This window comes from Coregonus lavaretus (genome assembly GCF_964263955.1).
Source record: "Coregonus lavaretus genome assembly, chromosome: 25".
Taxonomy (NCBI): domain Eukaryota; kingdom Metazoa; phylum Chordata; class Actinopteri; order Salmoniformes; family Salmonidae; genus Coregonus; species Coregonus lavaretus.
Window position 1 is genome coordinate 4,391,307 of NC_140012.1, and position 72,089 is coordinate 4,463,395.

A 72,089-nucleotide genomic window follows, 5' to 3' on the forward strand; every position below is an offset into this window, starting at 1 on the left:
CACAATTGGCCCAGCGTCGTCCAGGGTAGGGGAGGGAATGGCCGGCAGGGATGTAGCTCAGTTGATAGAGCATGGCGTTTGCAACGCCAGGGTTGTGGGTTCGATTCCCACGGGGGGCCAGTGTAAAAAAAAAAAATGTATTCACTAACTGTAAGTCGCTCTGGATAAGAGTGTCTGCTAAATGACTAAAATGTAAATGTAATGTACTGGATTACATCACAGGATCACAGTGGTTCAGTTCCCTCGACCTCCGCAGCCGTTATTGGCAAGTGGAGCTTGGCCAGGCCAAAGACCGCCTTCTCGATTGGACAAGGACTGTGGCAGTTCACCGTGATGCCCTTCGGCTCTGCAATGCTCCACCAACCTTTGTGCGTCTTATGGAGCAAGTGCTGGCCACAATCCCCCGCAACAAGTGTGTAGTCTACCTGGTTGACGTCCTTGTGCATGCAGTAGACTTCCATGGATCTCTAGTGAATCTGCGTGAGGTTCTACTTGCCATCCGGCAGGCAGGACTCAAGCTCTACTCCAAGAAGTGTCACCTACTGCAGTGGGAGGTCAAGTTCCTAGGCCATGTCGTCAAGGCAGACATACATGGGTGTACACAGACATCTGTGTACACCCATTCATTGTGTACACAGATGCCAGCAATGTGGGCATTAGGACTGTTCTTTGGCAGGAGGGGCCGGATGGGGAACGGTGATGGCCTTCTACAGTCAGAGCCTCAACCGTGCCGAGCGCAACTACTGTGTCACACGGCGAGAGTTGTCCCTCTACGGGACCCCTGGCTCCTCAACTTCCGAGAACCACAGAGTCAGATGGCTCGCTGGATAGAAGAGTTACAGGAGTACGACTACCAGATGCAGCACCGGGCTGGTCATCTCCACACAAATGCTGATGCGTTGTCTCGGCGGCCGTATGAAGAGGAAGACTGCAAGCACTGCCCATGCTTTGAACAAAAGGAGGGTCTCCTGCCCACAGTGGTGGCAGTTCAGGCGGCAGACAGGAGCTCAGCACCCCTGGAGAGCTGAAATGACCATGACTTGAAGAGGGAGCAGGAAGGTGACCCGGTGTTGGCAACTGTTAAGGGCTGGTTGGAGACCAGCCAGCAGCCTGCCTGGAACAGAGTTTCAACCCTGTGCCCAGAAGCCAAGGCCTACCACTCCCAGTGAGAAAACCTTGCCATTCACAATGGGGTGCTGTTTCAAAGATGGAGGGAACTAACACACAACTTGGTGGTGTGACAGCGGCTTGTGCCTCGTTCCATGCGTGCCCATGCCCTGAGAACTGTTCACTTCGGGTACACAAAGACCCTCCAACACCTCCGAAGGCTGGCTGCCGCCAAGACATAGAACAGTATGTGCATCCCTGTGAAACCTGTACTGCCCACAAAGGACCAACCATACGCTCCCATGGACACCCTGGGTCCTTTCCCCATGACAGAGGCAGGCAATCGATGCGCACTTGTGGCCATGGACTATTTTACCAAGCGGCCAGAGGCCTATGTGGTCCCCGACCAGGGCACCACAACCCCTGCCAACAAAATAACTTCACAGCTATCAGGGGAGACATTTTTAAGCTAAGGTGTTCATCAAAGTCTGTGAAAAGCTGGGGGTGCGCAAGACAAGGACTACCCCCCTGCATCCCCAAAGCAACGGGCTCGTCGAACGGTTTAATCAGACTTTGGCGATACAGCTGGCCACTCTCACCTCCAACCACAAGAAGGACTGGGACCGACATCTGCCATTGGTCTTGTTTGCCTATTGGTCAGCAGTGCAGGAGTCCATTGGCTGCACCCCAGCAGCACTGATGTTTGGGAGAGAACTACGTACTCCAGTGAATTTGTCCTTTGGAAAACCTCCGGAGCCTGAGGTTCCTGGAGCCGCAGGCTTGGAGTATCTCCACCACCTTCAGCAGCGCCTGGACACAGCCCATGACTTTGCACAGCATCACTTGATGGAAGCAGGTAAAGCAGAAGAGGGCATACGACACCCACTGTCGAGGTTAGCCTTTCCAGCCTGGCCAAGAAGTGTGGATGTACAGCCACCGGCGCAAGTGTGGTCTGAGCCCGAAACTAATGAGTCACTGGAAAGGCCCATGCATGGTTCTGGAACGACTTTCTGACGTGGTGTACCGCATCCATCAAGATCGGCTGTCGCCTTACCAACCTCATACACCTAGTGAAGTGGAAAGAGAGGACAAGGAGGTGGTTACTCCTCCTTACAGCCCTGGACCATCGGACAACGCAGCGTTTTCCTCACCTGAGGGGCAAGGTCAGAATTGGACTCTCCCATGGCCACAAGGGCACCGTCTCGAGGTCAGGATGGCACCCCCCCATGGCAATCCCACCGCCGCCGCCGAAGACCCCTGTCCATTTTTCAGGACTTTATGTTGGATTGACCCCTTAGGTGGGGGCAATGTAGTGGCGGCAGCTTATTAGAGGATCTGGAGGTGTGGCTTGTTGGAGGCGTGGGCTTAGGTTAGCTCTGTTTGGACAATCCGTGGTCAAAGTGTCATGTCAGTTCATTTATTATGTTGTACACTGTTAATATCATGTCAGTTCATTTATTATGTTGTACACTGTTAATAAAGCATAAACTTATACACTGCCAGCTATGCAGTCTTAATGAGACAGACACAAGCACACGTGAAAGCAAAAAGCCTACTAGAGTTCCAATGTTAAGACAGTCACTACTCTGTCACAATATATTTCAGACCAATCTATTGCAGTTAATTAAAAATGTTACTTAATGTCTTTGAGTAGTAGGCCTAAACAACGAGTCACAGAGTTCGCAATAGAACCAGAGGGGGCCATCTTTTACTAGCCTACCTATATTATTGGGACCATCTGGTTACCACCTGTGTTTGGAATACATTAGAAATACAAATAGAGGTATATTTAAATGGTGTTGTTTTCTTTGAAAAGATGAGCCTGGCTTCCTGCCTGAGTGTGTCACTGTTTACTGTAATTTTCTGGAAAAGTCCATAATTAACCTATACTCTGGCTCCATTGTCTTACCTACTACTGCAACAACTTGTCAATAATTTTCCCTTCAAAGGTGTGTGACTATTAACATTGGCTGCATCTACATTGTCCTTCTCTCAAAGTGTGGACGTGCACATTTCTTCTAATCTTAGGGATTTAGCTCAAGCCAATGCTTACACCTATCCAATACTTGGATATCCATGAGGAGAGGGATGGACAATATTTATGTTTTTTATTTTTAATAAATTTGCTAACATTTCTAAAAACCATTTTTTCTTTGTCATTGTGGGGTATTGTGTGTAGATTGATGAGGGAAAAAAACAATTGTATCAATTTTAGAATAAGGGGTCTGAATACTTTCCGAATGCACTGTAAAAGTGACGAGCCATTCAGACCAGCCTTCCTGATTGAACGTTTGTAAACTACATTTTTGTCTAGGCTAGTGTAAGTCATGATCTGGCAATGCAATACTTGCACTTGACTACTTAAAAGTAGTACATGAACTTGAACAGTTGCCTCAGGCTAGGGTCATGTGATAAAACGATCTGTGTCAATGAACACACAGTAATGAGACATTTCATGGATATAATTACTAAATGTCATAATATCTAAATGGAGAGATTAGCTGATTTCACAATAATAAGACTTTAACTTAACCTCTCTGTGTATTTGTTCATGCTTCATGTCCAAGCCAGAATGTTGAATAAAATTACATTTAAACTTACTCTACCGGTTGTCTATGCGGTTTGTGCTTAATTTGTTCGAAATTTGGGACAAAATATCCACAGCAAAGTATTGTTTACCAAACTTTTTAGAGAGCCGGTAGTAGAGTAAAGTTAGTTTTATATTGGATATTCGGTATTCAAAATCAGGGGAGGATGGAGAACAATCAACTTTCTTTTGTTTTGATGATTTTTTTGAAGATAGAAATCTGAATAAATAAAAAAATACAATACAAATTCACACACAAAAAAAGGTGTTGATTGTTCACCATCCTCCCCTGATTCAGAAAATACAATTTCCATTGTCATGGCATTCTTGCTTGTAAGGAACATTTACACGATTTTGCAGGCATTCGCTTCGGAAATAATTCAGACCCCTTGACCTTTTCCACATTTTGTTACGTTACAGCCTAATTCTAAAGTGGATTAAATTATTTTTTCCCCTCATCAATCTACACACAATACCCTAATAAAGCGAAAACAGGTTTTTAGAAATCTTTGAAAATGTATTTAAAAAACAAAACAGAAATAGCTTATTTACATAAGTATTCAAACCCTTTGCTATGAGACTCGAAATTGAGTTCAGGTGCATCCTGTTTCCATTGATCATCTTTGAGATATTTCTACAACTTGATTGGAGTCCACTTGTGGTAAATTCAATTGATTGGACATGATTTGAAAAGGCACACACCTGTCTATATAAGGTCCCACAGTTGACAGTGCATGTCAGAGCAAAAACCAAGCCATGAGGTTGAAGGAATTGTCCGTAGAGCTCAGAGACAGGATTGTGTCGAGGCACATATCTGGGGAAGGGTACCAAAACATTTCTGCAGCATTGAAGGTCCCCAAGAACACAGTGGCCTCCATCATTCTTAAATGGAAGAAGTTTGGAACCACCAAGACTCTTCCTAGAGCTGAGCAATCGGGGGAAAAGGGTCTTGGTCAGGGAGGTGACCAAGAACCCGATGGTCACTCTGACAGAGCTCCAGAGTTCCTCTGTGGAGAGAGGAGAACCTTCCAGAAGGACAACCATTTCTGCAGCACTCCACCAATCAGGCCTTTATGGTAGAGTGGCCAGACGGAAGCCACTCCTCAGTAAAAGGCACATGACAGCCCGCTTGGAGTTTGCCAAAAGGCACCTAAAGGACTCTCAGACCATGAGAAACAAGATTCTCTGGTCTGATGAAACCAAGATTGAACTATTTGGCCTGAATGACAAGCGTCATGTCTGGAGGAAACCTGGCACCATCCCTACGGTGAAGCATGGTGGTGGCAGCATCATGCTGTGGGGATGTTTTTCAGCAGCAGGGGCTGGGAGACTAGTCGTGATCTAGGGAAAGATGAATGGAGCAAAGTACAGAGAGATCCTTGATGAAAACCTGCTCCAGAGCGCTCAGGACTTCAGACTGGGGTGAAGGTTCACCTTCCAACAGGACAATGACCCTAAGCACACAGTCAAGACAACGCAGGAGTGGCTTCGGGACAAGTCTCTGAATGTCCTTGAGTGGCCCAACCAGAGCCCGGACTTGAACCCGATCATACATCTCTGGAGAGACCTGAAAATAGCTGTGCAGCGACCTGCAGAGAAGAATGGGAGAAACTCCACAAATACAGGTGTGCCAAGCTTGTAGCGTCATACCCAAGAAGACTCGAGGCTATAATCACTGCCAAAGGTGCTTCAACAAAGTACTGAGTAAAGGTTCTCAATACTTATGTAAATGTGATATTTCCGTTTTTTATTTTTAATACATTTTCAAAAATGTCTAAAAGCCTGTTTTTACTTCGTCATTATGGGGTATTGTGTATTGATTTATGAGAAAAAATTACAATTTAATCAATTTCAGAATAAGGCTGTAACGTTACTAAATGTGGAAAAAGTCAAGGGGTCTGAATATTTTCCGAATGCACTGTATGGGTGATTCTTTAACTATGGTACTTTTCTTGTCCCTGGATGAAATAATAAAAACTAAAAAACATTTCTTCTTTTTTGTTTTTGTCATACTTACTCCACCCTAAGGGGAACTTATAAAAAATGTATCATGGCTCAATCATTCTTTTTATTATATAATATGAGGCCTTTTATGCATGGTTTTTACTGTTTTCCCTCTGTCCCTAAGCCAGACTTTGTATCTTCAACCTCGCTTAATTCTAAATTAAATATTTAAATAATGTAGATTTCAAGTACAAATGATAAAATACCATTTATTTCAATTCTACATATTATATATTGTGATACATATTCACATTTTCCTATATTTTTCATAAATAGAACCCTTGTCCCTTGGGGTCACTGTCATTTCCACCACACTGTACAAAATAGAATCCTGGGATCAGTGTTTTAGGTTTGTATATTTAGTAACCATAGCAACAGAAACTCCACAGTGGAACACATGGCTGGATGAAATGGTGTCCTCTACAGGGGGTAATGAAAAGAAGAAAAATCAAGGTAAATATGAGTAAAACTGAGAGTATGTTTATTGGTCGTCATTTCCAAACAGCTCATATTTCACATGGACGTAAAAATAACTGGATACATTTAATTTAATAATGTGTAATTTGTGTATATTTAATGCTAACTCTAAAACTAATATTAGCAGGCTAACATAGCATGAGATTTTAGAGGGAAAGTGGGGAAATGTCATTTCCACCACAGTCATTTCCACCACGGTGTTCATTGTGGTGGTAAAGACAGGTTGTGGTGGAAATGACATTGTTCGTGCTAAACAGCAAATTATTTGGGCTATAATACTGATACTAAATTCAAAAACAGTTTTAACAATATTACAATATTGTTGGTAAATAAGAGAACAATAGATAAGTAGGTTTGACATGATGTCTTGGCTCTTTCTTTAAGATGGCAAGCAATACCACAGCACAGAGGTCAAGATCATACAGAGAAAGAATAAAATCAGATCCACTTAAATATGCAGAGTCCCTCAAGAAGGACAGAGAAAGATACCTGAAGAAAAAGCAACAAGGTGTTGTTAAATCTGTGACAGAAATGCCGAAAAGAGAACAACGAAAAATGAGAAGACAGTGGCGAATTTCTCAACGAAACAGACGTAGGAAATGGAAAATGGTCTCAGCAGTGAATAGTTTCATGGCACATACAACACCACCACCATCACCAGACAACATGAGTGTTAATGCAGAAGACATCCCTGAAACACCTCAGCTGTGTGAGCCTACACCAGAGAGAACTCCACAGAGGAAAAGAGGGAGAAAAAAGGTTGCGAAGGCAAAAGCAAAGGTGTACAGAGATCTTAATGACATTAAACAAAAGCTTGAGGATGCCCTCAGAAAAGTTGAAAAATACAAAAAAAGAAGTAATCGACTGAAGAAGAACCTGGGGATCCTAGAGTCACCTAAAATGAAAACAAAGCAACAGATGCAGCAAGAAAGCAAGCAATTAAAGAAGACACTCCTATTCCATAACACCATTATGTCAGAAATAAGAAAAAAGTATCAGAATGTTGACAATCGTAAAGCTCGGCAACTGATCTCCAAACTTGTGGCTGGCAAGATCTTAAAAAAATACCGCCTGGTCACCATGGCCAAGAAGGAGTTTGGATTCTCTACAAAACTAATCAGGACAAACATGACAAGGGCCGACAAACTCAAATACACCCGCAAAACACAACGAAACAGAGTCAGCCAAGAAGTGAAGGAAAAGATAACAAAGTTTTTAGAACGCGACGATAACAGTAGGGCCACTACTGGAAAGAAAGAGACAATTACAAAGATGAAAAATAAAATGCAAAAGCGCTTCCTGGTGGATTCTATGCAGACACTGCACCTGAAGTTTAGACACGAGAATCCCGAAGTCAGACTCTCCTATGCAGAGTTTTGCAAAAAGCGACCCTTTTGGATTGTTAAACCAACGATCAAAGACAGAGACACATGTCTGTGTAAGCTACACTCAAACATACAGTTCATGGCAAACAAACTGTTCTTTCACAAAGTCATTAAAACGTCCAAAGTCACCGATCTCATGTATTCAGTTACATGCAAAAATGTGACAAAAGAATGCATGTACAGGGAGTGTCTGGATTGTAAAGACCATGAACTCCAAACCTCTGCCTTCGATGCTGGGGAGCAAACCTGGTGGTTTGAATGGAGAAGCTCTGTGGAGGACAGAGAAAAAAAGAAAAAAGACGGCTCCAAAGAAATGATTAAAGTTCACCACACAACGAAGGAAAAAGTATATGGGACTTTGAAGACACTTTTGGATGACTTTTCTGACCAACTGAAAAAAAAGATGGGAAAGCACATTCACAACATAAAACACCAATATCTGTCTTTGAGAGCACTAAAAGAAAAGATTGACGAAGACAGTATTGTTCTACAAATTGACTTCGCAGAAAATTACATGTGCAAATTTTCCAATGAAATCCAAGCGGTCCATTTTGGCGATTCCCACCAGCAGGTAAGCCTCCATACTGGTGTGGCTCACACGAAGAATGGTGTTGTGTCTGTTTGCACCATTAGTTCCTCAATGCGCCATGACCCATCTGCAATCTGGGCTCACCTCAAAAAAGTGCTTCCCTACCTCAAACAACAAAACACAGCTGCAACCACCCTGCATGTCATAAGTGATGGCCCAACCACTCAGTATAGGTCAAAAAAGAACTTTTTTTTCCTGAGCAAAGTACCATATGAGCTAGGATTCAAAAAGGTGACCTGGAATTTTCTGGAGGCCGGACATGGGAAGGGCCCAGCTGATGGAATTGGTGCGGCTGTTAAGCGCCAAGCAGACTCGCTTGTGGCCAAGGGCATTGACCTTCCAACTGGAAAAGTATTGTATGAACAACTGCTTAACCAGCCATCAACTGTCAAGTTAATGTACATCACTGAGGGGGAAATTGAAGAGATGGATAGTCTCCTTCCTGATGACCTGCTGACCATCAAAGGAACCATGCAGATACATCAGGTATCACACATGTCACTTTTGTTATGAGAGTTTAACATTTTTCAATTTATATCTCCACAGTATTCAAATGCACTTTGTTCTTTTAGATTGTCTCTACAAGACCGGAGGAGATTTCTTGGCGAGTTCTCAGCTGCTTTTGTGCAGATCCCCATCCTTGCCAGTGTTTTGGTCTCAAAAAAGTCAACATACTGGGAGCACAGAACATGGAGACTGCATTGGGATCACCAAGTTCAAGCACACTTACCAGCACATCTCAACCCATCATAGACCTGCATGAGGGACTGATTGGAAGTTAGTGTGTGGTACGGTATGATGGGGATCCTTACCCTGGCATTATACAGGATGTGGACCCTGAGGGTTGTGCTCTGGTGAGAACCATGAGTCATATTGGCAAAAACAAGTTATTCTGGCCTATGAGAGACGATGTTATTTGGTACCGGCCAGAAGATGTGATCAGGCTGGTCCCAGAGCCTCAACCAGTAACAAAGAGGCATGTGATGGTGGAGCCAACAGTTTGGAAAGAAATATGCTCTGTTCTTGACCATGAAACATAACTGAACCTCTGGCCCATATGCAAGTTTGACAGATACAGTATTTAGCAAATACAATGTCTATTTAGTCAGATTCAACTTGTTATTCCACATGATTACGTTTGACAGTACATGGATTTACGATATAACACACATGACAGTAATGTTTAAGTACAGAGTGTTTGCTCTGGTTCAGCATAGGCATATAAGTTTTCAATTTCAAAATATATTGCCTATTTTATCTGTTATTCAACTGGTTATATTAAGGTTATGTTAAGGTAATGATGACATAAAGGGTTTGCTCTAGTTTGTACTAGTTTGCTCTAGTTCAGCATGTAGAAAACAGTGAAGAAATGATTTGCTGATTTTTAACACAAATTCATGTTTTTAAATTTTTTGGATTGTTTTTAATTTAAAAATATTGGTGATATGTTTTTGTTCACAAATGCTGTTGCTTATTGATTTGCTCTGGTTCACCACATAGAGCAGTAGAAAAATTGTTTTTAATTGGAAGTTGCCTATCTGTCATTTCCGCCACACACTGTCTCTTCCGCCACGCCATGTCATTTCCACCACAACACATATTTTAAAGTAAAACATATAAAAAACATACAATCAAACCAACTATATTCAGTGGTGTTGATAATTGTGCAGTTAGGGCTAAGATTTGTGTATACACTTTGAGAAATATATGATTTTGAGCTATGATAAGAAAATGAAATGTTCCATTGACCTAGTTTTAGGTGTTTTTTAGTGTAAACATTGTAAAATCTTTACAGTTACATTTCTGAAAAAAATAATAAATTACAAATTTGAACAGATATGTGTGTGCTATTTAATCAAATATATTTATAACAGAAGATATTTCATTATTTTCTCTTAAAAATACATGTTTTGTTATGTGATGGATATGACCGTTTTCTTGGACTGTCAGATAAAAATGGCAAAAAATATATATTAGTAAATACAAATCATCACAGCCAACTTCAGGGAAGGTTTCCAGACAGATTGAGAAACCAACTGATACTAAAAAATTGTTTGTAGAAATGTTTTTATTTTCTGAAACTGTCTAGCTCAAAGAGTACCATAGTTGAAGAATTACCCGTATACAAAATGGTGTATTACAGCCTGATTAATCAGACTAGATGTATAGTAGACCTGTAATTGCATAATCAAAGAAAGAGGGTTGGAAAAGCTTTCCCTGGAAATTGACAGTGAAGCTGACCTTTTAGCAGTGATGCCATTTCATCAAGAAGATGCAGCCAGCACTTGCCCAAGGATGCTGTGAAGTTGGGTGTGCAGAGTTAGAGAGGGAACTGATCAATCTGCAGCATAAACTGAGGAAGCAGATGCTGGCTAAAAGTAATGACAGTAATCCAATGGATTACGTTACTAATTACTTTTGTCATGTCACATTTTCACATTTTAGTCATTTAGCAGACGCTCTTATCCAGAGCGACTTACAGTTAGTGAGTGCATACATTATTTTTCATACTGGCCCCCCGTGGGAATCAAACCCACAACCCTGGCGTTGCAAACGCCATGCTCTACCAACTGAGCTACATCCCTGCCGGCCATTCTCTCCCCTACCCTGGACCAATTGTGCGCCGCCCCATGGGTCTCCCGGTCGCCACCGGCAACGACAGAGCCTGGTTTTGAACCAGGATCTCTAGTGGCACAGCTAGCACTGCAATGCAGTGCCTTAGACCACTGCGCCACTCGGAAGAGTAACTGATTACATTTTTCAAGTAATCTGCCCAACCGTGTGTGTGTGAGACCAGTTACTTCTGTTCAGTATTTATTTTTCAGGTTGGTATTTTGGACATGGACCTGTGTGGAATATTGAGTCCACAAAACTATGTGTATGATCATGTTCACACATACCTGCATGTGTGACCTGTCCATCATCTGTCTGGGTATCAGGTTGGGATCCTGGATGTGGACCTGTGTGGGCCCAGTACCGCCGCATGCTGAGTGTAGGCAAGCCAGAGGTGCACCAGTGTGACTCGGGCTGGGTGCCTGTCTACACAGACGCCCAGAAGAGCCTGGCGCTCATGTCCATAGGCTTCCTGCTGGAGGACCCAGAAGAAGCAGTGGTCTGGATTGGCCCAAAGAAAACAGGTATGCTCAGTCTACATCAGGCTATTAGAGGCCAAGGTGGACCTTCTACAGTTACTCCTACTTTGAAACACTTGATGCATACGGCCCCTGATCAACATGAAGAGCCTTAAGGGTAGGGGCTAGGGGTTACTGGGTGGGACTGTGGTCACTTATCAATATCCTCTCACGTTCTCTGGCTCGCTCTCCCCCCATTTCTCCCCCGTCACTCTCCGTATGGTCACGTCACAGCTCTGATTGGTCAGTTTGTGTCTTATGTGGCGTGGGGGGAGCTGGGCGTGCTCCTGGTGTACACGCCCCTGGGGATGTCAGATGAGCAACAGGCTGTCCTGGAAAACCTGAAGAAGCAGCACAAACAAACTCACTACACAACAGGTACAGCACAAGTAAGAATGGTGTTGTGTCAACTCCTGCTCCCCACCATTTATAGAAGAGAAACAAAACAATTTCATTGGGGGTGGGTCTTAAATGCTGGCAACAGGAACCTTTTGTTCTGACAAAATGATTTACCCTTGACAATGATCTGCCCTTCTCCCGAAGTGCGCACTTGTGCACTCCCCATCATGCGTCCAAAAGCACTGAACTAGCGCAAACATGGGCTAGAGAGAGTTCAAGTTTCAAGTTTTATTAGTCGTACGGGATACGCATGGTATACATCATCCAACGAAATGCCTACTTGCAGGTTCCTTCTCCACAATGCAACAACAATAAGAAATAATAAAAGATAAGAATACGAACATAAAGTAAATGGCTCAGTAGAATAGAATAACTATTTTAGCATAAGTATAATACAGGAAGGCATAATTTATAGTCCAATATTTACATGTGTATGGGGGAAGAGGGGGATGGTGGGCAGTGTATAAACTGAGCAGTATAATAAGAGTCTGGTAGCGGCAGTTGTGATGTTTTTAGAGATTAAACGTTAACATGCACAGTGCACACCACCATGCTGTCTCTCATATCTGTGCTACAGGGAATTACAGCCCCAAAGGTCACTTCATTATAAAAGAAAACTTCTGCGCACATGGTGCACACAGGTAAAGGGAGTTTCCACCTTATTACGTATACCAGGATCATGTTCATTAGGGCACAATGAGGCAAAACCTTTTGCAACGAAAAAAAAGTGTGTTTCTTATTGGACAAGGTTGATGGTAATTCCAGTTTGAGAGCATTTTAATCCGTTTCGTGCCTTCTTCTGAACATGACCAGGTCCTTTCAAATCCATTAAAGGCCCAGTGCAGTCAAAAACGTGATTTTAATGTGTTTTTATATATATTTCCACACTGAGGTTGGAATAATACTGTGAAAATGATGATAATTCCCTTTTAGTGTAAGAGCTGTTTGAAAAGACTACCTGAAATTTCAGCCTGTTTTGTTAGGGTGGAACTTTGGCCTACCTGGTGACATCACCAGGCAATACATTAGTTAATAGACCAATAAGAGAGTTCCAAACCTCTCTGCCAATAACAAATAGTTTTCAGTTTTTCCCCTCCCCACTCAGACCACTCCCAGACAGTCCTAGCAACATTCTTGCTTGAGAAATTGCTCTTTTCTAAGAAGCTATTTTTGTTTATTTTTGACCATTTAAATAGAAAACTATTACAGTAAGGCACTTAATTATTACCCAGAAATTATTTGATATTGAGATAAAAACGGCTGCATTGGACCTTTAGAGGAAGTGAACAAGTGCACACTAGCGAAAGAAGGGCAGGGGGACAGAGAATTGGGACGTAGAACCAGACAATCAATAATGACTCTGGTTGATCCATTGTATTGTATTATATGTTATATTATATGGTACTTAGATGTACTGTTATTCTGTGCAGGCGCTATCAACAGGTGACATCAGGAGAGAGATCACATTCTGTATAATGACTTTGTCACTATTTTGTCATATTAGAATCTCAGCATATGCCAGTTCTGACCATTCTAATATAGTGTGTTTGCTTACAGGAATGCAGTATATTCTCCAAGGGAGGAGGAGAGGAGCTGGCCAAGTTGACAGGATCAGCATATTTGGGTAAGCGATATGACGTGTATTTCATTGAACAGCCACAAGATGTCAGTCTAACCAAGGGATCATCAATTACAATAGATTCAGCCGTGGGACGATTTCTACTTGAGCGGATGGTCAGGGGGCTGGAACCTAATTACAAATAAACCCAAACAGATTTCATATTTGACTAAAACAGAATCATTTCAAACCTTGCTTGCATTTGTATATGTTCACATACACAGAGTGCACAAAGCATTAGGAACACCTGCTCTTTCCATGACCGACTGACCAGGTGAATCCAGGTGAAAGCTATGATCCCTTATTGATGTCACTTGTTAAATCCACTTCAATCAGTGTAGATGAAGGGGAGGAGACAGGTTAAAGAAGGATTTTTAAGCCTTGAGACATGGATTGTGTGTGTGCCATTCAGAGGGTGAATGGGTGAGACAAAATAATGAAGTGCCTTTGAACAGGGTATGGTAGTAGGTGCCAGGCGCACCGGTTTGTATCAAGAGCTGCAACGCTGCTGGGTTTTTCACGCTCAACAGTTTCCCGTGTGTATCAAGAATGGTCCACCACCCAAAGGACATCCAGCCAACTTGACACAACTGTGGGAAGCATTGGAGTCAACATGGGCCAGCATCCCTGTGGAACGCTAAATACTTTCGACACCTTGTCCACGCCCTGACGAATTGAGGCTGTTCTGAGGGAAAAGGGGGTGCAACTCAATATTAGGGAGGTGTTCCTAATGTTTTATACACTCAGTGTATATCTCTCAATTATGCTTGGGAATTTCCAAAAATGTCTAAAAGTAAAATCCCTTGGAGTTGATTTGATGTTTTTTGCTGTATTTTATGTAAAAAATAAATAAAATAAAATTAACAAAAAGCACCCGTGGGCCAAATTCATCCCGCAGAGACCAGTTGGGGAACCCTGTTCTAATCCAACCGACTCCAGCCCTTGTCATCGTTTAGCAGGCATTTTACAGTAGAGCTGCACTGATAAAATGGTTGGTCTTCATTGCAGTGGAGTGCTTGTAAGATTTGGGGGAAGAGATGATACAATTCAGTCAAAGCGATAGAGGTCCAAGTAAGTGGTAGATTATTGACCATTTCACCATTAACACTCAACCATCCTCTGCTTTATATGAGTTGAAACCAATCACTGAGTAATGAAGCTGCTAATTTAACTAATTCCCCGAGCGGTAAGCCATATTTTCTGCAGCAGCACTATTCCCAGCCAACTACAGCATTGCTATGACTGTTGATGGAGAGGCGTTTAGAGAACTGTGTACTATTGACTGGCTAATGTAGACTGTGTGAAGACTAGTGGGTATACGTACACTACCGTTCAAAGGTTTGGGGTCGCTTAGAAATGTCCTTGTTTTCGAAAGAAAAGCACAAAAAAATCCATTAAAATAACATCAAGTTGATCAGAAATACAGTATAGACATTGTACATGTTGTACAGTGGGGAAAAAAAGTATTTAGTCAGCCACCAATTGTGCAAATTCTCCCACTTAAAAAGATGAGAGAGGCCTGTAATTTTCATCATAGGTACACGTCAACTATGACAGACAAAATGAGAAAAGAAATCCAGGAAATCACATTGTAGGATTTTTTATGAATTTATTTGCAAATTATGGTGGAAAATAAGTATTTGGTCAATAACAAAAGTTTCTCAATACTTTGTTATATACCCTTTGTTGGCAATGACACAGGTCAAACGTTTTCTGTAAGTCTTCACAAGGTTTTCACACAATGTTGCTGGTATTTTGGCCCATTCCTCCATGCAGATCTCCTCTAGAGCAGTGATGTTTTGGGGCTGTCGCTGGGCAACACGGACTTTCAACTCCCTCCAAAGATTTTCTATGGGGTTGAGATCTGGAGACTGGCTAGGCCACTCCAGGACCTTGAAATGCTTCTTACGAAGCCACTTCTTCGTTGCCCGGGCGGTGTGTTTGGGATCATTGTCATGCTGAAAGACCCAGCCACGTTTCATCTTCAATGCCCTTGCTGATGGAAGGAGGTTTTCACTCAAAATCTCACGATACATGGCCCCATTCATTCTTTCCTTTACACGGATCAGTCGTCCTAGTCCCTTTGCAGAAAAACAGCCCCAAAGCATGATGTTTCCACCCCCATGCTTCATAGTAGGTATGGTGTTCTTTGGATGCAACTCAGCATTCTTTGTCCTCCAAACACGACGAGTTGAGTTTTTACCAAAAAGTTATATTTTGGTTTCATCTGACCATATGACATTCTCCCAATCCTCTTCTGGATCATCCAAATGCACTCTAGCAAACTTCAGACGGGCCTGGACATGTACTGGCTTAAGCAGGGGGACACGTCTGGCACTGCAGGATTTGAGTCCCTGGCGGCGTAGTGTGTTACTGATGGTAGGCTTTGTTACTTTGGTCCCAGCTCTCTGCAGGTCATTCACTAGGTCCCCCTGTGTGGTTCTGGGATTTTTGCTCACCGTTCTTGTGATCATTTTGACCCCACGGGGTGAGATCTTGCGTGGAGCCCCAGATTGAGGGAGATTATCAGTGGTCTTGTATGTCTTCCATTTCCTAATAATTGCTCCCACAGTTGATTTCTTCAAACCAAGCTACTTACCTATTGCAGATTCAGTCTTCCCAGCCTGGTGCAGGTCTACAATTTTGTTTCTGGTGTCCTTTGACAGCTCTTTGGTCTTGGCCATAGTGGAGTTTGGAGTGTGACTGTTTGAGGTTGTGGACAGGTGTCTTTTATACTGATAACAAGTTCAAACAGGTGCCATTAATACAGGTAATGAGTGGAGGACAGAGGAGCCTCTTAAAGAAGAAGTTACAGGTCTGTGAGAGCCAGAAATCTTGCTTGTTTGTAGGTGACCAAATACTTATTTTCCACCATAATTAGCAAATAAATTCATAAAAAATCCTACAATGTGATTTTCTGGAGAAAAATATTCTCAATTTGTCTGTCATAGTTGACGTGTACCTATGATGAAAATTACAGGGCTCTCTCATATTTTTAAGTGGGAGAACTTGCACAATTGGTGGCTGACTAAATACTTTTTTTCCCCACTGTAAATGGCTATTTTAGCTGGCAACGGCTGATTTTTAATGGAAAAACTACATTAGAGTATCTAGTTTGAGAAACAGACGCCTCACAGGTCCTCAACTGGCAGCTTCATTAAATAGTACCCGCAAAACACCAGTCTCAACGTCAACAGTGAAGAGGCGACTCCGGGATGCTGACTTTCTAGGCAGAGTTGCAAAGAAAAAGCCATATCATAGACTGCCCATCTTAATCTTTTATTTTTATTGGCCAGTCTGAGGCTTTTTCATTGCTACTCTGCCTAGAAGGTCAGCATCCCGGAGTCGCCTCTTCACTGTTGACGTTGAGACTGGTGTTTTGCGGGTACTATTTAATGAAGCTGCCAGTTGAGGACCTGTGAGACGTCTGTTTCTCAAACTAGACACTAATGTATTTGTCCTCTTGCTCAGTTGTGCACCGGGGCCTTCCACTCCTCTTTCTATTCTGGTTAGAGCCAGTTTGCTCTGTTCTGTGAAGGGAGTAGTACACAGCGTTGTAGGAGATCTTCAGTTTCTTGGCAATTTCTCGCATGGAATAGCCTTCATTTCTCAGAACAAGAATAGACTGATGAGTTTCAGAATAAAGTTATTTGTTTCTGGCCATTTTGAGCCTGTAATCGAACCCACAATTGCTGATGCTCCAGATACTCAACTACTCTCAAGAAGGCCAGTTTTATTGCTTCTTTAAATCAGCACAACAGTTTTCAGCTGTGCTAACATAATTGCAAAAGGGTTTTCTGATGATCAATTAGCCTTTTAAAATGATAAACTTGGATTAGCAAACACAACGTGCCATTGGAACACAGGACTGATGGTTGCTGATAATGGGCCTCTGTACGCCTATGTAGATATTCCATAAAAAATCTGCCGTTTCCAGCTACAATAGCCATTTACATGTCTACACTGTATTTCTGATCAATTTGATGTTACTTTAATGGACAAAAAAATTGCTTTTCTTTCAAAAATAAGGACTTTTCTAAGTGACCTCAAGCTTTTGAATGATAGTGTATGTAGTATATTATACATGCAATATTAAAATAACTTGATATTTTCAGGTGCTGACCTCTAAGACATAGCTTAGTGCAGGATTCTTCAATTCCGGTCCTGGAGGGCCGAGACACCTCTGTTTTTCATCCTCTCCTTCTAATCAGGGGCTAATTCAGACCTGGGACACCAGGTGAGTGCAATTAACTACCAGGTAGAAATAAAAAACAGAAGTGTTTCGGCCCTCCAGGACCGGAATTGAAGAACCCTGGTTAGTGTGTTGTTTTATAAAGTAGGCCAGTGTGTTAGCTGCTAGTGTGTTGTTTGCTATGTGGTTGGGAGGCCTCGGGTTAAGAGTGTGTGCGTTCCCCTGGACCCTCTGCTCAGTATCAGCATAAAGGAGAGCAAAGACTTAATCCAGACATTCCCAGATAGTGCTACCTTCAGTGCAATCAACAGCATTGCACAGACCCTCCTGACAAGCCTACAGAATCCCTGAGCATGCAATGGACATTGCATTTTCAATAGCAATACATTGTAGCATTGAGCCTTTGTAAAATCATGTTGATACATACAACTTCACAACACATTTCTACATTGGATCTATCTAGTCATACTACAGGTATGTACTTCAGAAATCTACCCACGTAACACTTCACAAGTCTGATCAAGTGTGCTGATATTGAATCGAGAGCAAACCTGTCAATGCAATCCACTTCACCACTACCCAGCTGCCAGCACATTTAGGTTATTGTTACTGTGTAAACCACGTGTCAAACTCATTCCACGGAGGGCCGAGTGTTTGCGGGTTTTCGCTCCTGCCTTGTACTTGATAGATTAATTGAGGTCACTGATTAGTAAGGAACTCCCCGCACCTGGTTGTTTAGGTCTTAATTAAAAGGAAAAAACAAACACCAGCAGACACTAGACTCTACATTTAAATTTTTTTAAATTTTATTTAACCTTTATTTAATCAGGAAAGCAGTTGAGAACAAGTTCTCATTTACAACTGCGACCTGGCCAAGATAAAGCAAAGCAGTGCGATAAAAACAACAACACAGAATTCCATATGGAATAAACAAAACGTACAGTCAATAACACAATAGAAAATCTATATACAGTGTGTGCAAATGTAGTAAGTTATGGAGTTAAGGCAATAAATAGGCCATAGTGCAAAATAATTACAATTTAGTATTAACACTGGAGTGATAGATGTGCAGAAGATGATGTGCAAATAGAGATACTGGGGTGCAAATGAGCAAAATAAATAACAATGTAAATAACAATATGGGGATGAGGTAGTTGGGTGGGCTAATTACAGATGGGCTGGGTACAGGTGCAGTGATCGGTAAGCTGCTCTGACAACTGACGCTTAAAGTTAGTGAGGGAGATAAGTGTCTCCAGCTTCAGAGATTTTTGCAGTTCGTTCCAGTCATTTGCAGCAGAGAACTGGAAGGAATGTCAGCCAAAGGAGGTGTTGGCTTTGGGGATGACCAGTGAGATATACCTGCTGGAATGCATACTGCGGGTGGGTGTTGCTATGGTGACCAATGATCTAAGATAAGGCGGGGATTTGCCTAGAAGTGATTTATAGATGACCTGGAGCCAGTGGGTTTGGCGACGAATATGTAGTGAGGGCCAGCCAACGAGAGCGTACAGGTCACAATGGTGGGTAGTATATGGGGATTTGGTGACAAAACGGATGGCACTGTGATAGACTACATCCAATTTGCTGAGTAGAGTGTTGGAAGCTATTTTGTAAATGACATCGCCGAAGTCAAGGATCGGTAGGATAGTCAGTTTTACGAGGGCATGTTTAGCAGCATGAGTGAAGGAGGCTTTGTTTGCAAAATAGGAAGCCAATTCTAGATTTAACTTTGGATTGGAGATGCTTAATGTGAGTCTGGAAGGAGAGTTTACGGTCTAACTAGACACCTAGGTATTTGTAGTTGTCCACATATTCTAAGTCAGACCCGTCGAGAGTAGTGATTCTAGTCGGGCGGGCGGGTGCAAGCAGCGTTTGATTTAAGAGCATGCATTTAGTTTTACTAGCATTTAAGAGCAGTTGTAGGCCACGGAAGGAGTGTTGTATGGCATTGAAGCTCGTTTGGCGGTTTGTTAACACAGTGTCCAATGAAGAGCCAGATGTATACAAAATGGTGTCGTCTGCGTAGAGGTGGATCTGAGAGTCACCAGCAGCAAGAGCGACATCATTGATATACACAGAGAATAGAGTCGGCCCGAGAATTTAACCCTGGGGCACCCCCATAGAGACTGCCAGAGGTCCAGACAACAGGCCCTCCAATTTGACACATTGAACTCTATCTGAGAAGTAGTTGGTGAACCAGTCGAGGCAGTCATTTGAGAAACCAAGGCTATTTAGTCTGCCAATAAGAATGCGGTGATTGACAGAGTAAAAAGCCTTGGCCAGGTCGATGAAGACGGGTGCACAGTACTGTCTTTTATCGATCGCGGTTATTATATCGTTTAGGACCTTGAGCGTGGCTGAGGTGCACCAGCTCAGAAACCAGATTGCATAGCGGAGAAGGTACAGTGGTTTCAAAATGGTCGGTGATCTGTTTGTTAACTTGGCTTTCAAATACTTTCGAAAGGCAGGGCAGGATGGATATACAGTATCTCACAAAAGTGAGTACACCCCTCACATTTTTGTAAATATTTGAGTATATGAGAGGGGGGAGTGTGGCGGGGGTACCTGTACCAGACAGGGGGAGACAGGCCAGGGCAGACGGTGAACAGATCGCCAGGTGGAATCCAAGCAGCAGTGCAGCAGGCAACTGGAGTAGGTGTCACACCCACTTGGGAGAAGCTTTTTTTGGGAGGCAGATTCCTTGTAGAAAATCCCAGCTAGCTAGCTAATGTAGTTAGCAAGTCTCTGTCCACCGTTTTTTTACACGTGGAAAAGGAGGTTGTTAGCTAGCTATATCTCTTCAGTTTCGGCGAATGGTCCTTTGCGACGTCCGAACAAAGTTGTCCTGTGGCTGTTGTATTTTGGAGATTGCGAGGAGGATATCTTCTGATGTGATCAAATCAACAATATTGTTTCTTATTGAGGTAATTTACAATTGAAGTGTCCTGGCTGCATATCAGTTCAAAATAGAGATGAATCCAGGGGTACTGTATTGTAATGACCTCTGCACAGATGGATGGGGGCTTCAAAAGCCTCTGCATTTGGGTGGGGGAGGCTTTGAAACTCTCCTGCCATTGTTGGGCTCAAGGGCTTTGACACCTCTCCCTTCACACCTCAGTGCTAATTGATCTGATCTGTTCTGTCCTAGCAAGCTTGGTAGCCTTAACCTAACATTCAGTCCTTATAAAGTAAATATATCGGTGATTTAGTGCATTTTCATTGGGTAAGTATTATTTATAATAAGCCTCCTAGATATTTGCAGCCATAGGTGAGAATATCTCTCTAGGAGCTGATCTGTTGTCAGTATTGTGAAGACCATGGTGCTTGCCTACGGAGCTGTGAGGGGAACGGCACCGCCGTACCTTCAGGCTCTGATCAGTCCCTACACCCAAACAAGGGCATTGCGTTCATCCACCTCTGGCCTGCTGTTCCCGCTCAGCCCAGTCAAAACTGTTCGCTGCTCTGGCACCCCAATGGTGGAACAAGCTCCCTCACGACGCCAGGACAGCGGAGTCACTCACCACCTTCCGGAGACACTTGAAACCCCACCTCTTTAAGGAATACCTGGGATAGGATAAAGTAATCCTTCTAACCCCCCCCCCTACCCCACCCCCCCCAATAATAATAATAATAATAATAATAATAATATTGTAAAGTGGTTGTCCCACTGGCTATCATAAGGTGAATGCACCAATTTGTAAGTCGCTCTGGATAAGAGCGTCTGCTAAATGACGAAAATGTAAAATGTATATATTTTCATGTGACAACACTGAAGAAATGACACTTTGCTACAATGTACAGTAGTGAGTGTACAGCTTGTATCACAGTGTAAATTTGCTGTCCCCTCAAAATAACTCAACACACAGCCATTCATGTTTAAACCGCTGGCAACAAAAGTGAGTACACCCCTAAGTGAAAATGTCCAAATTGGGCCCAAAGTGTCAATATTTTGTGTGGCCACCATCATTTTCGAGCACCGCCTTAACTCTCTTGGGCATGGAGTTCACCAGAGCTTCACAGGTTGCCACTGGAGTCCTCTTCCACTCCACCATGACGACATCACGGAGCTGGTGGATGTTAGAGACCTTGCACTCCTCCACCTTCCGTTTGAGGATGCCCCACAGATGCTCAATAGGGTTTAGGTCTGGAGACATGCTTGGCCAGTCCGTCACTTTTACCCTCAGCTTCTTTAGCAAGGCAGTGGTCGTCTTGAAGGTGTGTTTGGGGTCGTTATCATGTTGGAATACTGCCCTGAGGCCCAGTCTCCGAAGGGAGGGGATCATGCTCTGCTTCAGTATGTCACAGTACATGTTGGCATTCATGGTTCCCTCAATGAACTGTAGTTCCCAAGTGCCGGCAACACTCATGCAGCCCCAGACCATGACACTCCCACCACCATGCTTGACTGTAGGCAAGACACACTTGTCTTTGTACTCCTCACCTGGTTGCCGCCACACTCGCTTGACACAATCTGAACCAAATAAGTTTATTTTGGTCTCATCAGACCACAGGACATGGTTCCAGTAATCCATGCCCTTAGTCTGCTTGTCTTCAGCAAACTGTTTGCGGGCTTTCTTGTGCATCATCTTTAGAAGAGGCTTCCTTCTGGGACGACAGCCATGCAGACCAATTTGATGCAGTGTGCGGTGTATGGTCTGAGCACTGACAGGCTGACCCCCCACCCCTTCAACCTCTGCAGCAATGCTGGCAGCACTCATACGTCTATTTCCCAAAGACAACCTCTGGATATGACGCTAAGCACGTGCACCCAACTTCTTTGGTCGACCATGGCGAGGCCTGTTCTGAGTGGAACCTGTCCTGTTAAACCGCTGTATGGTCTTGGCCACCGTGCTGAAGCTCAGTTTCAGGGTCTTGGCAATCTTCCTATAGCCCAGGCCATCTTTAGGTAGAGCAACAATTCTTTTTTTCAGATCCTCAGAGAGTTCTTTACCATGAGGTGCCATGTTGAACTTCCAGTGACCAGTATGAGGGAGTGTGAGAGTGATGACACCAAATTTAACACACCTGCTCCCCATTCACACCTGAGACCTTGTAACACTAACGAGTCACATGACACCGGGGAGGGAAAATGGCTAATTGGGCCCAATTTGGACATTTTCACTTAGGGGTGTACTCACTTTTGTTGCCAGCGGTTTAGACATTAATGGCTGTGTGTTGAGTTATTTTGAGGGGACAGCAAATTTACACTGTTATACAAGCTGTACACTCACTACTTTACATTGTAGCAAAGTGTCATTTCTTCAGTGTTGTCATATGAAAATATATACTCAAATATTTACAAAAATGTGAGGGGTGTACTCACTTTTGTGAGATACTGTAGGTCTGTAACAGTTTGGATCTAAAGTGTCACCCCTTTGAAGAGGGGGATGACCGCGGCAGCTTTCCAATCTCTGGGGATCTCAGACGATACGAGAGAGGTTGAACACGCTAGTAATAGGGGTTGCGACAATTTCTGCTGCAAATTTTAGCCCAGTTGATTTGTAGGGGTCCAGATGTAGCAGCTCTTTCAGGACATCAGCTATCTGGGGGGGTGCAGAGCTGGTGGCCGGGGTAGGGGTAGCCAGGTGGAAAGCATGGCCAGCCGTAGCAAAATGCTTATTGAAATTCTATATTATCGTAGATTTATCGGTGGTGACAGTTTTTCCTAGCCTCAGTGCAGTGGGTAGCTGGGAGGATGTGCTCTTATTCTCCATGGACTTTAGTGTCCCAAAACCTTTTGGAGTTAGTGCTACAGGATGCAAACTTCTGTTCGAAAAAGCTAGCCTTTGCTTTCCTAACTGATTGTGTTTATTGGTTCCTGACTTCCCTGAAAAGTTGCATATAGCGGGGGCTGTTCTATGCTAATGCAGTACGCCACAGGATGTTTTTGTGCTGGTCAAGGGCAGTCAAGTCTGAGGTAAACCAGGGGCTATATCTGTTCTTAGTTCTGCATTTTTTGAATGGGGCATGCTTATTTAAGATGGAGAGGAAAGCACTTTTGAAGAACATCCAGGCATCCTCTACAGACAGAATGAGGTCAATATCCATCCAGGATACCCGGGCCAGGTCAATTAGAAAGGCCTGCTCGCTGAAGTCTTTTAGGGAGCGTTTGACAGTGATGAGGGGTAGTCGAGTTTGACACCCATTGTAAACGAATGGACAGCTGAACATTCTATCTAGACAGCCACAAATCCTATCACAAAATTCCACATGTTCCACTATACAGACTTCCGATTTGATTTCTCCCAGTTCTGAGCAGCTGAGTTACCAAATAATTAATCAAATCCAATCTTTGTAATGAGTGCGCATGTCGATGAACGGTGGTGATTCAACATGTAGAATCGTTGGGAAATTAATTGAAAGTGACCGCCGATCTTCTGGTCAGAGGCAATAGGATGGCCACCCGCTGCTTTCACGTACACTCGACTGTCAGGTGCTCTGGTGTGTTTGCTATCTAAAGAGGTGAATCTTTGATGACAACAGAGGTGTTAACCATTGTATGAAGAATGACAACGTTCAGCATCCTGAGAGAAATTAAGTATGATTTATAACAAAAATACAATTTATCAACAAAAGAGCCAAAACAATTCATTAAATGATTTCTGTAATTGATCACAATGTGAGATGTAATTAATTTAAATTACAATAAAGGTTATTTTTAATCAAATTGAAGATAACATGAAAAATGGGTACCATTTAGCTCAATTCAACATCACCTTGAAAATAACCCATATCTCAAGGAAATTACCTGTTATAACTTAAGTGAAAATAAATTCCTACACCAAAACATCACCTGGCTACCCATTTGAATTACACTATGGTACAGACAGTATGGCGAAGTACAAGGAATTTTCAACTAAAAACTATAACTCCATGCACGTTTAATGGAAGCGATGTGTGATGAAAAATCTACAGATGAGCGGGATGAAGCTGCTAAAGTTTTGAAAATTACACTTGTGAGACCCAACACTGGGCACACACCTTTAATGCAATCAAACAGCGGTACTACAGGAAAACATTGAAGTGTTTCGAGAATGTTTTCATTATGATTAAAATACAGTTACACACAAAACTCCCACTCCACCAGCCACACACTAAAGGCAATCTTAATTTTAAACCAAGTAATACATCCAGAGGAATTCCAACCCACATCACAATTAACCCACAGTGCATTAAATCTATCTATAGATATATTTATATGTACGCATGTCTGTATATATCATGGGGAATTAAAGATTTTTGCTCCATTTAAACATTTATAAATAAGATAGAAAAAAGAAAAAAAAAACACAAAACAAAGCCAAGTCCATACATATTTCTTTCTTTACAAATGGAGCCTCAGACATTAAATGCAGAAGTCATGTAAACTCCCAAATCAATGCAGGAGAAAAAGCAGTGGGGCCCTTTGGTCAGCTCTCTAAGACCAGAGGCAGAAACCAGCAAGAAACCTGGCAAGCCTGGAGGCTGTAAAACCAGTGGGGGGAAAGGGAATCTTCATACATTTTGCAACACACAGGACAGACAAATCACTACATTGCATTTGACTATCAAAATCGGGACGACTGTACACATTGTAGAGATAAGACCATATTTATGGAGCCATTTCTAATTATATCATTATTTTCCACATTCGGCACACACACATATACTTATTTTGTCATAAGTTTAAATTTTTTAAATTCAGTTTTACTCTTCTTTTTTTTCTCCAGCAGCAACATAAAAGAGATTTTGGTGGAGAGGTTGATGGTTTATTTAGTGGACAGGATGAGGGCCACGATGAGACCGTAGAGCCCGAGGACCTCTGCGAAGATCAAGATGAGGATCATGCCCACGAAGAGCCGGGGCTGCTGGGCCGTGCCCCTAACGCCCGCGTCACCTACGATACCAATTGCAAAGCCAGCTGCCAGCCCGCTCAAGCCCACACTCAGCCCAGCACCCAGGTGGAGGAAACTCCTACAACACAGAGAGGATTACCATAGGATCAATACAGTGGACAGGGTTTCTATGTGATACAGAATGAACAATGACAAAAGTAAGATGAGATGTTTTCAATGAAAGACAATTACAAAATATTGGGCAATAAAACTACCATTTCCATGGTATATAGATTTGATCTAATATTAAATGTCAGGTGTAATGGATTAATGGACCAATTGCCTCAGAGCCTGTTATAAGTTCCTCACCTTGTAGTATTAGGAATCGAGGGGAAATGCAAATACAGCCAATTTCAAGAAATTAATGGAAGTGGGAGATGTCAGACTCACTTGTAGAGGGTGACCTTCTCGGAGATGTTGTTAGCGATGAGCACCGCTACTACCAGGCCGTAGATGGCTATGATACCCGCCATGACCACGGGGATGATAGACTTCATGATGAGCTCCGGCCTCATCACCGACATGGCAGCAATCCCTGTTCCACTCTTAGCTGTGCCATAGGCTGCTCCCAAGGCTGGTGGAGGAGAGGGAGAGAGAGTATTAGATCCATATAATACTATAGTAATACAATATAACACTATAGTAAATAATTGAACACGTAAGGGATAAATCAACAAGGGGCTATGGGTTCTATGGAAAATAATGAACGACGTGGAAAGTGTGTTCCACGACGTGCTAACCGAGTTACATTATTTTCCAAAGAACCCATAGATCCTCTTTATACCATGGCTATAATTTAACACTAGAAATTAATTAAATTTGCCAGTGGAAATGTGTTCAACATCCACTGAAGTACACTATATATACACAAAAGTATGTGGACAACCCTTCAAATTAGTGAATTTGGCCATTTCAGCCACTGACAGGTGAATAAAATCGAGCACACATCCATGCAATCTCCATAGACAAACATTTGCAGTAGAATGTTCTTACTGAAGAGCTCAGTGACTTTCAACATGGCACCGCCGTAGGATGCCACCTTTCCAACAAGTCAGTCCTTCAAATTTATGCCCTGCTAGAGCTGCCCCGGTCAACTGTAAGTGCTGTTATTGTGAAGTGGAAACTTCTAGGAGCAACAACATCTCAGCCGCAAAGTGGTAGGCCACACAAGCTCACAGAACAGGACCGCCGAGTGCTGAAGTGCGTAAAAATCCTCGGTTGCAACACTCACTACAGAGTTCCAAACTGCCTCTGGAAGCAATGTCAGCATAAGAACTGTTCGTCGGGAGCGTCATGAAATGGGTTTCCATGGCCGAGCAGCCGCACACAAGCCTAAGATCACCATGCATTAATATGGGGGAAACTCCATATTAATGCCCATGATTTTGGAATGAGATGTTTGACGAGCAGGTGTCCACATACTAGCTACACTACATTACCAAAAGTAAGTTTACTAGATAGCTACAGTAGTTGCTGTGGTAATCTAACAAACAGACTTGCTAGTTTAGCTAACCAAACCATCAGTCCTAGCTTGCTATTATGAAAATCGAATTCAACAATAGTAATACTGTTTTCAATTCAACCTTTGCTTTAAAAAGCAGCTCAAAACAAAACATGTAAAAATAAACAATGAGCCATTGAATTCTACCGTGCAATAATATAGGGAAATAATGCACACTCTAGAATGCCCTTCAAGACAATCAGAAAGGAGTATTCAACAATACCATGGAATAATTATGTACTATTTAATTATGTGATTAGATCAATGTACAAATAGAGTAGAATACAGAGTTGAGCAACATGGAGGAACTGAAATCGAGGATTAGGTAACAAATTCACAACTCACAGTTTATGTTCCCTGTACAAGGGCAATGTAGCTACAGCTGGAAAATTCTTGTGTATGAGGAAATTACCAGCATCATGTTGTTTTCTCCCACATTGGCATTGCCTAACCACTGATAATGTGCTTGACTGCGGATCTCAAACCACTATTCCATTTAACAGCTACGGTTCAGGGCCAATTCTCTTCACCTCAACCCATAGTACCCACAGGGAATGGAGAGCTGAGGTTAACCCTGTTCATTCCATTTCATGGCTTTCAAATCAGGCTGAGTGTTTTCATCCTGTGCCAGAGCAGCACGAATCTAAATCACTCCTCCTACCAGTCCCTGCCTGAAGAACAGACTCATTAGGTTCTCCATACAGGGAGCTGCTGACTTCAGAGAACAGCAGAATATCACATCCCTCCAGAGGCAACCAGCAGCAGAAGTAGCTGTTAAAGGGATACAAACCAGCACCAGCCGCCACAGAAACAATCCGATGTCACATCGTCAGCGTCCGACAGCACTCAATAAATAAATAGATTACATTTTTAAGACAGCGCTAACCGGTGTCATGTAAAAATGTTCCCAGCGTGAAAATGTTCACGTTCGGATAGCTCTGTGTTCTGATCAATTGTGACGTTATGTTTGAAAACGTATGTAACGTCTGAACCGTTTGAGCTAGAAACTATTGGACCCAGTTCTAAAAAGCTGAGAGTCTCAAACACGAACGTGTTGCCCTTTTTGCTCTACGACACCCACAAAATTCACGGGACTAGTCCGAAGTCAAACCCCTCGGCGTACCAATTATAACTATGTGGACCCAGGTCTAAAAAACTGACTCACAAACGCGTTGTCCATTTTGCTCTTCGCCCACAAGCTTCACGGGACATGTCTGAAGTCAGAACCGAGAACAATTAGAACATGAAAATGAATAGACAATTGAATTGGGAACACTTTTAGTTGGGAACATTTTGACATGACAAGAGGCAGCAGGGCACTCTAATGTAATAGAGGCCCAGCAGAATCAGCACGTCGACAGGCGGCTCGAGACGACACAGACCAGCATGCAGACAGCCAGAGACGTCACAGAGTGCCGACGTCTGCAGGAGAGGCAGAGAAACCGAGGAAGAACAGTGTTGTGATAAAATGGTGGTCCTCTGTAGCGCAGCTGGTAGAGCACGGCGCTTGTAACGCCAAGGTAGTGGGTTCGATCCCCGGGACCACCCATACACAAAAAAAATGTATGCACGCATGACTGCAAGTCGCTTTGGATAAAAGCGTCTGCTAAATGGCATATTATTATTATTATTATAAAATCAATACTCTCTTAGGCCTCTAAAAATGGATGTGCTCGGTCGGTAACTGGTCAGCCGACTGGAGGATCAAATTAAATGTATCTCTAGATAACGGTGAGAGAATGTCAGAGCAGCATGGGGGCGACAGGCCGCCGTGGTCGTGAATCAGAGGCAGGCTGGGCTGACGAGATTTCCCCCACGTCAGTCCGCGCTCTCACCCGCAGCGAGCGCACACTAAACTGACAGCCCAGAGCTGGCTACGACTGACCAGAGCATCTAATATGCAGCCTAACTAGCAGCCACTGCCTGACTGTGTCTGCAATCTGCGCCACTCTTCCCTTAGCATTGTGCAAGGAGGATGACACTGGACAAGGTCATTTGTGTTGGTGGAGAAAGGGCAATATTAAGTTTGCCTCTCAACCCAGCAAGGAGTGCTAAGAAGCTCCAGGATATAGCTACAGTATGTGAATATGACTTCATCAAATAGCCTAGGAGAAATTGTGCTCGAAGGAGTGAATTAGCCAGTTAGACATGTTACATGTAGAGATTTGCATTCACTGTGTAAATATTACAAAACACTATAGATTGACTACCTAGACCTTGAAGCCTGAACCTCTTTAAACAGGTCTCTTGCACTGCAGACAGACCACAGAACCACAAAACCCAAGCAATATGTTATGGGCAGTGGATCAACGATGCTCCTTCGTGAATGGCCATGGTCAGCCTCCATGAGTCCTAAAGGGAACATTGGATTCATCTTCCACTGTTTTCTCTATCTCTATGAGTGAGTCCTTGTGTGTGCAGAATGAATAGGACAGGGTCTGAGACTTTTTTGCCTGATTCCATTTTCTCTTTTGTTTTTCCAGGTTTCACACTTTTTTATTTTTTTTTAAATAGAAAAAACAAAAAATGGATGTTAAGTCCACAACAATGCTTAAACCACATCAGAAGACCACTTTTGAGGTCTGGGAAAATCTACAAAATGTAGAATTTTGGGTGTAGTATCCTTCAATTAAATTGTACACCAGCCAGAGACCGCTGCTTGGTTAGCCATGTTTCTGTAGCGCTCATGTGGTTGCAGAGTTAGCAAAACAAATGGAAACTGGATTGATGCCAATAATCATGATATCATTCTGGCAGTTAGGCATAGGCTAGAGGTCCTGGGGCTTTCCCACCCGGACCCGTTCTGAACAGACCCGAGGACAAATAGACCCGTTCCGTATAGACCTGGTCGGATCCAGACCCCGTCTGTACAGTGTGAGGGAAGCAGCAGAAAAGTAATTTAAGCTACTTTATTCATCTGAGCTGAAAAGGCACGAAAGGAGGGAGAGAAAGGTGCCACTCTAGCAGGCGGGGTAGGGGCCGTACTTGTGAGCAAGTGACACGGGGCGCAGGGACGAGGGAGGGAGAGACAGCAACCAACCAAGCTGACTCGCGCGCTAGTAGACTAATAAGCTGCCATTTCTAGGTTATTTATCAAATATGATTACATAGTAACAGTCTTGACTGCATCAAACCAGGAGACACTAGTAAAGCTAGCAAACGTTAGTTGAGGCTGCAGTGCATACGCTCTCATCCTACAGTTGCAAACAACTCCATTCAGAATATTAAGTAGCAGCCTACCTGTTTGCTATTGGTCGTTGTAGCCTATCCTTCTCCTTGAACTTTCAATTCCGTCATAATTCCATCTTCCATTGATTAGATATCCCAACTTGCCACACACGGAGGCTCTATGACTGTAGCCTATTGCTGCTTTGATGACTTGATGATTGGCCAACAACAAGCTATACGCATCACTCTCGTGAAACACAAGTCTCTCTCTCTGGATCTGTACAGGCCCTTCCGGACAAGTCAGTTAAAATTACACGTACCCGAGACCCGCGACAATCATTTCTGATCTGACCCAGACCCGTGACATTTAGAATTCTGGATCCAGATCCTGCTCCGGTCTCAGATCGCTGGTACAGGTGGATCCGTGAAGACCTCTTGCAAAGGCTATTTTGTAGTTAGGCTAACATTTAATTGAGAAGGTTTTTGGGAAAGGCTTTCTATTTACCAGAAGACGGTTGTCATTACATTAGCATCATCGCTAACGGCTACACAAAGAGGTAGACAATCACGCACAGACAGGGACATTCCTGTGCCATTGCCTCTTCAGAAAGTTTAAGGAAAATATGAATCACTGATGCTTTTTGTTCAAGTTTTATGATAATCTTTGGCAAATTAATGAATTTTCTAAGTTCAATACATTTAGTGGATTTCCTACTTAGTTCAATACATTTATGAATATTGTTGAATTGCGTTTTAATGTCTGGATTCTGTGTGCAACGCATATTTTATAGGGCCCTAGCATTGGCACAGCAGCTACAGAGCGAAAAATAGGGTTTCTGAACTGTCTACATATTTCAACATGGTTTTTCAAGAGTTTGCAGATACTTCACATGGAATAATGCAAATATGCCCTTTCAGCGGGTGGCAAATAAAATTTGAATGAATGAATCCATCCATCTCTTAAAGTAGGGAGGAATCCCACCAATCTAGCTGTTGCGTCTAACCCAACACAAAGCAGTCCAACTGACTACTTGGTTTACAGTAAAGTCAACAAGAACATTTGTTTTGTCAGCCCTTGAACTTGCTTCGGGACACATCCCTTGGCATGTAGCCTCAAGACATTTCATGCAGGTGTCCAGAGAGCTCCATGTATTGTCGAGGCAGCCTGAAGGAAGGCGGTGTCTCTGGAGCTTTGTGTGATGGATGGCTCTAGGGGAAGTGGATGGCAAATCCTTAAAATGTGCACATAGCAGCCAGCCACCCGCCAGACCCCTACTTCCCTCTATTCCTTCCTACATGGACTTATTTGTCACAAGACTGATGCCATGTATGCAAGGTTAAATTACTCCGCTCTAAACTTGTCAGACCATTGAACCAATTCACACATTTTAAGTGAGGCACAGTGCCACACAGTAGTGTATTTCTAAGAAAAAGTAGTATCAACTTAAACTTTCAACTTCATATTCAACATATGTGAAAATTGTGTTTCCAATGACATCGGTGTGCATCGTGTGATTTTAACCAATTATGGCATTGCCTACCAATTGTCTACTAATTGGCTGATGTCATTGCAAACACTTATTTTCCTCTGTATTTTTTACTATAAAACATAGAAACGTGCCATGTTCACATGTTGATGTTGGGTTGGTGCTGAGATGAATAGGAAGTTGAAAAATGGTGAAATATTCCTATTTAGACCTTTACTCTACTGAAGACTGGTGTAATAGCCTAGCACTTTTCTCAATATCTCATGGTAGGGAAGTCTATCCACAGGGTTGATGTTACAGCTAAGGCTGTTACAGTGACCGTATTACCACCACACCGGCAGTCATGGTAATTAGGGTTCTCCAAGCGCTGATGGTCATTAGTAGCCTACAAAACTTGATAACTGCCTGGTACTCAGCACTCTATTGTCCCTCTAATCACTCTGACACTGCGAATGTAATCGAAAATCTAATCAAACACTTCATGAGAGCCCATGAGCTCATGTTGAGCAACATTTCTATAGGCTATGCAATTGCGTGAGAAAACAGAGTGATGGCCTCTATTAAAAAGAGGAGGATCCCATCAGCTTTCTATAGGCTAGGCGTACTATATTTATTTCCCAACTTTCCTAATATTAAGCACATTTCTAATCTTTACAACAGGAGTATTAGCCTACCTGGCTGGCATAAAAATGATTCACGGGAAAAGCGTCCTCCATTCGCTATTTAAGTGCATAGATGACATAAAATGTTTGCCCCTACCCCTATTCCGACTAGTGCATAATAATGGTCCATTCTAAATCAAAACTAATTTCACACATATATTATTTAGTATATGTAATCTTTAGATTAAATCAAGAGTAGTGCGATGGGTGACAATATTAGCCTATCACTTGTGAACGATATATTATCACTTGTGAATGATGCCCAGCTTGTGTGCAGTAAGGCAAGAAACGAATGCCTTTTTTTGCGACTTTTTCAAATCATAGTCACACACCTCACGTAGCCTAGCCCATGAGCTTATATGTTTTGATTAGGTTTGTATCACAACTAAAGTGGCAAAATAACTAATAAAATTAAGCACATTAAATCAGCTTTACAACGGGTTTAGAGCCTAACTGGCATACATACGCAGCACATGAGTTTCAACTTTAATAGGAAGCACAATATAGGCAATGGTTTACAAACGCAAATCAGTAGATCAAAAAGTCACTTCACAAAATAAAGAAATAAGCTGGTAATTTACACATTGTTTCTCAATCTGGTAGTGGTGGTGATGCAGTGACATCGCAAGATGGCAGTCTCACGTTTCCTGTAAAGAAACCCTGTAAGATGCTTAATGCTGCTGGGCCTGAATCATCACCGGTGTCCCTGGTCGGCCCCCTCCACTGGGCGCCTGCTACCACCCACCAGATAAAAAGGCACTTAAAAGTTTTGAATATTAAATAAAGAAAACAGTACTCAGTACAGAAATTGTAAATTAAACATCGATTCCTAATTCCGGCCTAGTGATAGTCCAAACCATGTCTCTTGCAATCATAGGCACAGTTGATTGGTAATTCGACGCTGTGAGAAAGCATATTGTTGGAAATGCTTTGAGTGAATGCATCAGACCTAACAAGATAAAAAAATCTAAGACAATACTTATACATCCCTGTCCTTATTTGTCACACGGAAGACTCAAGATCACTAGACAGTTGTTTCTACGCCGTCACTTGCCCGAGGCCATTAAGGATATGAGCGAGCGATCAAATGAATCCACTGTTGCCAATGTCTCGCCTCTGACATTATTTCAACTGAACATGCACATTGGTCATAAATGTGGTAAAATCGTATCTATTAATTGTGGTTTAGTGGTAGGTTGTGTGTATAGGTCTCCACCATGAATGCACTTTCTAAATCATTGGCTACTTGGACATTCCAAATCATAATCAAAGTCCAATCATGTGATCTTATCTCAAATCTCATTCTCCTTAGATTCAAGAATGTCTCCAGCAGTTTATTTCAAATTAGCTTAGGGCTATATAAATTAATTGGTCCACAAGTGGTCAATTTCTATGCAGCAGCATTCGTATCACCCGAATTTACATGGAATTGTTCATACGAAGGGGCTCAAACGATGGCATTGCCTAAATGTTTTGTCTCATCACTTTAGCGTGTTCTCCTACAGGTAGTGCTGAGCGATTAGTGCTTTTTAGGTCGGTGTTAAAAAAAGATAGCACAGTCTTCAATTTCTGTTTTTCCATGTAATATGTGGTTTGAATGCTGTAACACAGAATAAAATAATTAATAAAAGTCCCATGAATGTTAGCGACTGCCCATTACTGCTTATTAATTTACTCACATTACTTTAATAAAACATTTCAGTTGTGTAGATTACATTTGTTTTAGGCTTATTTGATGACTACTATTTCATTCCAAGCTCATCTCTATAGAGCTGCTGCCTATGCTGTCTGACAAAAACACTATTTTAGTAGTTCTTCAAAGTAAGGCATACTTTTATGACTGCTGAATACCAACTATCAATCTTTGATCATGTATTTTCAGGTAGAGATACCTCACGAAGAATCTGCTCGCTCTCTCCCTCCCGATCACGTTCTACTGTCTCTTCTTTCCGTCTCAGACTGGAGAAGAAGGCGCGCAATGGGTTGCTGGTCATTGTAGTTAATTACCACATTTTCTGCGCTAAACTACGTAGAATATTGGCCTGTTGGAAACTACAACTACCTACTACATGGCACAGTTCGGGCTTGATCAGGGGGTCAGGGCTCTGTGTAGGCCAGTAAATTTCTTCCACACCGATCTCGACAAACCATTTCTGTATGGACCTCGCTTTGTGCAAGGGGGCATTGTCATGTTAAAACAGGAAAGGGCCTTCCCCAAACTGTTGCCACAAAGTTGGAAGCACAGAATCGTCTAGAATGTCATTGTATGCTGTAGCATAAAAATTTCCCTTCACCAAACTTTACAGTTGACACTATGCATTCGGGCAGGTAGCGTGCTCCTGGCATCCGCCAAACCTAGATTAATCAGTTGGACTGCCAGATGATGAAGCGTGATTCATCACACCAGAGAACACGTTCCCACTGCTCCAGAGTCCAATGGCGGCGAGCTTTACACCACTCCAGCCGATGCTCGTCTATGGAAACCCATTTAATGAAGCTCCCGACTAACAGTTATTACGCTGACGTTGCTCCCAGAGGCAGTTTGGAACTCAGTAGTGAGTGTTGCAAACGAGGACAGACTATTTTTACGCGCTACAGCACTCGGCAGTCCCGGTTTGTGAGCTTGTATGGCCTATCACTTCGCGGTGAGCCGTTGTTGCTCCTTGACGTTTCCACTTCACAATAATAGCAATTATAGTTGACCGGGGCAGCTCTAGCAGGGAAGAAACTTAAACTGACTTGTTGGAAAGGTGCCATCCTATGACGGTGCCACGTTGAAAGTCACTCAGCTCTTAATTAAGGCCATTCTACTGCCCATGTTTGTCTATGGAGATTGCATGGCCATGTGCTCGATTTTATACACCTGTCAGCAATGGGTGTGGCTGAAATAGCCGAATACACTAATTTGAAGATGTGTCCACATACTCTTGTATATATATACTGTATCTCTAGAGAAACTGTGCATTGCGTTGACACAAAAAAAAAAGATTTCTAATAATTTAACCAAGGTCAATTAGTTGTTTAAAAACAGAAAAATTACCAAAATATTGGTTAATCGCTCAGCACTACCTGCTGGTTATTAGCCTGTCTGGGAGCTTTGAGGACTTTGAGAGTTGGCTAGGTGTTAGCCAGACTAGCTGGTTACCCTTACTGTGCACAGTTGTACTACTATTCTTCAGAGTATCAGTTATATAAACAAAAAATCTGACACTAATGGTAAAGATTCACTATTAATAGGCCATCCCACGTGCCTTCGTTATGAACCGCTAGCCTAAGCTAGTAGCACTATGCACAAAGCAGATCCAACCCGCTTCCTAACAGCTGCACTGATGTCGGACAGCATTCCTGTATATATTAAGACACCGTGGATATGGCTCAGAAAACGTACCCCAATTCAGGGATGTACCCCGAACTGTTACACCAAGATTGAAAGACTGCTTTTTTAAGTAAACTGCATTTTTCGTCTTCATGCTAGCTAGCAGTAGCAACAGCCGAGGTTGTGTTGAACAACAAAGGAGCTGATTGGCTGACACTGCTAATCCAAAATGGCTGCTGTGGCTTGAGTGCCTAGTATGAGGTTGAAAGGGACAGTTTTCAGGTAAAAAGTTGGGATAATGGGACAATTCGGAGTACATCCCTGGATTGAGGTACATTTTTAGAGCCATATCTCTTGACAGCTCCTTGGGTGTCACGGGAATGTTGTCTGACCCTAGTGCAGCTGTAAACAAGCTAGTCGAATTGTGGTATACTATTGCGCATGTCGCAAAGCAGCTTAAACCCGACAAAAATAATTGAGACGCACACATTTCATATCAAACGCATTCATTTGAAGGTGTGGATACTGGTAATGACAGTTTAACAACATACTGGGCAACTTGAATAGCAAGTTATTGTTGTCAAGCTAATGTGACATATCCCAATGACAATTCATGGAATCTCTTCCTACTCCATCCCTTGGTTAACTGTCCGACTAACGTTAGGTTTATCTGGCTAGTATTTTTACTGAACTGGGTAGTTATTAGAAAACGACAGTTTCGATAAAAGTTAGCTAACATTCACTACGCAGATACGACTCAAGTGCGTATACGCTAAGTTAGCTATGTAGCTAGTAAACTAGGCTAGCTTGCTATGTAGCTAGTTGGCTAGCTCGTGTGCTGTCACGCTAACCGTTTCTGGGCTGGTTTCAGGCATTAAAGAAATATGCGGTTTACATTTGGACAAATAATAATTTTGATGCAGTTATATGGTAAATATAGTAATTGAATTGTGTGATAATTACCGCTGAAAACCATAGCTGCAGAGGCACCCATCACTGCGAAGAACGGAGCGTATTCGGGGCTTTCGGACGACATTCTCTCACAGTAAAAAAAAAAAAAAACGATTTACAAAACGGATATTGCTGTTTCCCTTAATGGCTTACCGACTAAACCTATCGAATGCCACGGTCTTTAGCTCTGAACGGAGAAACGTATGTAGCTAACTAGCAATGTAAATGGACTAGTCACGAATCTTCTGATAAATACCCGGCGTAGGAGGAGGACAAAATGGTGAAGCAGAAAATATGACGTGACTGGCCAAACCCCATCATCTACTGTATGTAGGGGAAGCGCCCTCATTGGGAGGCGCTAGCAAGTAACTCTAATAATGATTTACTGCAGCACATCAAACTGAATTTAAATTACAAATAAACAATTGGATATATTTCTGACTTAACCCATGCAAAGTAAATGGTTTATCTCTGGATTCTGTCCATTCTTTTTTTAAGGTCATCCCCTATTTTAGTCTCTTGGTGTGCTCCGCTGCAGGGTTTCCCTTTGATATCTAGCTAGGCATTCTACCTTCAGAATCAAGGATGAAATGATGGGAGAAGTGGGAGAAGGGTGTGGATGCTCTGGGTTTTAAAATGGGTTATTGCCTTTCTCCTTGGAAATTAGGGAAAATATGTAACATCACTTTTTCTTAACAACTATATCATATGCTTCTTATTTGCATTGTTGAAAGTGACATTGAGTGACTAAATTCCCCAACAAACATGTTGCATTTGAAATGCCTTTCTTATGTGTTTTGCACATGATACAATAACACAAATTCAAGATGTACAATTACATTATGAAATCATTCAAATTCATTTCTGCATTTTGCACCGGGATACCATACATGAGAGGGTAATTTACAGTAAGATGTGATATGCAGCAGTGAAGCATGATTGATTGTGTGGTCGGGGAGCCGAGAAGCCCCACAAGTGCAGGCTCAGAGAGCCATGGACAGCATGGGAGTGACGATGAGTGCGTGAGTCAGAGAGAGATTGTGCAGAGTACATCTCCTTATAGGCAGGCAGGCCGTCTGAGCGACCCCTCCCCCACCATGCCACTGCAAAGTCCCTTCACCCTTGATGTAATTTTTCACCAGCATCACAGGACTCTCTCTAGTCTACCTTTTTCTTGGCTAGCGTTCTATAGGCCCGCCTATCTGCCAAATTTGAGGCTCACAATCATCATTATCTTGCAGAGAAATACATGATTTTGTAATAAGGATGCACACAAGGAGAATGGCATCAAGAACATAAAGGTCATAGTTGAATGGAGATCATTTGTGCTCTGGTTTTCTTTCACTCTGGTGGCTGAATGGCTATTGATCCAGGAATCTCATTACTGTGATGTTTGAGGAGGCAGCTTGAGGTAGCCTCTTCTCCATTGTGGCAGGTTTATCTTTATCACGATATCCTATCTGCGATGCCTACTCAGCAGGCTCCCTGCCTGAACATTTTGTCATATCAAATCAAATCAAATTTTATGTCACATGCGCGGAATACAACACCTTACCGTGAAATGCTTACTTACAAGCCCTTAACCAACAATGCAGTTCAAAAAATAGAGTTAAGAAAATATTTACTAAATAAACTGAGGTAAAAAAATAAAAAGGAACACAATAAAATTACATAACAATAACGAGGCTATATACAGGGGGTACCGGTACCGAGTCAATGTGCGGGGGTACAGGTTAGTCGAGGTAGTTTGTACATGTAGGTTGGGGTAAAGTATCTATGCATAGATAATAAACAGCGAGTAGCAGCAGTGTAAAAACAAAGGGAAGGGGGACCAATGTAAATAGTCCGGGTGGCCATTTGATTAATTGTTCAGCAGTCTTATAGCTTGGGGGTAGAAGCTGTTAAGGAGCCTTTTGGACCTAGACTTGGCACTCCGGTACCGCTTGCCGTGCGGTAGCAGAGAGAACAGTCTATGACTTGGGTGACTGGAGTCTTTGACAATTTTTGGGCCTTCCTCTGACACTGCCTAATATATAGGTCCTGGATGGCAGGAAGCTTGGCCCCAGTGATGTATTGGGCCGTACGCACTACCCTCTGTAGCGACTTACGGTCGGATGCCGAGCAATTGCCATACCAGGCGGTGATGCAACCGGTCAGGATGCTCTCGATGGTGCAGCTGTATAACTTTTTGAGGATCTAGGGACCCATGCCAAATCTTTTCAGTCTCCTGAGGGGGAAAAGGTGTTGTCGTGCCCTCTTCACGACTGTCTTGGTGTGTTGGGACCATGATAGTTTGTTGGTGATGTGGACACCAAGGAACTTGAAACTCTCGATACACTCCACTACAGCCCCGTCAATGTTAATGGGGGCCTGTTCGGCCCTCCTTTTCCTGTAGTCAATGATCATCTAATTTGTCTTGCTCACATTGAGGGAGAGGTTGTTGTCCTGGCACCACACGGCCAGGTCTCTGACCTCCTCCCTATAGGCTGTCTCATCGTTGTCGGTGATCAGGCCTACCACTGTTGTGTCGTCAGCAAACTTAATGATGGTGTTGGAGTCGTGCTTGGCCACGCAGTCGTGGGTGAACAGGGAGTACAGGAGGGGACTAAGCACGCACCCCTGAGGGGCCCCGGTGTTGAGGATCAGCGTGGCAGATGTGTTGTTGCCTACCCTTACCACCTGGGGGCGGCCCAGGTGGTAAGTCCAGGATCCAGTTGCAGAGGGAGGTGTTTAGTCCCAGGGTCCTTAGCTTAGTGATGAGCTTTGTGGGCACTATGGTGTTGAACGCTGAGCTGTAGTCAATTAACAGCATTCTCACATAGGTGCTCCTTTTGTCCATGTGGGAAAGGGTAGTGTGGAGTGTGATTGAGATTGGGTCATCTGTGGATCTGTTGGGGCGGTATGCAAATTGGAGTGGGTCAAGGGTTTCCGGGATGATGGTGTTGATTGATGTAAGCCATGACCAGCCTTTCAAAGCACTTCATGCCTACCGACGTGAGTGCTACAGGGTGGTAGTCATTTAGGCAGGTTACCTTCACATTCTTGGGCACAGGGACTATGGTGGTCTGCTTGAAACATATGGGTATTACAGACTCGGTCAGGGACAGGTTGAAAAAGTAAGTGAAAACACTTGCCAGTTGGTCCGCGCATGCTCTGAGTACACGTCCTGGTAATCCGTCTGGCCCCGCGGCCTTGTGAATGTTGACCTGTTTAAAGGTCTTGCTCACATCGGCTATGGAGAGCGTGATCACACAGTCGTCCGGAACAGCTGGTGCTCTCATGCATGCTTTAGTGTTGCTTGCCTCGAAGCGAGCATAAAATACATTTAGCTTTCTGGTAGGCTCGCGTCACTGGGCAGCTCGCGGCTGGGTTTCCCTTTGTAGTCCGTAATAGTTTGCAAGCCCTGCCACATCCGACGAGCGTCAGAGCCGGTGTAGTAGGATTCAATCTTAGTCCTGAATTGACGCTTTGCCTGTTTGATGGTTCGTCTGAGGGCATAGCGGGATTTCTTATACAGTGAGGGAAAAAAGTATTTGATCCCCTGCTGATTTTGTACGTTTTCCCACTGACAAAGAAATTATCAGTCTATAATTTTAATGGTAGGTTTATTTGAACCGTGAGAGACAGAATAACAACAAAAAAATCCAGAAAAACGCATGTCAAAAATGTTATAAATTGATTTGCATTTTAATGAGGGAGATAAGTATTTGACCCCCTCTCAATCAGAAAGATTTCTGGCTCCCAGGTGTCTTTTATACAGGTAACGAGATGATTAGGAGCACACTCTTAAAGGGAGTGCTCGGTTTGTTACCTGTATAAAAGACACCTGTCCACAGAAGCAATCAATCAATCAGATTCCTAACTCTCCACCATGGCCAAGACCAAAGAGCTCTCCAAGGATGTCAGGGACAAGATTGTAGACCTACACAAGGCTGGAATGGGCTACAAGACCATCGCCAAGCAGCTTGGTGAGAAGGTGACAACAGTTGGTGCGATTATTCGCAAATGGAAGAAACACAAAATAACTGTCAATCTCCCTCGGCCTGGGGCTCCATGCAAGATCTCACCTCGTGGAGTTGCAATGATCATGAGAACGGTGAGGAATCAGCCCAGAACTACACGGGAGGATCTTGTCAATGATCTCAAGGCAGCTGGGACCATAGTCACCAAGAAAACAATTGGTTACACACTACGCCGTGAAGGACTGAAATCCTGCAGCGCCTGCAAGGTCCCCCTGCTCAAGAAAGCACATATACAGGCCCGTCTGAAGTTTACCAATGAACATCTGAATGATTCAGAGGAGAACTGGGTGAAAGTGTTGTAGTCAGATGAGACCAAAATGGAGCTCTTTGGCATCAACTCAACTCGCCGTGTTTGGAGGAGGAGGAATGCTGCCTATGACCCCAAGAACACCACCCCCACCGTCAAACATGGAGGTGGAAACATTATGCTTTGGGGGTGTTTTTCTGCTAAGGGGACAGGACAACTTCATCGCATCAAAGGGACGATGGACGGGGCCATGTACCGTCAAATCTTGGGTGAGAACCTCCTTCCCTCAGCCAGGGCATTGAAAATGGGCCGTGGATGGGTATTCCAGCATGACAATGACCCAAAACGCACGGCCAAGGCAACAAAGGAGTGGCTCAAGAAGAAGCACATTAAGGTCCTGGAGTGGCCTAGCCAGTCTCCAGACCTTAATCCCATAGAAAATCTGTGGAGGGAGCTGAAGGTTCGAGTTGCCAAACGTCAGCCTCGAAACCTTAATGACTTGGAGAAGATCTGCAGATCTGCAAAGAGGAGTGGGACAAAATCCCTCCCGAGATGTGTGAAAACCTGGTGGCCAACAACAAGAAACGTCTTACCTCTGTGATTGCCAACAAGGGTTTTGCCACCAAGTACTAAGTCATGTTTTGCAGAGGGGTCAAATACTTATTTCCCTCATTAAAATGCAAATCAATTTATAACATTTCTTACATGCGTTTTTCTGGATTTTGTTGTTGTTATTCTGTCTCTCACTGTTCAAATAAACCTACCATTAAAATTATAGACTGATCATTTCTTTGTCAGTGGGCAAACGTACAAAATCAGCAGGGGATCAAATACTTTTTTCCCTCACTGTAAGCGTCCGGATTAGTGTCCCGCTCCTTGAAAGCAGCAGCTCTAGCCTTTAGCTCGGTGCAGATGTTGCCTGTTATCCATGGCTTCTGTTTGGGATATGTACGTACGGTCACTGTAGGGACGACGTCGTCAATGCACTTATTGTTGAAGCCGGTGACTGAGGTGGTATACTCCTCAATGCCATTGGATGAATCACGGAACATATTCCAGTCTGTGCAAAACAGTCCTGTAGTATAGCATCCGCGTCATCTGACAACGTCCGTATTGAGCGAGTCAATGGTACCTCCTGCTTTAGTTTTTGCTTGTAAGCAGGAATCAGGAGGATAGAATTATGGTCAGATTTGCCAAATGGAGGGTGAGGGAGAGCTTTGTATGCGTCTCTGTGTGTGGAGTAAAGGTGGTCTAGAGTTTTTTTCCCTCTGGTTGTACAGGTGACATGCTGGTAGAAATGAGGTAAAACAGATTTAAATGTGCCTGCATTAATGTCCCCGGCCACTAGGAGCACCACTTCTGGATTAGCATTTTCTTGTTTGCTTATGGCCTTATACAGCTCGTTGAGTGTGGTCTTAGTGCCAGCATCGGTTTGTGGTGGTAAATAGACGGCTACGAATAATATAGATGAGAACTCTCTAGGTAGATAGTGTGGTCTACAGCTTATCATGAGGTACTCTACCTCAGGCGAGCAATACCTTGAGACTTCTTTAATATTAAACATCGCACACCAGCTGTTATTGACAAATAGACACACAACCCCGCCCCTCGTCTTACCAGACGTAGCTGCTCTGTCCTGCAATGCACAGAAAACCCAGCCAGCTCTATGTTATCCGTGTCGTCGTTCAGCCACGCCTCGGTGAAACCTAAGACATTACCGTTTTTAATGTCCTGTTGGTACGATAGTCTCGACCGTAGATCATCGAGTTGGTTTTCCAGTGATTGCACATTGGCCAATAGAACTGATGGTAATGGCGATTGACTCACTCCCCTACGAATCCTAACAAGGCACCCCGACCTTCTCCCTCTGTATCTCTGCCTATGATGTCATATATACGTGTGTGTGTCTTGGTTAATGTCAGGATAGGTGGATCCACGTTCACCGATCGAGACATGGTCTCTGACAGTAGAGGTTAATCAGAGAAAAGCCATGGACTTCCACTGTGCATCCGTTTTATGGATAATGGAATCTCACAATAGGCACCATGTGAAACATTGTCACAAGGGCATGATTCAAAGTGCCCTGCGGGAATGTGTAGATCTGAAAGGATTGGATAGTTTCAAGCAGTATGGCAAGCCTATCAGAGGGCAAGGAGGAGCTACAGCCAGAATTGTTTATTTATCTGATCCCTTCAGCTCTATACAATTGTGTGGTTATGGGCTAGGGATTGTTTCTGAGCAGGGCGGATCTGACATGATGCACTCATAGGGTTTATTGCAAATGCCTTTTGATTGGGTAGATAAACTTGCACAGAGGATGTCCATATTTAGATATTTGATACTAAAGGCAAGAGGCAATTTCATGACTGTAACCCTACAGAGCTCTACCCCCGAACAAGATTTGCCTAGTATCTATTAAAGGAGAAGTTTACACAAAATCCATAAACTCCCAAGTGATTCCATACAAAAAAAACGAGTTCAGTGGAGTTTGCCCTCTCTCCCTCTCTCTCCCTGTAGTGCTGTGTTGAAACAGCTACAAAAACGGGTCACGTGACGTTGCTAGATGCAGGCCTCGCTCTGCTCCTTTGATGATTCATGACTCAGAATTCCGCGAAGTGTGGACAAATTCGTTGTTTTATTGAAAGTGTACGGCCGAATGGGCTATTTTTGTCAAAAGTACTATAGGCTCTGAGTCAGGAAATGTGTACTTTTCCACCTAAAACATTAGCGTTTATTTTATATCATTATTTTATGTAGCCGACTGCGACAGCAGCTGGAGGCGAACAGTGTTGGGAGCGGGCGGGGAATGGCGTCCCTTGAGAGGGCAAGAATGAGATGTATGTCAGGAGAAGTGCAGTATTATCATAAGGAGACATATACTTGGAATACAGAGGAGGAATGGAGGGAAAAAGAGAGGCACAGGAGGTCGAAGAGAGAGAGGTTGGAAGAGGGTGAGCTTGAATTGGTAAAAAATTGTAAGCAGAGCGAGCTCTACACCGGATCAAAAACAGGAGGAGAAATGGTAGTGAATGAGGGCAAAGTATCGGAGGTGGTAGGTGTGGTGAAGTTCTCGGAGCCCGAGGCTTGCACCGAGGGTTAGGATAAAGATGAGTTTGTAACAGTAGGAGTGAGATTTGTGGAAAAAGTGGACCCTTGCCTGTTGACTGATCCATTTGTGATTTCTGGGTGGGTGAAAACGGAGTTAGGTGCTGTGGAATCGGTGAAGGTAACCCAAAGTGGTCTTGTGATAATTGTGTTTCTGTAGGTCAGAGGGAGCAGGGGCTCCGCGTCAAATGAGGGGACAAGAGATGTGAATGGTTTTACTCTCAAGAAAAGGGTGCCATTGAAAGGAGTGATTACTGGGGTAGCGGTAAATGTGAAAGTGGACCAACTGAAGGGGAAGATTCCCGGTGTTTGTGATGCTCGTCGTTTGGTGCGACACAGACAGGGTGGTGTGAGTGGAGAAACAGAAGAGTCGTTGTCTGTTCTTTTGAGTTTTGATGTTGAGTCTATGCCCAACAAAGTGATGTTAGGATATATCAGTTATCCAGTACAAGCTTTTGTACCAAATACATTACATTGTTACAGGTGTCAAGATTATGGGCATGTGGCAGCAGTGTGTAGGAGGGAGATTCCTAGGTGTGAGAAGTGTACAGAAGGGCATGAGACAAATTTATGTTTAGCATTGGGGAAAGAAGCGGTATGTGTTAACTGTAGGGGTGCCCATGGTGCTGGTGAGAGAGAGGCAGGTTGAGGTTAACATTTACATTTTAGTCATTTAGCAGACGCTCTTCTCCAGAGCGACTTACAGTTAGTGAGTGCATACATCATTTATTTTGTATTTATTTTTATTTCATACTGGCCCCCCGTGGGAATCGAACCCACAACCCTGGCGTTGCAAACGCCATGCTCTACCAACTGAGCTACATCCCTGCCGGCCATTCCCTCCCCTACCCTGGACGACGCTGTGCCAATTGTGCGCCGAAGAACACCATCCCAACCGTGAAGCACGGGGGTGGCAGCATCATGCTGTGGGGGTGCTTTGCTGCAGGAGGGACTGGTGCACTTCACAAAATAGATGGTATCATGAGGAAGGAAAATTATGTGAATATATTGAAGCAACATCTCAAGACATCAGTCAGGAAGTTAAAGCTTGGTCGCAAATGGGTCTTCCAAATGGACAATGACCCGAAGCATACTTCCAAAGTTGTGGCAAAATGGCTTAAGGACAATAAAGTCAAGGTATTGGAGTGGCCATCACAAAGCCCTGACCTCAATCCTAGAGAAAGTTTGTGGGCAGAACTGAAAAAGCGTGTGCGAGCAAGGAGGCCTACAAACCTGACTCAGTTACACCAGCTCTGTCAGGAGGAATGGGCCAAAATTCACCCAATTTATTGTGGGAAGCTTGTGGAAGGCTACCCGAAACGTTTGACCCAAGTTAAACAATTTAAAGGCAATGCTACCAAATACTAATTGAGTGTATGTAAACTTCTGACCCACTTGGAATGTGATGAAAGAAATAAAAGCTGAAATAAATCATTCTCTCTACTATTATTCTGACATGTCACATTCTTAAAATAAAGTGGTGATCCTAACTGAGTTTTACCAGGATTAAATGTCAGGAATTGTGAAAAACTGAGTTTAAATGTATTTGGCTAAGGTGTATGTAAACTTCCGACTTCAACTGTACATATGAAATGAGTAAAGGAGTATGTAAATATTATTAAAGTGACTAGTGTTCCATTATTAAAGTGACCAGAGATTCCACGTCTATGTACATAGGGCAGCAGCCTCTAAGGTGCAGGGTTGAGTAACCGGGTGGTAGCCGGCTAGTGATGATCTATTTAACAGTCTGATGGCTGTCACGGTTTCGGCCGAGGCTGCTCCTCCTCCTTGTTCGGGCAGGCTTCGGCGGTCGTCGTCCCCGGAGTACTAGCTGCCACCGTTCGATGTTTCATGTTTGTTTGGTTTTGTCTGTTTGTACACCTGTCCCTTGTTAGTGTTTGATTTTGTTTCCTATTTAGTTATCGTGTGTTGGGTCAGGTGTTATGTGTGATTGTTTTTTGTCAAGCTGTTGCTCTCTGGATTTACTCTCGTGTTTTGTTGTGTTTCGAGAGTCCGCACTGTGTGCGCTATCGTTGTTTTACGCACTGTGTTTATTTGTGCGTAATTTGTATTTTGCCTCCCGGTTGGGTTGGCTGTTCGCCTGTTTGGTGCTGCTTTCGTTGACTAAAGTCTGTTCACGAACGCCCGTGTTTCCTGCGCTTGATTTCCACACCGCATCTACACTCAGCTACTGACAGAATCACACATCAACCCATGGAATCAGCAGGAGCAACCGCGCCAACGGACATCATGGAGGACCGTCTTCGTGGGCAGGAGGACAGGATCAACCAGATCGGTCACGCCCTGGATCGGGTGATGAACACTCTCCACCGATGGGAAAGCAGCGGGGTACCCACGCCCCCACCTACCGGACCATCCCCATCGGTCAGTCCTCCTGTCCCCCTTCCGGAACCCAGCAGGATTCGGCTCTCGCTCCCGAGGGCGTACGACGGCTCCGCTGCCGGGTGTCAAGGGTTCCTGCTGCAAGTGGAGCTCTACCTCGCCACCGTACACCCGGCGCCCTCGGGACACGAGAGCGTCTCCGCCCTCATCTCCTGTCTCACCGGCAAGGCGTTGGAGTGGGCCAACGCCGAATGGAGGAGAATAGACGCCGCTACTATTACCTATGCGGAGTACTCCCGCCGCTTCCGTGCCGTGTTTGACCATCCACCAGAAGGGAAGGCGGCGGGGGAGCGTCTGTTCTACCTCCGACAGGGGATGAGGAGCGCACAGGATTTTGCTTTGGAGTTCCGGACTCTAGCGGCAGATGCAGGGTGGAATGAGCGGGCCCTCATAGACCACTTCCGCTGCAGCCTCCGGGAGGACGTCCAGAGAGAGTTGGCGTGCAGGGATACCACGTTGTCGTTTGACCAACTGGTCGACATGGCCATTCGGCTGGACACCCTGCTCGCCACCAGTGGACGTCCCGGGTGGGGGTTGCCCATTCCACCTTCCGGCACCTCCGAGCCGAGCCCTATGGAGCTCGGAGGTGCTGGCGCTAGAGAACGGAGGAGTAGGAACCCGAGGGGGGCCGTTCCCTGCACCAACTGTGGCCGTGGAGGGCACACCGCGGCTAGGTGTTGGGGAAGGTCCCCCGGTGGAGGTGAAGGCAGGCCACGCATTGGGGAGTCCTCCCAGGTGAGTAGGCGCTCTACTTACCCAGAGCTTTCTGTCGTTCACATAACCTTGCCTGTTTGTTTCCCACAGGTTGCACCTCGTTCCCAGCATAAGGCGCTAGTAGATTCAGGCGCAGCTGGGAATTTTGTAGATCGCCAGTTCTGTGTAGAGTTAGGGATTCCTCTCCTTCCCGTTGATAAGCCTTTCCCTGTACATGCCCTAGATAGCCGTCCGTTAGGATCTGGGTTAATTAGGGAGGTCACAGCGCCCCTTAGGATGAAGACGCAGGGGGGTCATGAGGAGACGATTCAGCTCTATCTGATTGACTCTCCTGCGTATCCGGTGGTGCTGGGACTTCCCTGGTTGATTACCCATGATCCTACTATTTCGTGGCGAGAGAAAGCTCTTAAAGGGTGGTCTGTTCAGTGTGAGGGGCTATGTCTGGGTGTTTCCATAGGGGCGACCTCGGTGGAGAGTCCAAATCAAATGCCCGCACTGCATATTCCCCCTGAGTATGAGGATTTGACACTGGTGTTTAGTAAGACAAGGGCGGCGCAGCTGCCGCCTCATAGACAGGGGGATTGTGCGATAGATCTCCAGTTAGGAGCAGCACTCCCGCGGAGCCATGTGTATCCCTTGTCTCAAGAGGAGAGGAAGGCGATGGAAACTTACATCGCCGAGTCTCTGAGACAGGGATACATACGGGCCTCCACTTCACCCGCTTCCTCAAGCTTCTTTTTTGTGAAGAAAAAAGATGGAGGTTTGCGCCCGTGTATTGATTACCGCGGTCTCAATCAGATTACGGTGAAGTACAGTTATCCACTTCCTCTGATTGCGACTATGACGGAGTCATTACACGGTGCTCAGTTCTTCACAAAATTGGATCTCAGGAGCGCATATAACTTGGTGCGCATTAGAGAGGGCGATGAATGGAAGACAGCATTTAGCACGACCTCCGGTCATTACGAGTATCTCGTCATGCCATATGGGTTAATGAATGCTCCCTCAGTCTTCCAATCCTTTGTAGATGAGATTTTCCGGGACATGCAGGGGCAGGGAGTAGTCGTGTACATAGACGATATTCTGGTGTACAGTTCTACCCGAGCTGAGCATGTAGCCCTGGTGCGCCGAGTGTTGAGGAGACTGTTGGAGCATGACCTATATGTCAAGGCAGAGAAATGTCTGTTCTTTCAGAAGTCGGTCTCCTTTTTGGGTTATCAGTTGTCTGCGTCAGGGGTGAAGATGGAGGTTGACCGGGTGTCAGCTGTGCGTAATTGGCAAACCCCAACCACTGTGAAAGAGGTGCAACAGTTCTTGGGTTTTGCGAATTATTACCGGAGGTTTATCCGGGGTTTTGGACAGGTGGCAGCTCCCATAACGTCTCTGTTGAAGGGGGGTCCGGTGCGCTTGCGGTGGTCAGCTGAGGCGGACAGGGCTTTTGGGAGACTGAAGGACCTGTTTACCTCGGCGCCGGTGTTGGCGCATCCGGATCCCGCGTTACCATTCCAGGTAGAGGTAGACGCGTCCGAGGCCGGTATTGGAGCCGTCCTCTCACAACGGTCTGGCACACCACCTAAGCTCCGCCCCTGTGCTTTTTATTCTAAGAAGCTCAGTCCGGCGGAGCGGAATTATGACGTAGGGGACAGGGAGCTGTTAGCCGTGGTACAGGCCCTAAAGGTGTGGAGGCATTGGCTTGAGGGGGCTCAACACCCTTTCCTCATTTTGACGGACCACCGTAACCTGGAGTACATCCGGGCAGCTAGGAGACTGAATCCTCGCCAGGCCCGCTGGACTATGTTTCTAGCCCGGTTTGTGTTTAAAATCACTTACATCCCTGGGTCCCAGAACAGGAAGGCAGATGCCCTGTCTCGGCGGTATGACACGGAGGAGAGGTCCGTTGAGCCCACTCCCATACTACCAAAGTCTTGTTTGGTGGCACCGGTGGTATGGGAGGTCGATGCAGAGATCGAGCGGGCGTTACGCACCGACCCAAGTCCTCCACAGTGTCCAGTGGGTCGGACGTATGTTCCGCTCAAGGTACGCGATCGCCTCATTTATTGGGCTCATACGTCCCCCTCCTCTGGACATCCAGGTATCGGCCGGACAGTTCACTGCCTTAGCACTAAGTACTGGTGGCCAACGTTAGCCAGGGATGTGAGGGTTTATGTCTCCTCCTGTTCGGTGTGTGCACAGTGTAAGGCGCCCAGACATTTGCCCAGGGGTAAGCTACAACCCCTGCCCGTTCCACAACGACCCTGGTCCCACCTCTAGGTGGACTTTGTTACAGACCTTCCCCCCTCACAGGGGAATACTACCATCCTGGTCGTTGTGGATCGGTTCTCGAAGGCCTGTCGTCTCCTTCCCATGCCGGGTCTCCCTACTGCCCTACAGACCGCTGAGGCTCTGTTTACCCATGTCTTCCGGCATTACGGGGTACCCGAGGATATAGTGTCTGATCGAGGCCCCCAGTTCACCTCCAGAGTGTGGAGAGCCTTTATGGAACGGTTGGGGGTTTCGGTGAGCCTTACCTCGGGTTACCACCCGGAGAGTAATGGGCAGGTTGAACGTGTCAACCAGGATGTGGGTAGGTTTCTGAGGTCTTATTGCCGGGGCCGGCCGGAGGAGTGGGCGAGATACGTTCCGTGGGCCGAGATGGCGCAGAACTCTCTCCGCCACTCCTCCACCCAACTAACCCCTTTCCAGTGTGTGTTAGGGTACCAGCCGGTTCTGGCACCTTGGCACGAGAGCCAGATCGAGGCCCCTGCGGTGGATGAGTGGGTGCGGCGCTCGGAGGAGACATGGAACGCTGCCCACGTCCATCTGCAGCGGGCCATCCGTCGGCATAAGACGAGCGCCGATCTCCACCGCAGTGAGGGGCCTGTATACGCACCTGGAGATCGAGTCTGGCTCTCGACCAGAAACCTGCCCCTCCGCCTGCCCTGCCGGAAGCTGGGTCGGCGGTTTGTGGGGCCATTCAAAGTCCTGAGGAGGTTGAACGAGGTGTGTTACAGGTTAGAACTGCCTATTGATTACAGGAATATTAACCCCTCGTTCCATGTGTCTCTCCTCAGGCCGGTGGTAGCTGGTCCACTCCAGGACTATGAGATAGAGGAGATTCCTCCGCCCCCGTTGGACATCGAGGGGGCTCCGGCGTACACTGTGAGGTCCATCCTTGATTCGAGACGCCGGATGGGGGGTCTCCAATATCTCGTGGAGTGGGAGGGGTACGGCCCGGAGGAGCGGTGCTGGGTGCCGAGGAGGGACATATTAGACCTGTCCCTGCTGACCGAGTTCCATCGGGGTCATCCTACGCGCCCTGCTCCGCGTCGTCCTGGTCGTCCCTGAGGCCGGGATCGGCGCACGGCTGGAGCCGCGCGTCAAGGGGGGGGTACTGTCACGGTTTCGGCCGAGGCTGCTCCTCCTCCTTGTTCGGGCAGGCTTCGGCGGTCGTCGTCCCCGGAGTACTAGCTGCCACTGTTCGATGTTTCATGTTTGTTTGGTTTTGTCTGTTTGTACACCTGTCCCTTGTTAGTGTTTGATTTTGTTTCCTATTTAGTTATCGTGTGTTGGGTCAGGTGTTATGTGTGATATTTTTTTGTCAAGCTGTTGCTCTCTGGATTTACTCTCGTGTTTTGTTGTGTTTCGAGAGTCCGCACTGTGTGCGCTATCGTTGTTTTACGCACTGTGTTTATTTGTGCGTAATTTGTATTTTGCCTCCCGGTTGGGTTGGCTGTTCGTCTGTTTGGTGCTGCTTTCGTTGACTAAAGTCTGTTCACGAACGCCCGTGTTTCCTGCGCTTGATTTCCACACCGCATCTACACTCAGCTACTGACAATGGCCTTGAGATAGAAGCTGTTTTTCAGTCTCTCGGTCCCAGCTTTGATGCACCTGTACTGACCTCGCTGTTGCGTCTTCTTCACCACACTGTCTGTGTGGGTGGACCATTTCAGATTTTCAGTGATGTGTCCTCCGAGGAACTTGAAGCTTTTCACCTGCAAACGAGAGTTTCTATTTGACAAATTCTGGTATTTTTATCCCTGTTTCGTTTGCTTCCGTTTCAGAAACGTTTTTCAACTGAATCGGCGAATACACCCCTGATCATGCATAAACACAGTTCACTTTCATAGCAGCCACGTTGTATTCCTTCTCGCCTCTATGCACTCTCCTCCTCTCCTCCTCTCACCTTTTCCCTTTGTTTGTGGACTTCAATGAACAACACATCAGCTGTATGTGACCAGGTGAAAAAACCTTTCCAAGCCAAACCATGTCATAACCTGTCACGATCGTCGTATTGAATAGACCAAGGCGCAGCGTGATGAACGAACATGGTTAACTTTATTATCTTTAGTGATAATAGACACCAATAAACAAAACAAGAAACGACTCGTGAAGTCCACGGTAACAATGACCAACACGGAACAAAAACCCACAAACACAAAGGGAAAACAGACAGTTTAAATATGGCTCCCAATCAGAGACAACCAACGACAGCTGACACTCGTTGCCTCTGATTGGGAGTCACTCTAGCCAACATAGAAATAAACACAACAGAAATGAACACACCCTGGCTCAACATATAGAGTCCCAGAGCCAGGGTGTGACATAACCGCTACACACAGCCTACATCGTTGTCCCCATATTAGCTAAAGTAACGTCCTAGTCAACATAGCTAATAGAAATAATGCGTTAGTAAACCCGCTACAATCATGCAGTAACGTTACAGTGTATAGTCAGTAAGCAGTTACACCGGCGGGCCCCGGTGGCAATAAATTAATAAAACCAAAAGCTTACCTTGACTTGGAAGAGGTCCAGTGTTGTGTTGGATAGTCATAGCCAGGTAGCTAACATAGCATCCCTCTGTTTGAGCCGTGTGTTTGAGTAACTAAACTAGCCAGCTGCATTTGCTAGCTAAGTAAGTGAAACTGAAAGTGAAAAAAATGACAAATCTCTCTCTCTCTCTTGCTTCTTCTTCATTTTTGAAGAAATTAATTTGTCAAAACTGTTCAACTATTGTCTTTCGCTCTCTTTGAGTCAACTACTCAACACATTTTATGCACTGCAGTGCTAGCTAGCTGTAGCATGTGCTTTCAGTACTAGATTCAATCTCTGATCCTTTGATTGGGTGGATAACATGTCAGTTCATGCTGCAAGAGCTCTGATAGGTTGGAGGACGTCCTCCGGAAGTTGTCATAATTACTGTGTAAGTCTATGGAAGGGGGTGAGAACCAAGAGCCTCCTAGGTTTTGTATTGAAGTCAATGTACCAAGAGGAGGATGGAAGCTAGCTATCCTCCGGCTACACCATGGTACTACCCTACAGAGTGCTGTTGAGGCTACTGTAGACCTTCATTGCAAAACAGTGTGTATTAATCAATTATTTGGTGCCGTGAATATTTGTAGTATAGTTTTATCTAAAAAGGATAACTTTTTCAATGTTTTACCATTTTTATTTGTATGAAATTCACTGAGGAGGATGGTCCTCCCCTTCCTCCTCTGTAGTCAATGAACAGCTATCTTACATTGGTATTCCTCTTGTCCAGATGGGATAGGGCAGTGTGCAGTGCGATTGTAATTGCATCGTCTGTGGATCTATTGGGGTGGTATGCAAATTGAGTGGGTCTAGGGTGTCAGGTAAGGTGGAGGTGATATGATCCTTAACTAGACTCTCAAAGCACTTCATGATGACAGACGTGAGTGCTACGGGGCGATAGTCATTTAGTTCAGTTACCTTTGCTTTCTTGGGCACAGGACCAATGGTGGACATCTTGAAGCAAGTGCGGACAGCAGACTGGGATAGGGAGAGATTGAATATGTCCGTAAACACTCCAGCCAGCTCGTCTGCACATGCTCTGAGGACGCAGGTAGGGATGCCGTCTGGGCCGGCAGCCTTGCGAGGGTTAACACGCTTAAATATCTTACTCATGTCAGCCACAGAGAACGAGAGCCCACAGTCCTTGGGAGTGGGCCGCGTCGGTGGTACTGTGTTATCCTCAAAAAGGGTGAAGAAGGTGTTTAGCTTGTCCGGGAGCATGACGTCGGTGTCCGCGACGTGGCTGGTTTTCCCTTTGTAATCCGTGATTGTCTGTAGACCCTGCCACATACGTCTCGTGTCTGAGCCGTTGAATTGCAACTCCACTTTGTCTCTGTACTGACGTCCCCTGTAGCTCAGTTGGTAGAGCATGGCGCTTGCAACGCCAGGGTTGTGGGTTCGTTTCCCACGGGGGGCCAGTATGAAAATGTATGCACTCACTAACTGTAAGTCGCTCTGGATAAGAGCGTCTGCTAAATGACTAAAATGTAAATGTACATTTTAAATGTTTTGCCTGTTTGAGTACCTTGCCGTGGTTAAATGTGGTGGTTCGCGCTTTCAGTTTTGCACGAATGCTGCATTTATCCACAGTTTTTGGTTTGGGTAGGTTTTAATAGTCACAGTGGGAACAACATCCCCTATACACTTCCTGATGAACTCAGTCACCGTGTCTGTGTATAAGTCAATTTTATTCTCAGAGGCAACCCGGAACATATCCCAGTCCGCATGTCAAAACAATCTTGAAGCGTGGATTCCGATTGGTCAGACCAGTGTTGAAAAGACCTTAGCACAGGTACTTCCTGTTTGAGTTTCTGCCTATAGGAAGGGAGGAGCAGGATGGAGTCGTGATCTGATTTGCTGAAGGGAGGGCGGGGGAGGGCCTTGTAGCCATCCCGGAAGGGGGATGCGTGAACAAAAGGACTTGAGTTCCTGTACGTTACCACAATCACACCATGACTAGTTAATCATGAAACATACACCACCGCCTTTCTTCTTCCCAGAGAGTTCTTTATTCCTGTCTACGCGATGCACTGAGAACCCAGCTGGCTGTATGGATGGGGACAGTATATCCGGAGAGAGCCATGATTCCATGAAACAGAGTCTGTTACAGTCCCTGATGTTTCTCTGGAAGGAGATCCTCGCCCTGAGCTCGTCTACTTTATTGTCCAGGGACTGAACTTTAGCGAGTAATATACTCTGAAGCGGTGGATGGTGTGCACGCCTCCTGAGTCGGACTAGAAGTCCACTCGGAATACCTATTCTCCGCCGGCGCCGTCTTGGAGCAGCCTCTGGGATAAGTTCAATTTCCTTGGGGGGTACGAACAAGGGATCCAATTAGAGAAAGTCGTATTTCTGGTCGTAATGCTAGTGAGTTACCACCGCTCTGATATCCAAAAGTTGTTTCCGGCTGTATGTAATAACACAAAAAAAATTCTGGGCTAATAATGTAAGAAATAACACACACAAAAAACAAAATACTGAAAAGTTGCTTGGGAGGTAGAAGCAGAGCTTCCATGTCTGTCGGCGCCACGTGTGTTGTCCAGAGGGATAGGCCAACAAGTGATATATGCTTCAGTAAGATTTGATTTGTAGCGTTTATAGCAATGGTTATCAACTGTACTGCAGGGATGAAACGTAAGTTGCAGAAAATTGAGGTTGTGGTGGCAGCTGCAGAGAAGTATTTAGGTGTACGAGATTTGATGTCAGAAGAGTTACAGGGTGTGTTGAGTGCTGGTGTCCCGTCCTTTCAGGCTGTTGGCCTGAGATACGACTAGATAGATTTAGTGAAGTAGGGTGGCGGGTTTTTAATGAGTGTAGGGTTAGATGGTAGGGTATTTGTTGATTTTTATTTATATATTTTTAAATCAAAGTATAAAGGGAGTTATACTCCAGTCTAGTTGGTGGCGGTAATGCAACATTTATTGGATGCCAACCGCCGTTAAACCTCATCAAATAAGAAGAAGAATGCCACAGCAGCGGAGATGGGTAACAACTGCACAAGTGCGCTGTCGGTGGAATCCCTGCTACTTAGAAACTGCCAGTTATGCCCTTATTCACAGATGCACGTTGTTTTCGGTTAAGACAGCGTTATTCATTAGTTATACAAAGTAAACAACAACCTACAAATATGTCTGAAGAAAACTACTGGAGGGGTGCCGATTGTGTCGTCAAACTTTTTTTATTTGAGCCTGAGTAATCGGACGAAGAATGGAGGCAAATTGAGCTTCAGATGGCCTCCGCCAGTAGGTGGACCACTATGGGATTATAATGACCACAGAACTACGTCAGTATGTATTTTGAATTTCGGAAGCTTGTATCATGATGTGTGAAAGATTTTACAACGGTCGCAAACTTGTAATTTCACATTTGAATACATTCAATAAGATTTGTAAACATAATGAATTTTCAGAATTATTGGAAGTCCATTTAGGACTATGAATATTCTGATGTGAATCAAAAATACACTTGCAGATTTTTTATCTGCACACGCTCGGAGTTCTGTCACTGTTGTCACGTTGTAAAACGTTTTGTAAATTTGTAGGAAGAGATTTGCAAGTAAAATCTTGAATCGCTATCTGGGGGCAGGACCTTTTACTCCTGACCAAAACCACAGCCGCCTAACCATTGGCTGGATTGTTCCATCAATCAAATATCAGGAAGTAGCTACCCACATGAGCAAGACAGGATGAGGTAAAGAAAAACAAATCTATCTACTTGAAGGTAATCATCTCTTCTATCAGTGTACATCGATTTTTGGGGGGTTAAAAATGCATGACAGTAATTTGCTTATCATGTGAAATTAAACAACAGACGGGGCTGTAGTGGAGCGGGTAAGCTTGGCGTCGGGTAAATTTGGCTTTATACATAGCTTGGGCTTTGTCGAGTAAGGCTTAAACTATGTATTTAGATTGTAGTTAGGTATTGTAGGTAGGTATCGTGGGTTGCTGTAGGTAGTTATTGTATGTAATTATTGTAGGTTAGCATTGGATTCGGCGGTGCCGGGTGTAGCACGAAGCTAGCTAGCTAGCTAACTCACCACCTGGACTAGCTGGCGAGTAGCTATTAGCAACGGTATAGTTGTTTCACGCCTGAGAGTGCCTGTAATTACGCCAGCTGGCTGCCTACAATGATTACATACAATAATTGCCTACCATTCAGCTGTTTTATAACCTCATTGTCTGAACCGTTAACGTTAGGTAGCAAGTGGCTACTGTGCTTGAAAATTAGCAAGCTTGTTGCAACCTGGGTAGCTACTTGTAAACAATAGCTGGAACGACCGAGCGAACAGACGCGAACTGGCTGAGTCAATTCAGCTATCGCCCTCCAGGTTCCCTTGGAGAGTTCATCAATGAGCTTGACGCCTTGATAAGTTCCTTTCCTGAGGATGGCTCACCCCTCACAGTTCTGGGGGATTTCAACCTCCCTACGTCTACATTTGACTCATTTCTCTCTGCCTCCTTCTTTCCACTCCTCTCCTCTTTTGACCTCACCCTCTCACCGTCCCCCCCTACTCACAAGGCAGGCAATACGCTTGACCTCATCTTTACTAGATGCTGTTCTTCTGCTAATCTCACTGCAACTCCCCTCCAAGTCTCCGACCACTACTTTGTATCCTTTTCTCTCTCCCTCTCCTCCAACACTACTCACTCTGCCCCTACACAGATGGTAATGCGCCGTCGCAACCTTCGCTCTCTCTCTCCCGCTACTCTATCCTCTTCCATCCTATCATCTCTTCCCTCTGCTCAATCCTTCTCCCTCCAATCTCCTGATTCTGCCTCCTCAACCCTCCTCTCCTCCCTTTCTGCATCCTTTGACTCTCTATGTCCCCTATCCTCCCGGCCGGCCCGGTCCTCCCCTCCAGCTCCGTGGCTTGATGACTCATTGCGAGCTCACAGAACAGAGCTCCGGGCAGGAAATGGAAGAAAACTAGACTCCCTGCAGACCTGGCATCTTTTCACTCCCTCCTCTCTACATTTTCTTCATCTGTTTCTGCTGCTAAGGCCACTTTCTACCACTAAATTCCAAGCATCCGCCTCTAACCCTAAGAAGCTCTTTGCCACATTCTCCTCCCTGCTGAATCCCCCCCCCCCCCTCCCTCTCTGTGGATGACTTCGTCAACCATTTTGAAAAGAAGGTTGACGACATCCGATCCTCGTTTGTTAAGTCAAATGACACTGCTGGTCCTGCTCACACTGCCCTACCCTATGCTTTGACTTCTTTCTCCCCTCTCTCTCCAGATAAAAATCTTGCGACTTGTGACGGCAGGCCGCCCAACAACCTGCCCGCTTGACCCTATCCCCTCCTCTCTTCTCCAGACCATCTCCGGTGACCTTCTCCCTTACCTCACCTCGCTGATCAACTCATCCTTGACCGCTGGCTATGTCCCTTCTGTCTTCAAGAGAGCGAGAGTTGCACCCCTTCTCAAAAAACCAACACTCGATCCCTCTGATGTCAACAACTACAGACCAGTATCCCTTCTTTCTTTTCTCTCCAAAACTATTGAGTGTGCCGTCTTTAGCCAACTCTCTTGCTATCTCTCTCAGAATGACCTTCTTGATCCAAACCAGTCAGGTTTCAAGACTGGTCATTCAACTGAGACTGCTCTTCTCTGTGTCACAGAGGCTCTCCGCACTGCTAAAGCTAACTCTCTCTCCTCTGCTCTTGTCCTTCTAGACCTGTCTGCTGCCTTTGATACTGTGAACAATTTTTTTTTTTTTTTTTTTTCACCTTTATTTAACCAGGTAAACCAGTTGAGAACAAGTTCTCATTTACAACTGCGACCTGGCCAAGATAAAGCAAAGCAGTGCGATAAAAACAACAACACAGAGTTACATATGGGGTAAAACAAAACAAAGTCAAAAATACAACAGAAATACATATATATACAGTGTGTGCAAATGTAGCAAGTTATGGAGGTAAGGCAATAAATAGGCTATAGTGCAAAAATAATTACAATTAGTATTAACACTGGAATGATAGATGTGCAAGAGATGATGTGCAAATAGAGATACTGGGGTACAAATGAGCAAAATAAATAACAATATAGGGATGAGGTAGTTGGGCGGGCTAATTTCAGATGGGCTGTGTACAGGTGCAGTGATCGGTAAGGTGCTCTGACAACTGATGCTTAAAGTTAGTGAGGGAGATAAGTGTCTCCAGCTTCAGAGATTTTTGCATTTCGTTCCAGTCATTGGCAGCAGAGAACTGGAAGGAATTGCGGCCAAAGGAGGTGTTGGCTTTGGGGATGACCAGTGAGATATACCTGCTGGAGCGCAGACTACGGGTGGATGTTGCTATGGTGACCAATGAGCTAAGATAAGGCGGGGATTTGCCTAGCAGTGATTTATAGATGGCCTGGAGCCAGTGGGTTTGGCGACGAATATGTAGTGAGGACCAGCCAACAAGAGCGTACAGGTCACAGTGGTGGGTATTATATGGGGCTTTGGAGACAAAACGGATGGCACTGTGATAGACTACATCCAATTTGCTGAGTAGAGTGTTGGAGGCTATTTTGTAAATGACATCGCCGAAGTCAAGGATCGGTAGGATAGTCAGTTTTACGAGGGCATGTTTGGCAGCATGAGTGAAGGAGGCTTTGTTGCGAAATAGGAAACCGATTCTAGATTTAACTTTGGAATTGGAGATTCTTAATTCAGATCCTCCTCTCCACCCTCTCCGAGCTGGGCATCTCCGGCGCGGCTCACTCTTGGATTGCGTCCTACCTGACCGGTCGCTCCTACCAAGTGGCGTGGCGAGAAGCTGTCTCCGCACCACGTGCTCTCACCACTGGTGTCCCCCAGGGCTCAGTTCTAGGCCCTCTCCTATTCTCGCTATACACCAAGTCACTTGGCTCTGTCATATCCTCACATGGCCTCTCCTATCATTGCTACGCTGACGACACACAACTAATCTTCTCCTTTCCCCCTTCTGATAACCAGGTGGCGAATCGCATCTCTGCATGTCTGGCAGACATATCAGTATGGATGACGGATCACCACCTCAAGCTGAACCTCGGCAAGACGGAGCTGCTCTTCCTCCCGGGGAAGGACTGCCCGTTCCATGATCTCGCCATCACGGTTGACAACTCCGTTGTGTCCTCCTCCCAGAGTGCGAAGAGCCTTGGCGTGACCCTGGACAACACCCTGTCGTTCTCCGCTAACATCAAGGCGGTGACCCGATCCTGTAGGTTCATGCTCTACAACATTCGGAGAGTACGACCCTGCCTTACACAGGAAGCGGCACAGGTCCTAATCCAGGCACTTGTCATCTCCCGTCTGGATTACTGCAACTCGCTGTTGGCTGGGCTCCCTGCCTGTGCCATTAAACCCCTACAACTCATCCAGAATGCCGCAGCCCGTCTGGTGTTCAACCTTCCCAAGTTCTCTCACGTCACCCCGCTCCTCCGCACACTACACTGGCTTCCAGTTGAAGCTCGCATCTGCTACAAGACCATGGTGCTTGCCTACGGAGCTGTGAGGGGAACGGCACCTCCGTACCTTCAGGCTCTGATCAGTCCCTACACCCAAACGAGGGCATTGCGTTCATCCACCTCTGGCCTGCTGGCTCCCCTACCTCTGCTGAAGCACAGTTCCCGCTCAGCCCAGTCAAAACTGTTCGCTGCTCTGGCACCCCAATGGTGGAACAAGCTCCCTCACGACGCCAGGACAGCGGAGTCACTCACCACCTTCCGGAGACATTTGAAACCCCACCTCTTTAAGGAACACCTGGGATAGGATCAAGTAATCCTTCTAACCCCCCCCTTACCAGCCCCCCCCCCCAAAAAAAAATAAAATAAATAATAATCATAATAATCATAATAATATTGTAAAGTGGTTATCCCACTGGCTATAAGGTGAATGCACCAACTTGTAAGTCGCTCTGGATAAGAGCGTCTGCTAAATGACGTAAATGTAAATGTAAATGTAATCGCCCTATCATGCCACTGCATGCTGTGACAAGGGCCTGGATGGTGACACATCTTCTTCAAGCTGCCTGACTGAATACTGGGGCCTTCAGTGGTACCTTCCCTTTGATTACAGCCAGCAAGAGTCTCCTTATCTCTCTCGTAGCCATTTAACATGTAGTGTATGTAACCACTCAAATTCATTCAAACTGCTACGAACTCCAGAACGGACTTATATTCACTTGTCCCTGGCTGTGTAGACTGGCAGCCCAATTCTGATATTTTTTCCACTAATTTGTCTTTTGACCAATCACATCAGATTATTTTTTTACATCAGATCTTTTTCAGAGCTGATCTGATTGGTCAAATTACCAATTAGTAAAAATAATATCAGAATTGGGCTGCCAGTCTAAACGCAGCCTATTTGTCCTATTCTTCAGTCTTGTCTGGGATATATATTTTAGTTGGCACACCTGTGTGATGTCCTTTATACATGAATACAAAAGTATTCACCCTGGATATGAGACTTGCATTGATTTTAGACATTTTTGAATCATAAGCTCTAAGTGTTGTCTTGATGGAGAAAGTCTGCATGTTGCCAGATGTTTAAGTTAAGTTAGTTAGTAAAAATAACAGGCTGAAATTATTTTTTGTAACCTAGTTTTTGTAGTTTACCAAACTTTATTGCATTTGGTGGTCATCCCCCAAATTTGACCATTTAAAGCCTTGATAGCTGCATCCTTCCTCAGGGAACTGATAGCTGACAACAGGGTGGCAGGTTTTTTGATGTGCTGCTCTAGAGTTCCATGGTCCAGCAGACTTACCTGGGAATAGGGGGGTGACACGTTCGTTTTTTATAAAAGTCGGTGACTTCGAGGTAGGAGAGTTCATGAGTTTTGAGTGAGTACAGTAAATCCAATCCAACCAGTGGCCCTGGATAATAAACAATAAGGCCCGAGGGGGTGTGGTATAAAGGCCATATACCATGGCTAAGGGCTGTTCTTACCTTATTGCTATTATAAACTGGTTACCAACGTAATTAGAGCAGTACAAATGTTTTGTCATACCCGTGGTATACGGCTGTCAGACAATCAGCATTCGGGGCTCGAACCACCCGGTTTATAATATGCAACAGTATACAGTGCATTTGGAAAGTATTCAGACCCCTTCCCTTTTCACACATTTATTTAACGTTACAGCCTTATTCTAAAATTGATTGTATAAATAAAAAATCCTCATCAATCTACACACAATACCCCATATTGACAAAGCGAAAACAGGTTTTTAGAAATGTTTATTGCAAATGTATAAAAAATAAAAAACTGAAATACCTTATTTACATACAGCACCAAGTCAAACGTTTGGACACACCTACTCATTCAAGGGTTTTTCTTTATTTTTACTATTTTCTACATTGTAGAATAATAGTGAAGACATCAAAACTATCAAATAACACATATGGAATCATGTAGTAACCAAAAAAGTGTTAAACAAATCAAAATACATTTTATATTTTAGATTCTTCAAAGTAGCCACCCTTTGCCTTGACAGCTTTGCACACTCTTCGCATTCCTTCAACCAGCTTCATGAGGTAGTCACCTGGAATGCATTTCAATTAACAGGTGTGCCTTCTTAAAAGTGAATTTGTGGAATTTATTTCCTTCTTAATGCGTTTGAGCCAATCAGTTGTGTTGTGACAAGGTAGGGGTGGTATACAGAAGATAGCCCTATTTGGTAAAAGACCAACTCATATTATGGCAAGAACAGCTCAAATAAGCAAAGAGAAACGACAGTCCATCATTACTTTAAGACATGAAGGTCAGTCAATCCGGAAAAGTTCAAGAACTTTGAACGTTTCTTCAAGTGAAGTCGCAAAAACCATCAAGCGCTATGATGAAACTGGCTCGCATGAGGACCGCCACAGGAAAGGAATACCCAGAGTTACCTCTGCTGCAGAGGATAAGGTGCAACCTGTTTCCATTGATCATCCTTGAGATGTTTCTACAACTTGATTGGAGTCCACCTGTGGTAACTTCAATTGATTGGACATGATTTGGAAAGGCACGCACCTGTCTATATAAGGTCCCACAGTTGACAGTGCATGTCAGAGCAAAAACCAAGCCATGAGGTCGAAGGAATTGTCCGTAAAGCTCCGAGACAGGATAGTGTTGAGGCACAGATCTGGGGAAGGGTACCAAAACATTTCTGCAGCATTGAAGGTCCCCACGAACACAGTGGCCTCCATCATTCTTAAATGGAAGAAGTTTGGACCCACCAAGATTCTTCCTAGAGATGGGATCCCGGCCCAACTGAGCAATCGGGGGAGAAGGGTCTTGGTCAGGGAGGTGACCAAGAACCCGATGGTCACTCTGACAGAGCTCTAGAGTTCCTCTGTGGAGATGGCAAAAACTTCCAGAAGGACAACCATCTCTGCAGCACTCCACCAATCAGGCCTTTATATGGTAGAGTGGCCAGATGGAAGCCACTCCTCAGTAAAAGGCACATGACAGCCCGCTTGGAGTTTGCCAAAAGGCACCTAAAGACTCTCATACCATGAGAAACAAGATTATCTGGTCTGAATGCCAAGTGTCACGTCTGGAGGAAATCTGGCACCATCCTTATGGTGAAGCATGGTGGTGGCAGCATCATGCTGTGGGGATGTTTTTCAGCGGCAGAGACTAGGAGACTAGCCAGGATCGAGGCAAAGATGAACGGAGCAAAGTACAGAGAGATCCTTGATGAAAACCTGCTCCAAAGCGCTCAGGACCTCAGACTGGGGTGAAGGTTCACCTTCCAACAGGACAACGCAGGAGTGGCTTCGGGACAAGTCTCTGTATGTCCTTGAGTGGTCCAGCCAGAGCCCTGACTTGAATCCGATCGAACATCTCTGGAGAGACCTGAAAATAGCTGTGCAGCAACGCTCCCCATCCAATCTGACAGAGCTTGAGAGGATCTGCAGAGAAGAATGGGAGAAACTCCCCAATTACAGGTGTGCCAAGCTTGTAGCGTCATACCCAAGAAGACTTGATGCTGTAATCGTTGCCAAAGGTGCTTCAACAAAGTACTGAGTAAAGGGTCTGAATACTTATGTAAATGTGATATTTCTGTTTTTTATTTGTGATACATTTGCTAAAATTTCTAAAAACCTACTTTTGCTTTGTCATTATGGCGTATTGTGTGTAGATTGATGAGGAGTTTAATTTTTTTTATATATTTTTAGAATAAGGCTGTAACGTAGCAACATGTGGAAAAGGTCAAGGGGTCTGAATACTTTCCGAAGTCAAAGTTAATATTGAAATATCTGGTCTGAATACTTTGATAGACTACTATATAAACATTATTTGGGATTATGAGGCAGTTAGATAACACATTTTATCAGAAATAACTACTCAGACAACACTTTTATACACTCTCCTATTAGAATACCACTGTATTTGTAACATGTAATAATAGAGTACAGAAGACAAGGAGGCATGGTGAAGTTTTAAATACGATTTCATCACAACAGTTTGGACGACAGCAGGATGTTCTTGACGTCCTCTCTGGGCTGGAGGGGGATCAGTGGGAAGAGGGACCCACTGGCAGTAGAGGGGCACCCCTTCCCTGCCCCCAGCAAGTTGAATTTGAATCTACTTGAAGTTATAAACAAAGTAAATTGATAGAATTTGCTGGATATGTTCATGACATATGATTTTGTCTGATTTACGTAATCGGACAGGGACACAGAAGATTGTGTGGATTATCCTTCAGACCTGTTAGGAAAGAAAAGTGTGTGTGTGTGTCTGTATGTGTGTGTGTGTGTCAAACCGATGTTCAAATACTATACTTTCAGTGATCTTTCAAGCCTGCCTGGAATGTCAGATGGGCAGGGTTTGCAATTTTGGGACTATTCCATTGGTCCATTAGGCCAGGCAAGCTCAATCAAGCAAAGATAAAGTGTTTGTGTGTGGGGGGGTTAATGTAGTGATTCACACTTGCATCCCGAAGCCCTGGGCTAACGGACAAACGCAACACGCGACCAATGTTACATTCTATCTAGTCTTGCAAGGGCATGACAATTTAGCGCGAGCCCTACCCATGCCGGCGACGTTCAGGCCCTACCCCACCCGGGCCCGATTGCTCAACCCGAAATTAGAAATACAGTAACTTCCTCTGTTAGTATCCATAGCTGATTGTCTCTCTGTCCCTCGCTCCTTTCACTGCCCCATGCGCTCCTCTGTGTGTGTGAGTATCCATAGCAATGGCTCAGTTTGTTGTTGGAAGTGATGTCACAATGTGACCTTTAGAATGTTGAGGAAATCCCATCAAACTGTCTCCTGAGTGGCGCAGTGGTCTAAGGCACTGCATCGCAGTGCTAGCTGTGCCACTAGAGATCCTGGTTCGAATCCAGGCTGTCGTAGCTGGCCGCGACCAGGAGACCCATGGGGCGGCGCGCAATTGGCCCAGCGTCGTCCAGGGTAGGGGAGGGAATGGCCGGCAGGGATGTAGCTCAGTTGGTAGAGCATGGCGTTTGCAACGCCAGGGTTGTGGGTTCGATTCCCACGGGGGGCCAGTATGAAAAAATAAAAAATAATGTATGCACTAACTAACTGTAAGTCGCTCTGGATAAGAGCGTCTGCTAAAATGACTAAAAAAATGAAGAACAAAAACCTTAAGTGTTAAAAAGTATAAAATATATCAAAAATCCAGACCAGTCTACACGTTATAAAGTTTGAAAGGCATTTATAGCTTAAGAGGAGTAGTGTGCAAAAGAATAATAAGAAGTATGTCAATGATTTAAAGTGGGGACTTGCTCCATTAACTATAAGTCAGAAATATGTGGATAAAAAAAAAAAAGTGTGGCTGCTTTCTTAAGCCACATTAATGACAACATTTGTATCCAGAAATCAGTAGATAATATGTGAGAGGAATGCTGAGACGCTGGACTTTGCCACATAATCACTTGGATAGATGATCTACCTTTGCAGACTATTTCATTGGAATTTTCACATACCGGTATCTCTCTTATCTTGCCATCAGTTTATTTCAAATAGTATTTTTTGAGGTTACATTTTCATAGATATGCTTACCAAGCCAACTAGGCAAGTTTCCTGGATATGGTATGATAATTGTCAGACGGGCCAATAGTTAGATTCTGGGTAAACTGATTGTGAAAGGCATCTGACACGTTTATGTGACAGGGTTCAAGAAACTACTCCCCTCCTTTCACCCCATAGTCAAAGTAAGAACAGTAGGGTGGGTGGGGGCACATATGTCAGCAAAGCTAGCAAAAAAAACTATGAAATTAATTAACAATAAAACATGACAGAGACAAATGTCACTTGTTTAAAAGTGTATTACTTTCACATGTACGATACATCTGTCATTTTTCAATTGATCCTTCACTGGAGGACTTTCTTCAATACAACACAGATATTCAATGATATACAATTGAGTCTCTGCACTAGAACGTACATATTCTGCTATTTTTTGGATGATATTGTTTGAGGGACGGATAGAGAAAGAGAGAGAGACGGATGAATACTGCATTACAGAGATTGTGAACCTAAATAATGAGGGACGTGGATATGGTCTTCATCTCACCTGATAACACTTTCACACCATCAATAAAACACATTCAAAGAACAATATTCACATACTTTACAAAGGGGCCTCTCTAATTTACTGCTGTGCGCAGAGCGAAGAGTACATCTGGTGTGAATATGGCCGCACAACAGCCACACTTCACGTTGTACAATTTATTTTCATTGACCCCAGTTTTCTGACAGCTGGGTAGACTGCATATGTTCAAAGACTTATAGGCCTACTTACTACGATTTTGGCGGCTGGTTTGGTGCGTAACCAGATTGCACAAATTAATGAGTAGATATAAAGTGAATACAGAAATGAAGTTACTTGAGTGTGTAAAATCATGGCATTTGATAATTCCAGACAAGGCCTTTTTCACAACAGAGCTGCTTTTCGCCATCAAACCCCTCCGAATGAGAGTCAACAAAAAGAGTAATACAATGTAATTAAAAATCTGTAAAAACGAATCACAAATAAAATATGATACTTGTTCAACATGAATAAATACAAATATTTCACATTTATGTATAGAATTCAATGGATAAATGAATTTGCTGGACGGAAAGGGGTTTGTTCTGATATGACTGGTACCTTCATCAGGCCCTTGGTGGGTTGTGTGTGTGTGTATATCTCGAACTGTGTGTGTGTGTGTGTGTCTGTCTGTCTGTCTGTCTATCTATCAGAGGCCATTGTGTCCTTGAAGCCCCACACCTCCAGCAGGGCCACCTGGAAGCTCTCGGTGGAGCAGAGCGGTGGGTTGTCAAAAGTGGTGCACCGGGCTGTGTGTCCGTGGTTTAGCTCACCGTCGATGTACAGCGCGTTTCCCTCGCCTCCCCCTGGCAGGAGACAGAACAGCAGGAGTTAAGACAGGAAAATGATCTTAATCTAGGTAAGTGAACTGGCCAATCGGATTGATCAGTTAAGAAACAGAGACGCTGGGTGAGAGGAAGAGGAGAGGCACAGAGGGACAGGCAAGGGCCATAAGGATCTTCAGTTCCTAGATGTTAGTTTAATTGTGGCATTGTCCTTATCAATGACTGATATAGACCTGAGAATCTAGGTGAGTACATCTTACTCACTCTGGCTAGATTGATCGATTTAAGAACAAGAAGGACTGATTTCCACTCACCCACAATGATAGAGTCAAAGTTGCCCGCCATGAACATGGAGGTATTCCTGGAGTTGAGATGGAAGTGTCGGGCCGAGAGGAAGGGCGACAGGCGATCAGATGGGTCAGCGGCCGGCCTCTCCACAGGAAGGCTGTTGCCGTCCGAGTTCTGCCTGTCGGGGGGCGCCTCGTCCTCGGCAGGGTCCTCACTGCTCTGGGCCTTGATGGTGGAGGCCAGCTCCGGGTGGCAGATCACCACCCACTCATACCTCTCCATCTCCGGCTTCAGCTACACCGACAAACCGGGAGGAATGCTCACGTTTGAGGGTTTATCTTCATCATTGAAATATAATTACTAGAACAGGAATCCCCATTAAAGTCAATGTTTTGTGATGGGTGGACAGACCGGTGGCCATATTCATTATATTTCTATGATCTTCATACTGGAGGGGTTACCTTGAATCAGTCAGATACAAGCTGGACACTGAATACTCTGTCATAATTGGTGCTTTTTCATTCCCTCTCCCCAGCCTCTCTCTCTCTCTCTACATGCATGTCTGATAGATCTCGATCCTTATCTTATTGTGTGTGGTGTCAGGTGAGGGCCTTATCAGGTGGCATTGTACAGTTAGGCTCCAGTTACAGGAGTTTCCGTTGAGTGTGTGCATGTGGGGCATTGTTCAAAGGCAGACCGACAGAGCACACAGCTGCGCATCATCCACACCACAACAGTTTAATTATTCATGCTAGAAGGACTTGGAATTGAAGGTATTTCTAGCTCAGGTACACTCAGTGAAACCTCTCTAAAGTGTACACTACATTTTGTTATATCACTCATTTTTGGACCTGACATGCTTTTCCGTTCAGAGTGGGTGGAGGCCAGACTTGTGATAAGGAGGCTAATTATTGTAAGTCTTGCGACCTGGTGTCCACTCTTAGTCACTGCTTTGACAATTCTGAGGTGAAATTACACTGAACAAAACACAACATGTAAAGTGTTGGTCCCATGTTTCATACGCACAAAAAGCTTATTTCTCTCAGATTTTGTGCACAAATTTGTTTACACCCCTGTTAGTGAGTATTTCTCCTTTGCCAAGATAATCCATCCACCTGACAGGTGTGGCATATCAAGAAGCTGATTAAACAGCATGATCATTACACAGGTGGACCTTGTGCTGGGGGCAATAAAAGGCCACTCTAAAATGTGCCGTTTTGTCAAACAACACAATGCCACAGACGGTTTGCTGATGTCAACTTTGTGAACAGAATGCCCAATGGAGGCGGTGGGGTTATGGTATGGGCAGGCATAAGCTACGGACAACGAACACCATTTTATCGATGGCAATTGAAATGCACAAACATACCGTAATAAGATCCTGAGGCCCATTGTGAGGCCCATTTTCTTTAAGGTATCTGTGACCAACAGATGCATATCTGTATTCCCAGTCATGTGAAATCCATAGATTAGGGCCTAAATAATTGACTTCAATTGACTGATTTCCTCATATGAACTGTAACTCAGTAAAATCAATGAAATTATTGCATGTGCATTTATATTTTTGTTGAGTATACTGTACCAGTCAAAAGTTTGGAAACACCTACTCATTCCAGGGTTTTTCTTTATTTTTACTATTTTCTACATTGTAGAATAATAGTGAAGACATCAAAACTATGAAACAACACATATGGAATCATGTAGTAACCAAAAAAGTGTTAAACAAATCAAAATATATATGAGATTTGAGATTCTTCAAAGTAACCACCCTTTGCCTTGATGACAACTTTGCACACTCTTGGCATTCTCTCAACCAGCTTCATATAATTGGTCATTTAGCAGACGCTCTTATCCAGAGCGACTTACAGGAGCAATTAGGGTTAAGTGCCTTGCTCAAGGGCACATCGACAGATTTTTCACCTAGTCGGCTCGGGGATTAGAACCAGCGACCTTTCGGTTACTGGCACAACGCTCTTAACCACTAAGCTACCTGCCGCCCATGAGGTAGTCACCTGGAAAGCATTTCAATTAACAGGTGTGCCTTGTTAAAAGTTAATTTGTGGAATTTCTTTCCTTCTTCATTTGTGTTGTGACAAGGTAGGGGTGGTATACAGAAGATAGCCCTATTTGGTAAAAGACCAAGTCCATAGTATGGCAAGAACAGCTCAAAAAAGCAGAGAGAAATGATAGTCCATCATTACTTTAAGACATGAAGGTCAGTCAATCCGGAAAAGTGCAGTTGCAAAAACCATCAAGCCCTATGATGAAACTGGCTCTCATGGGGACCGCCACAGGAAAGGAAGACCCAGAGTTACCTCTGCTGCAGAGGATAAGTTCATTATAGTTAACTGCACCTCAGATTGCAGACCAAATAAATGCTTCACAGAGTTCAAGTCACAGACACATCTCAACATCAACTGTTCAGAGGAGACCACGTGAATCAGGCCTTCATGGTTGAATTGTGGCAAAGAAACCACTACTAAAGGACACCAATAAGAAGAGGAGACTTGCTTGGGCCAAGAAACACGAGCAATGGACATTAGACCGGTGGAAATCTGTCCTTTGGTCTGATGAGTCCAAATTTGAGATTTTTGGTTCCAACCGCCGTGTCTTTGTGAGACGCAGAGTAGGTGAACGGATGATCTCCGCATGTGTGGTTCCCACCGTGAAGCATGGAGGTGGTGTGATGGTGCTTTGCTGGTGACACTGTTGGTGATTTATTTAGAATTCAAGGCACCCTTAACCAGCATGGCAACCACAGCATTCTGCAGCGATACGCCATCCCATCTGGTTTGCGCTTAGTGGGTCTATCATTTGTTTTTCAAAAGGACAATGACCCCAAACACACCTCCAGGCTGTGTAAGGGCCATCTGACCAAGGAGAGTGATGGAGTGCTGCATCAGATGACCTGGCCTCCACAATCACCTGACCTCAACCCAATTGAGATGGTTTGGGATGAGTCGGACCGCAGAGTGAAGGAAAAGCAGCCAACAAGTGCTCAGCAAATGTGGGAACTCCTTCAAGACTGTTGGAAAAGCATTCCTCATGAAGCTGGTTGAGAGAATGCCAAGAGTGTGCAAAACTGTCATCAAGACAAAGGGTGGCCAATATATTTTGATTTGTTTAAGACTTTTTTGGTTACTACCATGTGTTATTTCATAGTTATGATGTCTTCACTATTATTCTACAATGTAGAAAATAGTAAAAAATAAAGAAAAACTCTTGAATGAGTAAGTGTGTCCAATCTTTTGACTGGTACAGTATATGGGAAGCACCCAAAGGAATTCCCAAAACATGCTACTCCCCAAAAAGAATACATAAAATTAAAGAATGGTGGATTCACATAGCCTAATTGGATGAGAAACATAAAGTGAATAGGGAAATAAACAACCCACCCTGAAGACAAAACATTCTCCGGTCCCAAAGAAGCTGAGTTTGTTCCCGCCTCGCTTGCGCTCCTCCCAATCTGTAGAGAGGAAGGCTCCACATACCTGGGTAGACAATGCAGGGTGTGGTGAGAGGGTGTATTACAGTAGCATCAATTGGAGCCGTGGGATAGGAAATAGAAGGATGGGACAATGTCAGAAGGCAGAAGGGGAAAATAGGGATAGGACCGTTTGAGACAGGGTGCACCCAAAAACAGTTTTTTTTATTCAGTCACACAAAAATGTTATTATAAGAAGTAAATACTGCAGCCTGTACATGTATTCATATATGTCATTAAATTATAGGTCTTTACCATATCAATATGATTTAAAAACTGACTCGACTGTAGATTTAAAACATTTATGCCTACTTTTTCAATGTCATAATCCTGTGAGCTCGAGAGTTACTAGTCTATGGCTGTGGTTGTCATTATGCTGTTACATGAGGGGGTAAGGGCACACACAAGTTTTAAGTGTGTGTAAGGTCCCTACGTCAGATTGGCAGGTCCGGATGAGTAGCAGAGTGGGCTCATAGCCTTCGACATGAGCGTAGAACCTGGGACAAAAGGAATGGACATCCACTATTACATTAATCACATCACTTACACAATCTGGCCATGCATGCGTGCAAGTATCCATATGAAAAACACACACATAAGCTTCCCTTTATCAATCATGTTGTATCTTAAAGATGAGAAAGAAAAAAGGAAGATGGGACCTTTTTAACTGAAAATGCAACAAAATTACATTTAGCCTACAGCACGATACATTCCATAAGTGTTTTTACAAAGTCAGATTACAATAATTTTTTATGATCATACTGCAGTGTCTCTGGTCAATGATTTCTATGTAGCATTACTCAGAAAGTTAACCCATTCCCTATTGAAAAATCAAATGTGTGAATTTGAGTCTGAAAGATCAGCTTTTTTCACTAGCTGTATGATAGTCTTTAAGGCCACTAGTGATGTACTTTGGATAGCTCTGACCGACTCTACAATGGCAAGGATAACGGCCATTGCTGATTCATAACTGAAACTTGCCTAATAAAATCAGACTTTGATGCCAATTCTTGGTATACAATCTGAAACAAAGCACTGCAAAATCGTGGACATTTTCCTTACAAGACATTAAAATTACAATTGAACTTACTCTACCGGTTGTCTGTGCGGTTGGTCCTTCAGCTGCTCAAAATTTGTGTGAAAATATCCACAGGAAAATATTGTTTACCCAAAGCGCCGGTACTGAAGTTGAAATCTATATAAACTGGCACAAAACCATGTAAACATCAGTTAGTATGCATGCATCGCGAGCATGTACCTCCGTCTTGTACTTGTGCCTTCGGTCATGAGCAAACACATATTGATGGCCACACACAGACAAGCGTTTTGAAGTCTTTAATATTACTTTCCTGTTGATATTATGTCTCAAATTTCAACCAGCTGAAGGACCAACACCACGGTTGCTGTCATACCTTGTCCATAGACTGCTTACAGGGTACCCAATTTGTAATTTTGTAATTTGGGTGAACTATCACTTTAAAGTCCAAAAATTGATGTAGCCTACCAATTGCACATTTCACCTTTATGGTAAAGTAGGTATGGTAGCCGAGACTGTGGGGAAAGGTACAGAGTAAGATGTATGGTAAACTGGGCCCAATACAGGGTAAAGTAGGAAGTGAACCAATTATAAAGTGGGCAGAATATCAGTTGTAACTAGGGTCGGGCTCGGCGACATTACAGCATTGCGACGATAATATTGCATATCTGCAGTGATATAGCCTATCAGTGATACGGAAATGTACCATGGTTTTAGCCTTGAAGTATGATGGTACTACCATGGTACTGCAGTTGTACCAAAATATTACCATGGGATTGCATCATTTATACCATGGTATAGATCTGAATCGTGGATATACCATGGTTTTAACCTGAGTGTACATAACATTAAGAACACCTTAATGTTATGTACAGGGAGGCTGGCCCATGTTGACTCCAATGCTTCCCACAAGTTGTGTCAAGTTGGCTGGATGTCCTTTGGGTGGTGGACCATTCTTGATACACACAGGAAACTGTTGAGCGTGGAAAATCCAGCAGCGTTGCAGTTCTTGACACAAACCGGTGCGCCTGGCACTTACTACCATACCCTGTTCAAAGGCACTTAAGTATTTTATCTTGCCCATTCACCCTCTGAATGGCACACATACACAATCCATGTCTCAACTGTCTCAAGGCTTAAAAATCCTTCTTTAACCTGTCTCCTCCCCTTCATCTACACTGATTTAAGTGGATTTAACAAGTGAAATCAATAAGGGATCACTGCTTTCACCTGGTCAGTCTGTCATG

The 72,089-nt window shown here is 44.3% G+C and overlaps 2 protein-coding genes and 1 pseudogene across 6 annotated transcripts in view; 1 reads left to right on the top strand and 2 right to left on the bottom strand.

Moving 5' to 3' along the window:
* Positions 1-9,012: 9,012 nt before the first annotated feature.
* Positions 9,013-17,840, top strand: LOC311100513 (cytosolic Fe-S cluster assembly factor nubp2-like; annotated as a pseudogene). Its single transcript has 5 exons — positions 9,013-9,114; positions 11,089-11,286; positions 11,515-11,669; positions 13,110-13,305; positions 17,697-17,840. The product of its transcript is annotated as a cytosolic Fe-S cluster assembly factor nubp2-like (transcript).
* A 6,179-nt stretch (positions 17,841-24,019) lies between these two features.
* On the bottom strand, positions 24,020-36,753 carry LOC311100336 (V-type proton ATPase 16 kDa proteolipid subunit c). Its single transcript, XM_084141221.1, has 3 exons — positions 36,461-36,753; positions 25,754-25,937; positions 24,020-25,442 (listed from the first exon to the last, which is right to left on the bottom strand). Exons 1-3 carry the CDS (start codon positions 36,531-36,533, stop codon positions 25,238-25,240), a joined length of 462 nt encoding a protein of 153 aa, XP_083997347.1. The 5' UTR covers positions 36,534-36,753; the 3' UTR covers positions 24,020-25,237.
* A 28,216-nt stretch (positions 36,754-64,969) lies between these two features.
* LOC311100586 (TBC1 domain family member 24-like) overlaps positions 64,970-72,089 on the bottom strand; it is a 17,972-nt gene continuing 10,852 nt past the window's right edge. For all 4 annotated transcript variants that reach the window (XM_084141501.1, XM_084141502.1, XM_084141503.1 and 1 more), the window contains 4 exons: positions 70,240-70,303; positions 69,718-69,813; positions 66,349-66,616; positions 64,970-66,055 (listed from right to left, as the gene is read on the bottom strand). In XM_084141501.1, the coding sequence (XP_083997627.1) occupies positions 65,892-66,055; positions 66,349-66,616; positions 69,718-69,813; positions 70,240-70,303 (592 nt within the window). In that variant the 3' untranslated portion in view covers positions 64,970-65,891. The remainder of the gene's footprint in view (positions 66,056-66,348; positions 66,617-69,717; positions 69,814-70,239; positions 70,304-72,089) is intronic.

What these genes read in the sequence shown, in the direction of transcription:
- LOC311100336 (XM_084141221.1), bottom strand. Translation starts at nt 36,533, where the DNA reads ATGTCGTCCGAAAGCCCCGAATACGCTCCGTTCTTCGCAGTGATGGGT. An exon ending in TGCAGCTATGGTTTTCAGCG is followed by an intron (nt 25,938 to 36,460) that starts GTAATTATCACA and finishes CTCCTCCACCAG; the next exon opens with CCTTGGGAGCAGCCTATGGC. An exon ending in GAGAAGGTCACCCTCTACAA is followed by an intron (nt 25,443 to 25,753) that starts GTGAGTCTGACA and finishes TCTGTGTTGTAG; the next exon opens with GAGTTTCCTCCACCTGGGTG.